Here is a 72089-nt window from a genome sequence, read left to right as displayed (position 1 = left end):
TGTTCGCCGCTCACACATGTCCTTACACCTGCTTCAGACTGGGCGGCCTCAGCTGATCCCTTATTGCCTGCCACGGCCATGAGGCCGCACAGTCTGAAAGAAGGCGGAATGAGGGGAGTGAAGACAGGCGAACATATGCACTGCTCGTGCCCATCAATCACACCCTCGCAGTCAAAATATATGAGACAACGAGGGGTGTTGTGTCGGGCAGGGCGGACGCACAGGCACAGCCAGCCAACCAATGATGTCTGAAGATGGGCAGCGCTAACAATGGGGGTGCTGGGTGTCATTAAAAGGAAAGTCACACCTCAGGGACATTGTAATGGTCTCTAATGAGACACATTTTGTACGTGTTGAGTTCCACATGGGCAAGGAGAAAAAGTCAGCCACCTTGTACAAATGCAGCAGTACTGCTGTACAAGGTGGCTGTTATACATAGAAACACCTGGGGGTGGGGGGCAGGCTCACTTCAATTTCAGTTCATGTGCCTGCGTGGTGTTTGCAGGTCACGTTGCCGGCTACACAGCAGGGGAACAGCTGGCGGTGCTGAACCCCACTAACACATTGGCTGGTGTTTTTCTCTGTGCAGCTAGCAATTCCGGGCAAAAACTAGCGGTGTTAGAGCCCAGGGTCAGCAGGAGGAGGAGAGGAGCAGAGTGTAGGCCGAAGCCAGCACTGGTGGCAGCTTTTGGTCAGTTGTGCCAGCGTGGCTTGTGCTGGACACGATGAAGGCTACACAGCAGGGGAACAGCTGGCGGTGCTGAACCCCACTAACACATTGGCTGTTTTTTTTCTCTGTGCAGCTCGCATTTCCGGGCAAAAACTAGCGGTGTTTGAGCCCAGGGGCAGCAGGAGGAGGAGAGGAGCAGAGTGTAGGCCGAAGCCTGCACTGGTGGCAGCTTTTGGTCAGTTGTGCCAGCGTGGCTTGTGCTGGACACGATGCCGGCTACACAGCAGGGGAACAGCTGGCGGTGCTGAACCCCACTATCACATTGGCGGGTGTTTTTCTCTGTGCACCTAGCACTTCCAGGCTACAACTGGCGGTGTTATAGCCCAGGGTCAGCAGGAGGAGGAGAGGAGCAGAGTGTAGGCCGAAGCCTAGTTGAACCAATTTCAAAGGTAACCTTTAACCCCCCCTCAGGTGTTGCAAGGTACAAGAGCCACACCTTGTGCAGCATTAATGCTGCACAAGTAAATGGTTGCTCTCTTAATTTTGCTCCTTGCACACGCTGAATAAAACACGTACACTATTTAGCCCATTCTACTGTAAAACAGTCGTGGAGGCGTGACTTGTCTTTTTAAAGAAAAGCAGCACAGGTGTCGAAAATAACACCTTGGTGCATGGGCGCAGCTTCCTGAGCGTTGTTATTTGCTGTACAGGAGTCTGCGCTCTTGTTATCCCTTGGCCATGCGCTGTGAGCGCTTCCTGTCTTCTGACCTCATTTCATGTCAGCCGTTGCGGTTAGCGATGGACATGAATCCCAGACCCACAGTGTGTTTTCTAAAAATCACACTGCGTGGCTGGGATTCTTGGCCTTGTGCAGTAAATATGTTTGCCGCTCACACATGTCCTTACACCTGCTTCAGACTGGGCGGCCTCATCTGATCCCTTATCGCATGCCGCGGTCATGAGGCCACCCAGTCTGAAGAAGGCGGAAGGAGATGAGTGAACACAGGCAAACATATGCACTGCACATGCCCATCAATCACATCCTCGTTGTCCAAAAAAATAAGACACCGAGGGGCGTTGTTTCGAGCAGGGCAGACGCACAGGCGCAGCCAGCTAACCAATGATGTCAAAAGACGGGCAGCGCTAACAAGGGTGGTGCTGCGTATCATTAGAAAGGAAAGTCACACCTCAGGGACAGTGGAATGGTCTCAATGAGACACATTTAGTACGTGTTTAATTAAACGTGGGCAAGGAGAAAAAGTCTGCCACCTTATACAAATGCAGCAGTACTGCTGTACAAGGTGGCTGTTATACATAGAAACACCTGGGGGTGCGGGGCAGGCTTCCTTCAATTTCAGTTCATGTGCCTGCGTGGCGTTTGCAGGACACGTTGCCAGCTACACAGCAGGGGAACAGCTGGCGTTGCTGAACCCCACTGACACATTGACTGGTGTTTTTCTCTGTGCAGCTCGCATGTCCGGGCAAAAACTGGCGGTGTTAGAGCCCAGGGTCAGCAGGAGGAGGAGAGGAGCAAAGTGTAGGCCGAAGCCTGCACTGGTGGCAGCTTTTGGTCGGTTGTGCCAGCGTGGCTTGTGCTGGACACGATGCCGGCTACACAGCAGGGGAACAGCTGGCGGTGCTGAACCCCACTAACACATTGGCTGTTGTTTTTCTCTGTGAAGCTCGCATTTCCGGGCAAAAACTAGCGGTGTTAGAGCCCAGGGTCAGCAGGAGGAGGAGAGGAGCAAAGTGTAGGCCGAAGCCTGCACTGGTGGCAGCTTTTGGTCGGTTGTGCCAGCTTGGCTTGTGCTGGACACGATGCCGGCTACACACCAGGGGAACAGCTGGCGGTGCTGAACCCCACTAACACATTGGCTGTTGTTTTTCTCTGTGAAGCTCGCATTTCCGGGCAAAAACTAGCGGTGTTAGAGCCCAGGGTCAGCAGGAGGAGGAGAGGATCAGAGTATAGGCCGAAGCCTAGTTGAACCAATTTCAAAGGTAACCTTTAACCCCCCCTCAGGTGTTGCAAGGTACAAGAGCCACACCTTGTGCAGCATTAATGCTGCACAAGTAAAAGGTTGCTCTATTTAGTTTGCTCCTTGCACACGCTGAATAAAACACGTACACTATTTAGCCCATTATACTGTCAAACAGTAGTGGAGGCGTGACTTGTCTTTTTAAGGAGACGCAGCACAGGTGTCAAAATTTACACCTAGGTGGTGGGCACAGATTCCTGAGCGTTGTTATTAGCTGTACAGGAGTCTGCGCTATTGTGATCCCTTGGCCATGCGCTGTGAGCACTGCCTGTCTTCTCACCTCATTTCATGTTGGCCGTTGCGGTTAGCAATGGATATGAATCCCAGGCCCGCAGTGTGTTTTCAAAAAATCACACTGCGTGGCTGGTATTCGTGGCCTTGTGCAGTAAATATGTTTGCCGCTCACACATGTCCTTACACCTGCTTCAGACTGGGCGGCCTCAGCTGATCCCTTATCGCCTACCACGGCCAGGAGGCCGCACAGTCTGAAGAAGGCGGAAGGAGATGAGTTAAAACAGGCGAACATATGCACTGCACATGCCCATCAATCACACACTCGCAGCCAAAATATATGAAACGAGGGGGGTTGTGTCGGGCAGGGCGGATGCACAGGCACAGGCAGCCAACCAATGATGTCAGAAGACAGGCAACGCTACCAAGGGGGGTGGTGCGTGTCATTAAAAAGGAAAGTCACACCTCAGGGACATTGTAATGGTCTCTAATGAGACACATATTTTATGTGTTTAATTCTACGTGGGCAAGGAGAAAAAAACAGCCACCTTGTACAAATGCAGCAGTACTGCTGTACAAGGTGGCTGTTATACATAGAAACACCTGGGGGGTGGGGCCAGGTTCCCTTTAATTTCAGTTCATGTGCCTGCGTGGCGTTTGCAGGTCACGTTGCCGGCTACACAGCAGGGGAACAGCTGGCGTTGCTGAACCCCACTAACACATTGGCTGGTGTTTTTCTCTGTGCAGCTAGCACTTCCGGGCAAAAACTAGCGGTGTTTAAGCCCAGGGTCAGCAGGAGGAGGAGAGGAGCAGAGTGTAGGCCGAAGCCTGCACTGGTGGCAGCTTTTGTTCTGTTGTGCCAGCGTGGCTTGTGCTGGACACGTTGCCGACTACACAGCAGGGGAACAGCTGGCGGTGCTGAACCCCACTGACACATCACCTAGTGTTTTTTCTGTGTAGACAACACTTCCAGGTGGCAAATGACAGTGTTGAAACCCAGGGAATCAAAGAGGAGCAGAGTATAGGCCGAAGCCTGCAGTGGAGCATCTTGTACAGCAGTAATACTTCACATGGAAAATGGTGGCTCCGAAAATTATGCTCCTTGCAAACGCTGAAGTACACACTCATATAATGTGTCCCCTCACACTGTCAAACCGTCCTGGAAGTGGGACTTTCCTTTGTAATGTGACACAGCAAAGCCGTCATTCCAACCCCCTTGGTGCCGTGCGCCACCTCCTCAACGTTGTTTGGTTCTGTCACGGAGCCCGCGCTGTAATGTTATCCCTTGGCCATGCACAGTTAGCGGTGCCCGTCTTCTGACATCATGTAGGTGTCAGGCTGGCAGTGCCTGTGCGTCCAAGCTGCCCGAGATCCAACCTTGCAGTGTCATCTAATGTAGTCCCACTGCGGGCCAGGGATCCATGGGCATGCGCAGTGCATATCATCGCCTCTCACTCACCTCCTTCCTGCTTCTTCAGACTGTGCGGCGTCACGGCCGTGGCATGCTATTAGGGATCAGCTGACGCCGCCTAGTCTGAAGAAGCGTGAAGAAGGGGAGTGAGAGGCTAGTATATGCACTGCGCATGGCCATGGATACCAGGCCCACTGTGGGATCACATTAGACGACACTGCGAGGTGGGATTTCGGGCAGCGTGGACGCACAGGCGCAGCCAGGACGACAACAAATGATGTCAGAGGACGGGCAGCGCAAACTGTGCATGGCCAAGGGATAACATAACAGCGCAGGGTTCATGACGGAATCAAACAACGCTAAGGAGCCAGCGCACGGTGGCAAGGGGGTAGCAATGACGGCTGTGCTGCGTCACATTACAAAGGAAAGTCCAACCTCCGGGACGGTTGGACGGTGTGAGGGGACACATTACATGAGTGTGTAGTTCAGCGTTTGCAAGGAGCATAATTTCAAGAGCGACCTTTCCCTTGTGCAGTATTAGTGCTGCACATGGTGTCTCTTTCAGTAACAAACACCTAGGGGGGGGGGAACAGGTCCCCTTACATTTTAGGTGTGCCAGCGTGGCGGTCGCATGACACGTTGCCGGATACACAGCTGGGGATCAGCTGATGTTACTGAACCCCAATAACAGAGGAGCGACTGTTGACTGTGCAGACAGCACTTCCAGGCACCAACTGGCGGTGTTAGAGCCTAGGGACAGCAGGAGGAGCAGATTGGAGGTATTGCCGCACACACAGCTGGGGATCAGCTGACGTTACTGAACCCCAATAACAGAGGAGCGACTGTTAACTGTGCACACAGCACTTCCAGGCACCAACTGGCGGTGTTAGAGCCCAGGGACAGCAGGAGGAGCAGATTGGAGGTATTGCCGCACACACAGCTGGGGATCAGCTGACGTTACTGAACCCCAATAACAGAGGAGCGACTGTTAACTGTGCACACAGCACTTCCAGGCACCAACTGGCGGTGTTAGAGCCCAGGGACAGCAGGAGGAGCAGATTGGAGGTATTGCCGCACACACAGCTGGGGATCAGCTGACGTTACTGAACCCCAATAACAGAGGAGCGACTGTTAACTGTGCACACAGCACTTCCAGGCACCAACTGGCGGTGTTAGAGCCCAGGGACAGCAGGAGGAGCAGATTGGAGGTATTGCCGCACACACAGCTGGGGATCAGCTGACGTTACTGAACCCCAATAACAGAGGAGCGACTGTTAACTGTGCACACAGCACTTCCAGGCACCAACTGGCGGTGTTAGAGCCCAGGGTCAGCAGGAGGAGCAGAGGAACAGAGTGTAGGCCGAAGCCTGATTGGAGCAAGTTGAAAGGGAACCTTTAACCCCCCCCAAGACGTTTGTAGCTGAAAGAGCCATCTTGTGCAGCACTAAGGATGCAAAAGGAAAAGGTTGCTCTTTTAATTATGCTCCTTGCAAACACTGAAGTAAACACTAAAAATGTGTCCCCTTATACCATTCAACCGTCCTGGAGGTGCAAATTTCCTTCGTAATGGGACACAGCACAGCTGTCATTCCTATCCCCTTGGTGCCGTGCGCTGCCTCCTCAGTGTTGTTTTAAGCTGTCACGGAGCCTGCGCTGTTCTGTTAGCCCTTGGCCATGCCCAATTAGCGCTGCCTGTCTTCTGACATAATTTGGTGTCAGGCTGTCAGTGCCTGTGCGTCCACGCTGCTCCAGATCCCACCTCGCAGTCTCGTCTAACGTAATCCCACTGCGGGCCTTGGATCCATGGGCATGCGCAGTGCATATCATCGCCTCTCACTCACCTCCTTCCTGCTTCTTCAGACTGTGCGGCGTCACGGCCGTGGCATGCTATTAGGGATCAGCTGACGCCGCCTAGTCTGAAGAAGCGTGAAGAAGGGGAGTGAGAGGCTAGTATATGCACTGCGCATGCCCATGGATCCCAGGCCCGCAGTGTGACTCAATCAGAAGACACTGCGAGGCGGGATCTCGGGCAGCGCGGCCGCACAGGCGCAGCCAGCCTGACACCAAATTATGTCAGAAGACAGGCAGCGCAAATAGGGCATGCCCAAGGGATAACAGAACAGCGCAGGCTCCGTGACAGCTTAAAACAACGCTGAGGAGGCAGCGCATGGCACCAAGGGGGTAGGAATGACGGCTGTGCTGCGTCACATTACGAAGGAAAGTCCCAGCTCCTGGACGGTATAACGGTATCAGTGAACACATTTTATAAGTGTTAAGTTCTGCGTGTGCAAGGAGCTAAACCAAAAGAGCTACCTTTTCCTTGTGCAGCATTACTGCTGCACAAGATGGCTCTTTCAGTAACAAACGACGGGGGGGGGGGACAGGTTCCCTTACATTTAGGTTGTTGTGCCAGCGTGGCAGTCGCAGGACACATTGCCGGCTACACAGCTGGGGATCAGCTGACGTTACTGAAACCCAATAACACTGGGTCGTATGTTTTGACTGTGCAGCCTGCACTTCTGAGCCGCAACTGGCGGTGTTGGAGCCCAGGAATAGCAGTTCAGGTGGTAGAAAGATGAACACATCAGGAGACCTGGATGACACCCAATTACTTAATCAGGCAGAGGAGTGGCAAATTCCTGCGAGATCCAGGCCTGGTTCATTTTCAGGAAAGTAAGCCGGTCAACGTTATCGGAGGACAGTCGCATGCGACGGTCTGTTAGTACACCACCTGCGGCACTAAAGACACGTTCCGATAAGACACTAGCCGCAGGGCAAGCCAGCACCTCCAATGCATACTGGCTTAGCTCTGGCCATGTATCCAGCTTAGAGACCCAAAACTTGAACGGGGAAGAGCCGTCTGGGAGTACAGTAAGAGGGCAAGCCATGCAGTCTGTCACCATCTGACGGAACCGTTGCCTCCTGCTGACTGGAGCCGCCGGTGATGGTGTAGACATTTGGGGCGGGCACACAAAAGTGTGCCAGAGTTGTGCCATACTGGGCTTGCCTTGGGCAGAGGCACTGCTTCTGCTCCCTCTTTGGGCAGAGCCTCCCCCACTGCCTCGACGCACTGAGCTGCTTTGTAAAGCACTAGCAGCACTCCTCTCAGTTGGACAGGAGAAGATGATGGAATTCACCAGTGTGTCGTGGTACTCCCGCAATTTACGCTCCCGGGTCAACGCTGGGATGAGGTTTTGGACGTTGTCCCGGTAGCGAGGATCGAGGAGGGTGAACACCCAATAATCAGGCATGTTGAGAATGTGGTCGATGCGGCGGTCGTTTCTCAGGCACTGCAGCATGAAATCCACCATGTACTGCAGAGTGCCAACTGGCCCAGAAACGCTGTCCCCTGCTTGAGACATGATCGTCATCACCCCACCCTCGCTGTACACACTGACCACTGGACAATTGTGTCGCTCCCTCCTCTGGACGGAGCTCTTCCTCCTCCATTGACTCCTCCTCATCCTCCTCACAAATTGGCCCCTGCGTACCCCTTTGTGAGGAACCACGTGGCGCTGACTCTCCAGAAGCTGATGGAAAAGGTGACTCCTCATCCTCCACCTCTTCCACAACATCATCCCTTAACCCTTGCAAAGTTTGCTGAAGCAGGCAGATAAGGGGGACAGTCATGCTGACTAGTGCATCATCTGCACTTGCCATCCGCGTGGAATAATCAAAAGGACGCAAAACCTGGCAGACGTCCTTCATAGTGGCCCACTCTGTGGTTGTGAAGTCTGATCGGCGCTGACTGCGACTTCTTTGCGCCTGATGCAGCTGGTACTCCATAACTGCTTGCTGCTGCTCACACAACCGCTCCAACATATGTAACGTGGAATTCCACCGGGTAGGTAGGTCACATATGATGCGGTGTTCCGGAAGGCGGAATCGGCGCTGCAGAGCAGCAATGCGGGATCTGGCCAAACTGGAACGCCGCAAGTGAGCACACTCTAAGCGGACCTTGTGCAGCAGGGCATCAAGATCCGGATAGTCCCTCAGAAAACTCTGCACAACCAAACTGAGCACATGTGCCAGACATGGGATGTGAGTGAGGTTGCCAAGGGCCAAAGCTGCCACCAGATTTCGGCCATTGTCACACACTACCATGCCTGGCTGGAGATTCGCTGGCAGTAACCACACATCGCTCTCCTGCTTGATGGCATTCCAGAGCTCCTGCGCTGTGTGGCTTCGATTCCCCAATGAAACTAGTTTCAAGACGGCCTGCTGACGTTTGGCCACGGCTGTGCTCATGTCGGTCATAGGTAAACGTTCACGGGTCCATGTGGAGGTGGACTGTGACGGCTCCTGCAGAGTTGATTCTGAGGAACTTGTGTAAGAGGAGGAGTCAATGCGTACAGACTGGATTCCTGCAATCCTTGGAGTGGGTAGGACACGTCCTGCGCCACTCGCACGATCTGTACCTGGCTCAACAACATTAACCCAATGGGCAGTGAGGGAAACGTATCACCCCTGTCCATGCTGACTGGTCCACGCATCGGTGGTGAGGTGGACCTTGGTACTGACGGCGTTCAGTAGCGCATGTTTTATGTTTCCCTCAACATGCCTGTGCAGGGCAGTGACAGCTTGCCTGCTGAAGTAAAAGCGGCTGGGCACCTTGTACAGTGGGACTGCCAATGCCATCAAGTCACGGAAGCTGTCAGTCTCCACCAGCCTGAACGAGAGCATTTCCAGGGACAACAGTTTGGCAATGCCTGCATTCAGAGCCTGTGCTCGGGGATGGTTGGCCGAGAATGCCCGCCTTTTCTCCCATGCTTGTACTACCGATGGCTGTAGAGTAGACTGGGAGTGTGAGGATGACTGGGAAGGTGGTGCTGTGGGTGGAATTACACAAGGTCTCTGGACAACAGTGCCAGAGGTTCTTCCATGGCGATCCTGGGAGGAAGCCAAACCAGCTGTGCGTGAGCTGGAGGAAGAGGCAACACGAGCTGAAGAGGTGGTAGCTGCCGCTGTTGGTTGGCCTACATCTTCAGTCTGTTTCTGTAACTCCACCGCGTGCCTGGTCCGCACATGTTTCCACATATTTGTGGTATTGAGATTGCTGACATTTTTCCCTCTTTTTACTTTCTGATGACACAGCTTGCATTTGACAAAACAAATGTCATCTGCAACTGTGTCAAAAAAGGACCAGGCACTGCAAGTCTTGGGAGCGCCATTTTTGGCTTTGGAAAGAGACAGGCTCCTAACTGGTGCCAAAGTGGAGGCTACAGGCTCCGCAGTCTTCCCCCTCCCTCTCCCTCTTTGGCCCGTAAGGGGAATCTCTTCCTCAGAGCTGCTCCCACCACCTTCCTGTTCCTCACGCCACGATGGGTCAACGACCTCATCATCTCCACTACCCTCTGCCACCAACTGCTCCTCCTGGGTAGTCTCGGCAGCACAGTACGCACCAGAAAGCGGCACCTGAGTTTCATCATCAGATGCGTACTGCGCTGTGGTCACCGGAGGCACTGGCCCACCCGCCTCTTCAGAGTCAGAGAGAAAAAGCTGTTGGGCATCACTGCACACTGCCTCTTCTTCCATTTCTCCAATGCTGCTTGGCTGGCCCCCTGTTTCCAAGCCAAGAGATTCAGAGAACAGAAGTAGAGACGGCTCCTGTCCTGGGCTCTCTTACTGAGTGGCCAATTTGGCAGGTGGTGAAGAGACAGATGGCTGCTCTCCAGTGCTCTGTGCCTGAGAGGATGTGGCACTAACTGAAGTCGATGCCGAGGCGTTAGCTGCCATCCACCCGACAACGGCTTCAATTTGGTCTTCACGCAGCAGCGGTGCACGGCGCTCTTCGACAAAGCTGCGCATGAAGGACTGTTCCCTGCTGAAACTGAGTGACGACGAGTCACCGGCGCCCGCAGCAGGCACAGAATCACCACGTCCTCTCCCTGCTCCTCTCCCTGCTCCGCGCCCACGCCCACGTGCCTTACTCCCTGCCCTCTTCATCTTGGTTGACAGATAAAGATAAGCAGAAAAGTACTAAGGCCTTAGTGTGCTTATTCCTGAAATGCTCCTCCTAACAGGTGTAAGAAACACTAATGTTGTAAAGTGTGGACTAAACTTTATTATTTTTCCAATGTGGCCTACACAAGTGTTAAGTTGTGTTTGGTGAACTTTACTTTTTTTTTTTTTGCAGATCGGGCTACAGAGCTAGTTTAAATCACACGGAGACCGTGCAGACAGCCGTAAACGGCTCTGCAAGGCCCAAAAAACCTCCTCTAGGTTATCCTATTTTGTGTTTTTCCACTATTTAGCTGGAGACGGGTGGAAAGACACTAATTGGGATTTTTTTTGTTAAATTTTAAACAGGCTGCACTATTTGAAAAAAAGGAAATTTTTATTCAAGGTATGAGGCAGTAACGCACCCTGAGCTGAATCCAACCGGCTATGGCTGCACACAGACTACAGGGCGAGCTGCGCTCACACAGAGACCGTGCAGAGAGCTGTAAATGGCGCTGCAAGGCCCAATAAACACCCTCTAGGTTATCCTATGTAGTGTTATTCCACAATTTAGCTGGAGACGGGTGGAAAAACACTAATAGGAAATTTTTTTTTTAAATTTTAAACTGGCTGCACTATTTGAAAAAAATGAAATTTTTTTTCAAGGTATGAGGCAGTAACGCACCCTGAGCTGAATCCAACCGGCTATGGCTGCACACAGACTACAGGGCGAGCTGCGCTCACACAGAGACCGTGCAGACAGCCGTAAACGGCTCTGCAAGGCCCAAAAAAACCCCTCTAGGTTATCCTATGTAGTGTTTTTCCACAATTTAGCTGGAGACGGGAGGAAAAACACTAATAGGAAATTTGAGAAAAAATGTGCAGCAGGCTGCACTATGAGCAAAAAAGGACAACTGTGTGAGGCAGTGTGAACCCCCCCTGAGCTGAATACAACCGGGTATATGGCTGCACACAGACTACAGAGTGAGCTGCACACACACACACACACAGAGACCTTGCAGAACGCTGTTAAAACAGCGCTGCAAGGCAAGAGCAAGGTGAACAGTGAAGAACACACAGCGTTTTGCTAAATTAGCCTTTGGAAAGGAAAATAAAGCAATTAGCTATCTCAACTGGCCCTCAGTTAGAACACAGCATCCTGTCCCTAACTGAAATCACAGCAGAGTGAGCGCAAAATGGCGGCAGCGTTTTTTATAGTGCTGAGTGACATCATTTCGGCAGCCAATCACAGCCTTGCCAGTACTTACATGCCCACCATGCTAAACAGGATGTGCCCACACCTCCATTCATTCCTCATTGGCTGCTGCGTTCAGTTTGAATTCTGGGAACTTCCGATTCCGGTATCCGATACCGCAAATATCGGCCGATACCCGATACTTGCGGTATCGGAATGCTCAACACTACTGATAAGTTATCCTGCCTTGCCGTACCTACTTGAGAAGGTCTGCCGAATTAGTACCCATTTCCGACATTCCTCTACCGCATTTGCTGGTCTTACAGTGCTGCAAAAGCACATGAATTTGCCATGTCATCAACTCATTTGCGACCTGCCCACGCGGTGTAACTCAACCTATCATATGTTGGCGAGGATTAGTGAGCAGCAGAGGGCAGTTAGCTGAATACCAGCTTCAACATGCCCAACAGACTGAGAGTCAGCCACCACACTTAACAACTGTCAAGTTTGTGTGGATCATAGACATTTGTGAGGGTCTTGAGAACTTTGAGTACTGCACCAAGCTTGTGCGTGGTGATCAGGCTATTATAAGCATAACCATCCCAAGGCTGTCTCTCTTGAAACAATCACTGCATAATCCCAAAGAGGAAGCTTTGAATGCCCAGCATGTTGGTATGGAGCCAGATTTCACAATGGGTGATACTACCCAGCCCAGCCAATATTCTGAGGCAACATTGGGTGATGAGGAGGAAAACGAGGAGGATGAGGAGGGAGAGAATTTGTTTTTCTGTGCTACCGAGGGTACTCCTAATGCTGCAGAGTGGACACCAAACCCAAGTTTCATGTCTGTGCAGCCTGGATGGCCTGGATAGGAGGAGGTGGAGGAGGAGGCAATTCAGCATGAGGAGAGGATGGGTACTGTTCCTACTGTTGGGGACACAGAACATTTGCCTTTTTGCAGCTTGGCTCACATGGCACAGTTTGTGTGTAAGTGTCTGTGGCAAAACCCTCGCATGATACACATTTTATCCAACAACCAATGCTGGTTGGCCACCTTTCTCGATCCACATTACAAGAAGAAATTTCCTTTTCTCCTTTAGGAGTCACCAAAGAGTTTTACAATGAAATCGTTTGAGGGCCGTTGTAGATCAGTTGCTGAAAAACTCAGATAATGCTGGTGGCAGTGGTAGCGGCTGTTTTCAACACTAAGGGATAATGGAGAGAGACACGAACACCAGGTCCAATAGAGGTGGGGGAAAAATATGCACAAATTGGGCAATTGTCAATAAACCAGCACAACAGCAAGGGCTATCTGTGCCTGTAAAAACGTCAAGGAGGGAGAAGTTGCAGAACATGCTCAATGGGTACTTAAGTGACCATACATGCGTACTTTCTGATGCTTCAGTTCCCTTTAATTATTGGATGTCCAAGCTGAACACTTGGCCTGACCTCTCCATATACGCCTTGGAGGTGCTGGCCTGCCCTGCTGCTAGTGTGATGTCAGAGCGTGTTTTCAGTTCCACTGGGTCAATCATCACTGATAGGCGCAAATGCCTCTCTATGGTAAATGCAGACAGACTTACTCTGATTAAATTCAACAAGACTGGATATCTCCACAGTTTGCAATCCCTCCAGATCACTGCAAGCCAACCTAAATTCACCAAAAATGCTAATTCATGCTACTGCTGTTAAAGGGAACCTGTCCTCCGTAGTACACGCCTGCGCAAGGCAAGATTGCCTTGCGCAGGTGTGTACTACGGAGGAAAGAGAAGGAACTTCAATCCAATATTGTGGCCAGCATGCAGCCAGCGGGTAAGGAAAGGGTGAATCAAACACCCGAAAATTCCGCCCATATGACCCAAAACCAGTCCCGCCAAATTCAGGTGACAGGTTCCCTTTAACATCAACCCCTTAACATAAAAACCCATTTCTTTCCTTCGTCATCATGACTCAGCCCATAGGGCTAATTTTTACAAACCCTATGAACATTGTGCAGTGGACAAACCAGGACAGTATTCCTACTCCAGCCTAACTACTATTTGTGATTGGAGGCCCTTGGAATGATGGCTTCCTGCGTCAACCATGACTCAGCCCATAGAGCTAATTTTTACAAACCATATGCACATTGTACAGTGGACAAACCAGGACAGTATTCCTACTCCAGCCTAACTACTATTTGTGATTGGAGGCCCTTGGGATGATGGCTTCCTGCCAGGGGTGGATTAAGGGTAGCCAGGGCCCCGGGCTGTTCAGACACTGTGGGCCCCCCTGGTCATGTGACGGGGGTCATGTGATGGGGGTCATGTGACGGGGGTCATGATATACCCGAACCAGATTGTTCCAGAAAAATGGCCAGGCCCTACTCTACTGTAACCTATTAAATATTTGTTAAAATCTGCAATACAATTTAGGTATATTTTGACCAATAATATCACATACAAGGAACAAATACCACCGCACCATGACCAGACCACAAATTACAACCACAGTGATCGAATAATATCACATACAAGGAACAAATACCACCGCACCATGTCCAGACCACATATTACCACTTAGTGAACAAATAGCACATACAAGGGACAAATATCACAACACCATTTCCAGACCACATATTACCACCACATAATGACTGAATACTACAATACTGATCAGTAATAAAAAAAAAACAAAAAACACAATACTATCACCATACGTGCCAGTATTCACAGGAGACCTGTACTTAGTATGCAGTGTCTGTGTAGAGGTAATACAGAGATCACTGGTGACATTATACACAGAAGTTCTGTATATAATGTATAGGTAATACAGTGATCACTGGTGACATTGTACACAGGACCTCTGTATATAGTATACAGTGTATAGTGTCAGTGTATAGGTAACACTGACTCACCAATGACGTCTCTAGGTGAAGTCCTTCATCGTTCATCCAGCACAGACCGCCATCATTTCTTCCAGCCAGGATTCGTTTCTGCAGGAAATAACACAGTTATCTCGAGCTCCGCTTGCAGAGCACATTGCTTAATTTTTCACAACTTCTACATTACAACACATGAAAAAAAAGGCGATATAGTGTCACTCTGCACAGTAACAGGACCGCCCCCCCATTTAAAAGAGTATACTCAAAAAATAAAACAAATACATCATTCCAGTAATAATATTCCTTAATTAGCCCCTATGGTAATAATATTCCCCACCCTGGCCCCGTGTGTCTCATTCTTGGCTCCAGCCATATGTTCTCCCATCCTGCACTCATGAGTATCCATTCTACACCATATGATCTCCCCATCCTGCCCCATCTGTCTCCATCGTATCCAACCTGCCCCATGATCCAATCCTGCCCCATGTCTTTCATTCTGCCCCGTGTCTCCAATCATGCCCCGTGTCTACATTCTGCCCATGCCCCCAGTCCTGCCCCCAGTGTGTCCAGCAATCTGCCCCAGTGTGTCCAGCATATTACCCCCAGTGTGTCTAGCAATCTGCCCCAGTATGTCCAACATATTGCCCCAGTATGTCCAGCATTGCCCCTAGACAGTGTGTCCAGCAATCTGTCCCAGTGTCTGACTCCAGCATATTGCCCCCCAGTGTGTCCAGCAATCTGCCCCAGTGTGTTCAGCATTTCCCCAGACAGTGTGTCCAGCAATCTGCCCCAGTGTGTCCAGCAATCTGCCCCAGTGTGTCCAGCAATCTGCCCAAGTGTGTACAGCATATTACCCCCAGTGTGTCCAGCAATCTGCCCTAGTATGTCCAGCATTGCCCCGAGACAGTGTGTCCAGCAATCTGCCCCAGTGTGTCCAGCAATCTGTCCCAGTGTGTCCAGCATATTACCCCCAGTGTGTCCAGCAATCTGCCCCAGTGTGTCCAGCATATTACCCCCAGTGTGTCCAGCAATCTGCCCCAGTATGTCCAGCATATTGCCCCAGTGTGTCCAGCATTGCCCCCAGAAAGTGTGTCCAGCAATCTGCCCCAGTGTGTCCAGCATATTACCACCGGTGTGTCCAGCAATCTGACCCAGTGTCTCCAGCATTGCTCCAGTGTCTCCAACATTGCCCCTGTGTCTCCAGCATTGCCCCAGTGTCTCCAGCAATCATCTGCCCCAGTGTGTCCTCCAGCATTGCCCCAGTGTGTCCAGCAGTCTGCCCCAGTGTCTCCAGCATTGCTCCAGTGTCTCCAGCATTGCCCCAGTGTCTCCAGCATTGCCCCAGTGTCTCCAGCAATCATCTACCCCACTGTGTCCTCCAGCATTGACCCATTGTGTCCACCAGTCTGCCCCAGTGTCTCCAGCATTGCCCCAGTGTCTCCAGCATTGCCCCAGTGTCTCCTCCTGCAATCTGCCCCAGTGTGTCCAGCAATCTGCCCCAGTGTCTCCAGCAATCATCTGCCCCAGTGTGTCCAGCATTGCCCCAGTGTGTCCAGCAATCTGCCCCAGTGTCTCCAGCATTGCCCCAGTGTCTCCTCCTGCAATCTGCCCCAGTGTGTCCAGCAATCTGCCCCAGTGTCTCCAGCAATCATCTGCCCCAGTGTCTCCAGCATTGCCCCAGTGTCTCCAGCAATCTGCCATAGTGTGTCCTCCAGCATTGCCCCAGTGTCTCCAGCAATCTGCCCCAGTGTCTCCAGCAATCTGCCCCAGTGTCTCCAGCATTGCCCCAGTGTCTCCAGCAATCTGCCCCAGTGTCTCCAGCAATCTGCCCCAGTGTCTCCAGCAATCTACCCCAGTGTCTCCAGCATTGCCCCAGTGTCTCCAGCATTGCCCCAGTGTCTCCAGCATTGCCCCAGTGTCTCCAGCAATCTGCCCTAGTGTGTCCTCCAGCATTGCCCCAGTGTGTCCAGCAATCTGCCCCAGTGTCTCCAGCAATCTGCCCCAGTGTCTCCAGTAATCTGCCCCAGTGTCTCCAGCAATCTGCCCCAGTGTCTCCAGCAATCTGCCCCAGTGTATCCAGCATTGCCCCAGTGTCTCCAGCAATCTGCCCCAGTGTCTCCAGCATTGCCTCAGTGTCTCCAGCAATCTGCCCCAGTGTCTCCAGCATTGCCCCCAGTGTGTCCTCCAGCAATCTGCCTCAGTGTCTCCAGCATTGCCCCCAGTGTCTCCAGCATTGCCCCCAGTGTCTCCAGCATTGCCCCCAGTGTGTCCTCCAGCATTGCCCCCCAGTGTGTCCACTGTTAGCTTATCAAAAAACAAAAAAAAAAACAGTCTCTTCACCTGTCCGCGCTCCAGGCGGCGAGCTCCCTCCAGCAGCGCACACTCGCCGGCGACTGACAATGATGTCAGACACCGGCGACGTGTGCGCTGCGGCCGATTTCCAATTGGCTGGCGGCTGTTGTTGTTAACTATCGACGTGCGGGCGCGTGCCCGCACATCAATAGGAAACCACCGCAGCGCTGGAAGGGGCCCGGTGAGCAGATGAGAAGGGACCCGATGCGGGCCCCCTCTCTCTGCCCACCGGGTCCGGGGTCACATAAATGCCAGCGGGCATTCACAGACGATTAGCAGAGGGTCAATCTGTGCGGTAGCCCGGGGCCCACCCAGACCACTGGGCCCTGGGCTACCGCCCATATTGACCATCTGATAATCCGCCCCTGCTTCCTGCATCAACTATGACTCAGCCCATAGGGCTAATTTTTACAAACCCTATGCATATTGTGCACTGGACAAATCTTGAATGTAGAGTGGTCCTACCAAATTAATATTTGTCATTGGAGGCCCTTGTGACAGGGTTTCCCACAATGTGACTGAGATAGGAGGTACATATTCAATAGAAATCTAGGTTTGGTAGTTGTTCTTGTGTATCTGTAAAAGTGGCGAAGCACTGCAACAAACTTATTCCCAGAAACCATATGTGAGTCAGAAATGCATGCAGGCATATTCTCCAGCCTCTTCCCATTCTGCTTCACCACTTTTGTATCCATTTCAGCCTTTTCCTCAGACCCCCAGACCCCTTTGTAGAATTCAGCAGAAAATTACTCTCATTTCCCAATGACTTGAATTGTACTCGCTATTCGGAACGAATATGCGATTTTTACAAAGCACTCGTTACGAATATAGCGATTACGAATATTACGGCACTCGCTCATCACTAGCCTTAACGATTTTTAAATTGAAATCTGGACTTCTGATTTTTCACAGAAACACAGTTTTATCACAAATGGTGAGATGGTCCTAAGACTGCAACAAAGTTTTAGCACAATTTAGTTAGATGCAAGAAGATCGATTTCACAAAGGACAGGATCCTATATAGCTAACTGACATGTTCACTTTCAGCAGCAGTAGCAGCAGCCCTAGCCACAGCGGCTTCTATGCACTGAGACACTGAAATAATGGGGCCAGCAAAGCAAAATGTCCGCTTTTTCTATGGATAGGGACATGTGAATTTGGCAGCCAATCACAGAAGACTTTGTGTCATTACATTGTGGATGGTTTGTTCACTCTGATTGGCTGCCAGAATGTACGCGCATTAAGTTATTAAAGAAAAATAATTACACTCTGCAACTTCTCTGACCTAGACACACTCTCTCCCCTAATCATACAGTTCCACTATACTAATACTAACCAAAGTCATAACAAAAGCATTAGTGAAAAACGCAATGATTTACCGAACTGTGATTAAATTTTGCCGACTTTGAATAGAAAATCTTTGGAAACCGAACCTAAATCCGAATTTGCTACATTTGGGCCAAATTTGAGATTGGCAAATGTTTTACAAGCAAGTTTGCTAATCTCTAATTAAGAGCTTCTAATCCCTTGCTTCCCTCATGCATCAATTGAATAAATAATTACTAGCTATTGAACCCGTTCTACGCCCGGGTGGCGAGCATTTATATTGGTATATGGTCTCCATCCTGGTATGTGCTGCTCCATCCTGCGTCCCCATCCTGTCATGTGCTGTTCCATCTTGCGTCCCCATCCTGTCATGCGCTGCTCCATCCTGCGTCCCCATCCTGTCATGTGCTGCTCCATCCTGCGTCCCCATCCTGTCATGCGCTGCTCCCATCCTGCGTCCCCATCCTGTCATGTGCTGCTCCATCCTGCGTCCCCATCCTGTCATGTGCTGCTCCATCCTGCGTCGCCATCCTGTCATGCGCTGCTCCATCCTGCGTCCCCATCCTGTCATGTGTTGCACCATCCTGCGCCTCCATTCTGTCATGTGCTGCTCCCATCCTGTGTCCCCATCCTGTCATGTGCTGCTCCATCCTGCGTCCCCATCCTGTCATGCGCTGCTCCCATCCTGCGTCCCCATCCTGTCATGTGCTGCTCCATCCTGTGCCTCCATTCTGTCATGTGCTGCTCCCATCCCGCGTCCCGTCCTGTCATGCGCTGCTCCATCCTGCGTCCCCATCCTGTCATGTGCTGCTCCCATCCTGCGTCCCCATCCTGTGATGCGCTGCTCCCATCCTGTGATGCGCTGCTCCATCCTGCGCCTCCATTCTGTCATGTGCTGCACCCATCCTGCGTCCCCATTCTGTCATGTGCTGCTCCATCCTGCGTCCCCATCCTGTCATGCGCTGCTCCATCCTGCGTCCCCATCCTGTCATGCGCTGCACCCATCCTGCGTCCCCATCCTTATGTGCTGCTCCATCCTGCGTCCCCATCCTGTCATGTGCTGCTCCATCCTGCGTCCCCATCCTGTTATGTGCTGCTCCCATCCTGCGTCCCCATCCTTATGTGCTGCTCCATCCTGCGTCCCCATCCTTATGTGCTGCTCCATCCTGCGTCCCCATCCTTTCATGTGCTGCTCCATCCTGCGTCCCCATCCTGTTATGTGCTGCTCCATCCTGCGTCCCCATCCTGTCATGTGCTGCTCCATCCTGCGTCCCCATCCTGTTATGTGCTGCTCCCATCCTGCGTCCCCATCCTTATGTGCTGCTCCATCCTGCGTCCCCATCCTTATGTGCTGCTCCATCCTGCGTCCCCATCCTTTCATGTGCTGCTCCATCCTGCGTCCCCATCCTGTTATGTGCTGCTCCATCCTGCGTCCCCATCCTGTCATGTGCTGCTCCATCCTGCGTCCCCATCCTGTTATGTGCTGCTCCCATCCTGCGTCCCCATCCTTATGTGCTGCTCCATCCTGCGTCCCCATCCTTATGTGCTGCTCCATCCTGCGTCCCCATCCTTTCATGTGCTGCTCCATCCTGCGTCCCCATCCTGTTATGTGCTGCTCCCATCCTGCGTCCCCATCCTTATGTGCTGCTCCATCCTGCGTCCCCATCCTGTTATGTGCTGCTCCCATCCTGCGTCCCCATCCTTATGTGCTGCTCCATCCTGCGTCCCCATCCTTTCATGTGCTGCTCCATCCTGCGTCCCCATCCTGTTATGTGCTGCTCCATCCTGCGTCCCCATCCTTATGTGCTGCTCCCATCCTGCGTCCCCATCCTTATGTGCTGCTCCATCCTGCGTCCCCATCCTTATGTGATGCTCCCATCCTGCGTCCCCATCCTTATGTGCTGCTCCATCCTGCGTCCCCATCCTTATGTGCTGCTCCCATCCTGCGTCCCCATCCTTATGTGCTGCTCCCATCCTGCGTCCCCATCCTTATGTGCTGCTCCCATCCCGCGTCCCCATCCTTATGTGCTGCTGCATCCTGCGTCCCCATCCTTATGTGCTGCTCCCATCCTGCGTCCCCATCCTTATGTGCTGCTCCCATCCCGCGTCCCCATCCTTATGTGCTGCTCCCATCCTGCGTCCCCATCCTTATGTGCTGCTCCCATCCTGCGTCCCCATCCTTATGTGCTGCTCCCATCCTGCGTCCCCATCCTTATGTGCTGCTCCCATCCCGCGTCCCCATCCTTATGTGCTGCTGCATCCTGCGTCCCCATCCTTATGTGCTGCTCCCATCCTGCGTCTCCATCCTTATGTGCTGCTCCCATCCCGCGTCCCCATCCTTATGTGCTGCTGCATCCTGCGTCCCCATCCTTATGTCCTGCTCCATCCTGCGTCCCCATCTTTATTTGCTGCTCCCATCCTGCGTCCCCATCCTTATGTGCTGCTCCATCCTGCGTCCCCATCCTTATGTGCTGCTCCCATCCTGGGTCCCCATCCTTATGTGCTGCTCCATCCTGCGTCCCCATCCTTATGTGCTGCTCCCATCCTGCGTCCCCATCCTTATTTGCTGCTCCCATCCTGCGTCCCCATCCTTATGTGCTGCTCCCATCCTGCGTCCCCATCCTTATGTGCTGCTCCATCCTGCGTCCCCATCCTTATATGCTGCTCCCATCCTGCGTCCCCATCCTTATGTGCTGCTCCCATCCTGCGTCCCCATCCTTATTTGCTGCTCCTATCCTGCGTCCCCATCCTTATGTGCTGCTCCCATCCTGCGTCCCCATCCTTATGTGCTGCTCCCATCCTGCGTCCCCATCCTTATGTGCTGCTCCCATCCTGCGTCCCCATCCTTATGTGCTGCTCCCATCCTGCGTCCCCATCCTTATGTGCTGCTCCATCCTGCGTCCCCATACTGCCTCTGACCCGCTCGGCGCCGAGTGCTGGGGGGCCTGAGCAGGCGAGGACACCGGCATGCTGTGGGGGTCAGGTGCCGGTATGGCCGCCAGCTCAGGCCCGCCAGCACTTACTATATTCACCTGTCCTGCGTTCCAGCGCTGGGCGCCGCCATCTTCCCGGTCTCCTGGCTGTGACTGTTCAGTCAGAGGGCGGCTCCTGCGCGCATTAAGCGCGTCATCGCGCTCTCTGAACTGAAGGTCACAGGCCGAAGACCGGGAAGATGGCGGCGCTCAGCGGTGGAACGCAGGACAGGTGAATATAGGCGATACTCACCCTCCTGGCGGTCCCTGCTTCTCTGTTGGAGATCGCGGTGTGCGTTCAGTGTGAACGCACACCGCGATCTCCCGGGAGCGTCACTCTGTGAGGCCCAGACTGCGCCGGCGCTTGCGCCTGCACAGTCTATTAAGGCTTCGGACAGAGTGACGCTCCCAGCGTTATATTATAGATGTTTTCTTGCAGTAATCACTAGAACATAATCTCCTCATGTTTTTTTTTTCATACCCTGAATTCTCTGTGGCCAATAATTGCCAGTATTGTATACAAAAATGGGTGAATTGTAACAGTGGTTTTTAAAGTTTAAAGAGGCATATAGCATACATCACTGATAACGTCTTAAGCAGGTGATTATATAGTGACATATGTATTCCTTATGCATTTACTATTCTGACATATGTTGAATGGTTTAATTCTGTAAGTTTGAGATAGTCTTCCTAAGAAGCAATGTTTCTCTGTTACATTATTACCCTTAATTTAGCTTTTGCACATCATGCAATTTTGTATAAAATACCATGTAACTTGAAAAAAATATATTTTTGCCTGGAGCAATGACCAGGGGAAACTAAAGACATGGGGATTTCTGCAACGATAACTGAACTCATAACACATTTGCAATTCAAATGAATACAGCAACATTATTAATAAACTTATTTTCTATAGAAACAGCCATAATTGATTGTGCCTTATAATGCATATGTGTATAACAATAATAATAATAATAATAATAATAATAAATGTCCTGATTTAAAAAATGTATATAGTTTCTCTGTAGCACGTATTGTTTCCATGGAGCAGCATCATTATTATAAGGTATCGGAAATATGATGGAAACATTAAGAAAACCGTAATCTACATATCAGAAAAAAATGCTTCACCTCACAAAACAGTTTTTATTGAACCAAATAATTTCAAACGCAAAAAAGAAACCAACATTTGAGCAAAAATTAAAAGTGCTTGACATTAGACTGTCGTTGATACGATTTTTCAGGGTTGTCCCTATATAATATCCAGCAGTAATCTGCTATCATTGAGTCATTCCAAAAACCCTGATAGCAGTGTTCCATTATTTTAATGTCCTGGTGAAGCTGCTTTCCTTATTCATTGCTTACATTCCGAAGATTTTGAGGGAAGAAATCTAAATGTGAGTGCAAAACGTGCATTTTCAGAGACATGCAACATCCAAGACACTGGTATGCATTTAGCAGTTCCTCAACACCTTCAACATATTCTGGAGAATTTTGTTTTACTAAGAAGATTTCACAGATCCACTTGAAGCTTTTCCAAGATCTCAATTCCTTATCATTTATGCTATGTGCACACGCTGCGGATTTTACTGCGGATTCCCAGCTGTCTTCCATGCCTTTACAGTACCATGTAAACCTATGGAAAACAAAATCTGCAGTGCACATGCTGTGGAAAAAAAATGTGTGGAAACGCTGCGTTGTTTATTCCGCAGCATGTCAATTCTTTGTGCTGATTCCGCTGCGGTTTACACCTGCTTCATAATAGGAATCCGCAGGTGTAAAATCGCAGGTGGAATCCGCACAAAAACCGCGGTTAATTCTGCAGTAAATCCGCAGGTAATCCGCAGTGCAGCTTACCTGCAGATTTACAAAAACAGGTGCGGAAAAATCCACTGAGATTGAACCTACGTGTGCACATACCCTTAGCGTTCCTTCAAACACATAATCTCTCATAAGCTCTCGATCTAAGGACCAGCAAATACCCCTTCCTTCAGTTTTGCTGGTGAAATGCTGGAGAATTTCTGTGAAATGCACTGGAATCCTTGTGAATTTGTCTTTGCCATAGGTTTCACAAAGTTTTTAATACTTTATAAGTAGTGGAGTAAGAAATATTTTTGTTGGAGCAACTAAAGGATTATGCTGAACATTGTCTCTACCTGGAGCATAGATGTTTTTCTGTCCCCAATCATGACGAACATAATGCTCTAGTGTATTTCTACCGTCCCATAAACACAAGAAGCAACAATATTTTGTGAAACCTCCTTGCATTCCTATTAGCAGACCAATCACTTTCAAATCTCCACAGACATTCCATTGATGATGAATATATTGTATAGCATCCAAAACAACTGACAGATTTCCATAACTTTCCTTTAGATGACATGAGTGAGCAATAGAGATTGATGGTTTCATATTTGCATTGTGAAGCAACACTGCTTTCAAACTTCTCTGGGATGAGTCAATAAACAATCGCCAATCTGCAGCAAAATACTCTTGATTCAGTTCTTCAAAGAGGCCATTCACATTGTTACAGTTCACCATTGGTCCATCAACTGTGAAAAATTCTGTTAAAGTGTTACTTCTGTTTCGGTAATAACACACTTTGACATCATCATGAAGAAGATTCTTTGTTTTCAACCTAGATGCAAGAGGTTCAGCTTTATCTTTTTGACAATGTAAGGTCTCTGATGAGATAATTTAATTCATGTTTAGTAAAATGTTCTGGCTGCTCGGCTGCTCCGTCAGGTACATACTCATCTCGACTTGAGGTCTCCATGTCTTCACCAGTAGCTTCAGTTCCATAGTCGTCATATTCTATTTCATCTTCATGCAATCCAGACAATGGTGGTACAGGAACGGGCAAGGTACCATCATGTGGAACTGGCCTAATTGCAGATTCAAGTTCAGAGTAATTAATCTTATGTTTGTTCTTTGTAGAAAGACATTCAGTTTGACAAAACAAAAATAGCAGTCATCACTAGTGTTGAGCATTCCGATACTGCAAATATCGGGTATCGGCCGATATTCGCTGTATCGGAATTCCGATACCGAGTTCCGATATTTTTGCGATATCGGAAATCGGAATCGGAAGTTCCTATAGTGAAATTATGCAGTATAATGAAGTGTGGGCGGTGCGTGAGCGGGGCATGGGCGGACACTGTGAGTGCCTGTATGAGCGGGCGGGGTCTGTGCAGGCCTGCCAGGGATGTGTACCTACCTGCTGGGGTTCTGTGTGGGCCTACCGGGGCTCTCTGCGGTCTGTGCGGCGTGCTGGGGCTCTGTGTGGGGTGTCTCTATGCGGCATGCGGGGTCTCTGCGGCATGCGGGGTGTCTCTGTGCGGCATGCGGGGTCTCTGCAGCGTGCGGGGTGTCTCCGTGTGGCGTGCGGGGTGTCTCTGTGCAGCGTCTCTGCGGCGTGCGGGGTGTCTCTGTGCAGCATGCGGGGTGTTTCTGTGTGGCGTGCAGGGTGTCTCTGTGCGGCGTGCGGGGTCTCTGTGGCGTGCAGAGTTTCTCTGTGTGGCATGCAAGGTGTCTCTGTGCGGCGTGCGGGGTCTCTGCAATGTGCGGGGTGTCTCTGTGCAGCATCTCTGCGGCGTGTGGGGTGTCTCTGTGCAGCATGCGGGGTGTCTCTGTGCGGCGTGCAGGGTGTCTCTGTGCGGCATGTGGGGTCTCTGTGGCGTGCGGAGTTTCTCTGTGTGGCATGCGGAGGGTCTCTGTGCGGCGTGCGGTGTCTCTGCAATGTGCGGGGTGTCTCTGTGCGGCGTGCAGGGTGTCTCTCTGTGGCGTTCAGGGTCTCTGCGGCGTGCGGGGTCTCTGTGGCATGCAGGGGGTCTCTGTCCAGCATGCGGGGTGTATCTATGCGGCGTGCGGGGTCTCTGCAGCATGCGGGGTGTCTCTGTGCGGCGTGTGGGGTGTCTCTGTGCGGCGTCTCTGCGGCGTGTGGGGTGTCTCTGTGCAGCATGCGGGGTGTCCCCGTGTGGTGTGCGGGGTGTCTCTGTGTGGCGTGCGAGGTGTCTCTGTGCAGCATGCGGGGTGTCTCTGTGCGGCGTGTGGGGTCTCTGTGGTGTGCGGGGTGTCTATGTGTGGCATGTGGGGTGTCTCTTTGCAGCGTGCGGGGTCTCTGTGGCGTGTGGGGTGTCTGTGTGTGGCGTGCAGGGTGTCTGAGTGTGGCGTGCTGGGTGTCTCTGTGCAGCGTGCAGGGTCTCTGCGGCATGCAGGGTGTCTCTGTGCGGCGTGCGGAGTGTCTCTGTGTGGCGTGCGGAGTCTCTGCAACGTGTGGGGTGTCTGTGTGGCATGCGGGGTCTCTGCGGCATGCGACGTGTCTCTGTGCGGCGTGCGGGGTGTCTCTGTGTGGCGTGCGGAGTTTCTCTGTGTGGCGTGCGGGGTCTCTGCGGCATGCGGGGTGTCTCTGTGCAGCGTGCGGGGTGTCTCTCTGCGGCATGCAGGGTCTCTGCGGTGTGCGGGATGTCTCTGTGCGGCGTGTGTGGTCTCTGCGGCGTCTCTGCGGCATGCGGGGTGTCTCTGTGCAGTGTGCGGGGTGTCTGTGTGGCATGTGGGGTGTCTCTGTGCGGCGTCTCTGTGGCGTGCGGGGTGTCTCTGTGCAGCATGGGGGGTGTCTCTGTGCGGTGTGCGGGGTGTCTCTGTGCGGCGTGCGGGGTGTCTCTGTGCAGCGTGTGGGGTGTCTCAGTGTAGCATGTGGGGTGTCTCTGTGCAGCATGTGGGGTCTCTGTGGCATGCTGGGTGTCTCTGTGCAGCATGCGGGGTGTCTGTGTGGCGTGTGGGGTGTCTCTGTGCGGGGTCTCTGTGGTGTGCGGGGTATCTCTGTGTGGCATGCGGGGTGTCTCTGTGCAGCGTGTGGGGTGTCTCTGTGCAGCATGTGGGGTCTCTGTGGCGTGCAGGGTGTCTGTGTGTGGTGTGCGGGTTGCCTCTGTGCGGCGTGCGGGGTCTCTGCAGCGTGAAGGGTGACTCTGTGCGGCATGCAGGGTGTCTCTGTGCGGCGTGCGGGGATCTCTGCGGCATGCGGGTTGTCTCTGTGCGGCGTGCGGGGTCTCTGTGCGGCATGCGGGGTGTCTCTGTGCAGCATGTGGGGTGTCTCTGTGCAGCATGTGGGGTCTCTGTGGCGTGCGGGGTGTCTGTGTGTGGGGTGCGGGTTGCCTCTGTGCGGCGTGCGGGGTATCTGCAGCGTGAAGGGTGTCTCTGTGCAGCATGCGGGGTGTCTGTGTGGCGTGTGGGGTGTCTCTGTGCGGCGTCTCTGCGGCGTGCGGGGTGTCTCTGTGCAGCATGCGGGGTGTCTCTGTGCAGTGTGCGGGGTGTCTGTGTGGCATGTGGGGTGTCTCTGTGCGGCGTCTCTGTGGCGTGCGGGGTGTCTCTGTGCAGCATGGGGGGTGTCTCTGTGCGGTGTGCGGGGTGTCTCTGTGCGGCGTGCGGGGTGTCTCTGTGCAGCGTGTGGGGTGTCTCAGTGTAGCATGTGGGGTGTCTCTGTGCAGCATGTGGGGTCTCTGTGGCATGCTGGGTGTCTCTGTGCAGCATGCGGGGTGTCTGTGTGGCGTGTGGGGTGTCTCTGTGCGGCGTCTGTGCGGAGTGCGGGGTGTCTCTGTGCAGCATGCGGGGTGTCTCTGTGCGGTGTGCGGGGTGTCTCTGTGCGGCGTGCGGGGTCTCTGTGGTGTGCGGGGTATCTCTGTGTGGCATGCGGGGTGTCTCTGTGCAGCGTGTGGGGTGTCTCTGTGCAGCATGTGGGGTCTCTGTGGCGTGCAGGGTGTCTGTGTGTGGTGTGCGGGTTGCCTCTGTGCGGCGTGCGGGGTCTCTGCAGCGTGAAGGGTGTCTCTGTGCGGCATGCAGGGTGTCTCTGTGCGGCGTGCGGGGATCTCTGCGGCATGCGGGTTGTCTCTGTGCGGCGTGCGGGGTCTCTGTGCGGCATGCGGGGTGTCTCTGTGCAGCATGTGGGGTGTCTCTGTGCAGCATGTGGGGTCTCTGTGGCGTGCGGGGTGTCTGTGTGTGGGGTGCGGGTTGCCTCTGTGCGGCGTGCGGGGTATCTGCAGCGTGAAGGGTGTCTCTGTGCAGCATGCGGGGTGTCTGTGTGGCGTGTGGGGTGTCTCTGTGCGGCGTCTCTGCGGCGTGCGGGGTGTCTCTGTGCAGCATGCGGGGTGTCTCTGTGCGGTGTGCGGGGTGTCTCTGTGCGGCGTGCGGGGTCTCTGTGGCGTGCGGGGTGTCTCTGTGTGGCATGCGGGGTGTCTCTGTGCAGCGTGTGGGGTGTCTCTGTGCAGCATGTGGGGTCTCTGCGGCGTGCAGGGTGTCTCTGTGCAGCATGCGGGGTGTCTCTGTGCGGTGTGCGGGGTGTCTCTGTGCGGCGTGCGGGGTCTCTGTGGCGTGCGGGGTGTCTCTGTGTGGCATGCGGGGTGTCTCTGTGCAGCGTGTGGGGTGTCTCTGTGCAGCATGTGGGGTCTCTGTGGCGTGTGGGGTGTCTGTGTGTGGTGTGCGGGTTGCCTCTGTGTGGCGTGCGGGGTCTCTGCAGCATGAAGGGTGTCTCTGTGCAGCATGCGGGGTGTCTCTGTGCGGTGTGCGGGGTGTCTCTGTGCGGCGTGCGGGGTCTCTGTGGTGTGCGGGGTATCTCTGTGTGGCATGCGGGGTGTCTCTGTGCAGCGTGTGGGGTGTCTCTGTGCAGCATGTGGGGTCTCTGTGGCGTGCAGGGTGTCTGTGTGTGGTGTGCGGGTTGCCTCTGTGCGGCGTGCGGGGTCTCTGCAGCGTGAAGGGTGTCTCTGTGCGGCATGCAGGGTGTCTCTGTGCGGCGTGCGGGGATCTCTGCGGCATGCGGGTTGTCTCTGTGCGGCGTGCGGGGTCTCTGTGCGGCATGCGGGGTGTCTCTGTGCAGCATGTGGGGTGTCTCTGTGCAGCATGTGGGGTCTCTGTGGCGTGCGGGGTGTCTGTGTGTGGGGTGCGGGTTGCCTCTGTGCGGCGTGCGGGGTATCTGCAGCGTGAAGGGTGTCTCTGTGCAGCATGCGGGGTGTCTGTGTGGCGTGTGGGGTGTCTCTGTGCGGCGTCTCTGCGGCGTGCGGGGTGTCTCTGTGCAGCATGCGGGGTGTCTCTGTGCGGTGTGCGGGGTGTCTCTGTGCGGCGTGCGGGGTCTCTGTGGCGTGCGGGGTGTCTCTGTGTGGCATGCGGGGTGTCTCTGTGCAGCGTGTGGGGTGTCTCTGTGCAGCATGTGGGGTCTCTGCGGCGTGCAGGGTGTCTCTGTGCAGCATGCGGGGTGTCTCTGTGCGGTGTGCGGGGTGTCTCTGTGCGGCGTGCGGGGTCTCTGTGGCGTGCGGGGTGTCTCTGTGTGGCATGCGGGGTGTCTCTGTGCAGCGTGTGGGGTGTCTCTGTGCAGCATGTGGGGTCTCTGTGGCGTGTGGGGTGTCTGTGTGTGGTGTGCGGGTTGCCTCTGTGTGGCGTGCGGGGTCTCTGCAGCATGAAGGGTGTCTCTGTGCAGCATGCGGGGTGTCTGTGTGGCGTGTGGGGTGTCTCTGTGCGGCGTCTCTGCGGCGTGCGGGGTGTCTCTGTGCAGCATGCGGGGTGTCTCTGTGCGGTGTGCGGGGTGTCTCTGTGCAGCATGCGGGGTGTCTCTGTGCGGTGTGCGGGGTGTCTCTGTGTGGCATGCGGGGTCTCTGTGGCGTGCGGGGTATCTCTGTGTGGCATGCGGGGTGTCTCTGTGCAGCGTGTGGGGTGTCTCTGTGCAGCATGTGGGGTCTCTGTGGCGTGCAGGGTGTCTGTGTGTGGTGTGCGGGTTGCCTCTGTGCGGCGTGCGGGGTCTCTGCAGCATGAAGGGTGTCTCTGTGCGGCATGCAGGGTGTCTCTGTGCGGCGTGCGGGGTGTCTCTGTGCGGCGTGCGGGGTCTCTGTGGCGTGCGGGGTGTCTCTGTGTGGCATGCGGGGTGTCTCTGTGCAGCGTGTGGGGTGTCTCTGTGCAGCATGTGGGGTCTCTGTGGCGTGCGGGGTGTCTCTGTGTGGCATGTGGGGTGTCTCTGTGCAGCATGTAGGGTGTCTCTGTGCAGCATGTGGGGTCTCTGTGGCGTGCGGGGTGTCTGTGTGTGGTGTGCGGGTTGCCTCTGTGCGGCGTGCGGGGTCTCTGCAGCATGAAGGGTGTCTCTGTGCAGCATGCGGGGTGTCTGTGTGGCGTGTGGGGTGTCTATGTGCGGCGTCTCTGCGGCGTGCGGGGTGTCTCTGTGCAGCATGCGGGGTGTCTCTGTGCGGCGTGCGGGGTCTCTGTGGCGTGCGGCGTATCTCTGTGTGGCATGCGGGGTGTCTCTGTGCAGCGTGTGGGGTGTCTCTGTGCAGCATGTGGGGTCTCTGTGGCGTGCAGGGTGTCTGTGTGTGGTGTGCGGGTTGCCTCTGTGCGGCATGCGGGGTCTCTGCAGCGTGAAGGGTGTCTCTGTGCGGCATGCAGGGTGTCTCTGTGCGGCGTGCGGGGTCTCTGCGGCATGCGTGGTGTCTCTGTGCGGGGTCTCTGCGGCATGCGGGGTGTCTCTGTGCGGGGTGTCTCTGTGCGGTGTGCGGGGTCTTTGCGGCGTGCGGGGTGTCTGTGCAGCGTTCAGGGTGTCTCTTTGCAGCGTGCAGGGTCTCTGTGGTGTGCGGGGTGTCTCTGTGCGGCGTGTGGGGTCTCTGCGGCATGCAGGGTGTCTCTGTGCGGCGTGCGGGGCATCGACCGATGGGACTACAAGTCCCATCGGACGATGCCTGCTACACTGATAGTGATTGACACATTAGCCAATGATGGGACAGTAGTAGTCCCATCATCCGGCTAATGTGATGAATGAAAAAAAAAATACTCCATACATACTCCATACATACTTCATTCATACTCCATACAGTACATACATATAGACATACAGTACATTAAACATAGAGTTCATACTCACCATTGCATGTCATTTTGATCCTCGAAGCCAGTGTCAACCTGTAAAAAAGATGAAAAAAACAAACAACCAATATACTCCCTGTCCGTAGAAATCTACGAGTGTCCCACGACGATCTCCCGTGGAGAGCAGTAGCATCAGAAGATGCGACCGCTCTCCAGGGGCCCAAGAAACACAATGACCGGAGGAAGGGATTCCTCCGCCGCTGTAAAAAATAGTCCCTAGCCTCACTTACGGCATTGCTGGGTGAGAAATTTTCTCACGCAGCAATTGCCATAAAGTGAGCCTTTGTCCTAAGGTAACCTCTCAGTGATGCACTGCAGGAGCCATTGTCTCCTGTCAGTGTGTCACTGAGGGTCCTATAGAGCAGTGACATCACCCAATGTCACTGATCTATAGGGGAGATCATCGTGGGACACTCGTTATTAATGGGACTACAGCGAACAGGTAGTATACGGTTTATTAGTTTATTATTTTACGTTTTTTGCAGGCACAGAAGTATGGTAAGTATGGTTAAATGAAGAATATTAAAATACTTTTTTCTTAATGTGTGCGTGTTTTATTAACCCTTTCTTACTATTGGATTAATAATGGATAGGCGTCTTATTGACCCCTCTCCGTTATTAACCCAGCTTAATGTCACCTTACAATAGCAAGGTGACATTAACCCCTTATTACCCCATATCTCACCTCTACACTGGAGTGGGAAAAGAGGGGCTAAGTGCCGGAATTGGTGCATCTTACAGATGCGCCATTTCTGGGGCGGCTACGGACTGGTATTTGTTGCCGGGGGTCAATATCCATGGCCCCTCTCTAGGCTCTGAATATCAGCCCGCAGCTGTCTGCGTAGCCTTTCAGGCTATAAAATATAGGGGGACCCCACGTCATTTTTTGGGGGGGTCCCCCTATTTTAATAGCCAGTAGAGGCTACGCAGACAGCTGCAGGCTGATATTCATAGCAGGCTACAAATATTGGCCCATGACCGTCGGCTTTCCCCCTCTGGTGCAGAAAATTGCGTGGGAGCCCACTCTGTTTTTTTCATTTTTTTCTTTCTTTTTTAAATTCAATGCTCATTAAGGCTACTTTCACACTTGCGTCGGTACGAGTCCAACGCAATGCGTCAGACCGACGTACCGACGCACGTTGTAAAATTTGTGCACGACGTGGCAGCGGATGCAGCTTTTCAATGCATCCGATGCCCATTCTGAAGTCTGGGGAGGAGGGGGCGGAATTTCAGCAGCGCATGTGCGGTGGAAAATGGCTCACCATTACTTGTCCTTTTGTTCCCCAAAGCCAGTGTCATCTGTAAAAAAGATTAAAATAACAAGCAACTAATATACTCCCTGTCCGCAGAAATCCACGGGTGTCCCACGACGATCTCCTGTGGAGAACGGCAGCATCAGCTGATGCAACCGCTCTCTAGGGGCTCCAGGAACACAATGACGGGAGAAAGGTATGCTTCCACATTGTATTCCTCCACCGCTGTAAAAAAAATAGTCCCTAGTCTCACTTTTGGCATTGCTGGGTGACAAATTTTCCCTCGCAGCAATTGACATAAAGTGAGACTTTGTCCTAAGGTAACCTGTCAGTGATGCACTGCAGGAGCCATTGTCTCCTGTCAGTGTGTCACTGAGGGTCCTATAGAGCAGTGGCATCACCCGATGTCACTGTTCTATAGGGGAGATCTTCGTGGGACACTCGTTATTAATTGGACTACGGCGGACAGGTAGTATACGGTTTATTATTTTACTTTTTTGCAGGCGCTGAAGTATGGTAAGTATGGTTAAATGAAGAATATTAAAATACTTTTTTCTAATGTGTGCGTGTTTTATTAACCCTTTATTACTATTGGATTAATAATGGATAGGCGTCTTATTGATGTCTCTCCGTTATTAACTCGGCTTAATGTCACCTTACAATAGCAAGGTGACATTAACCCTTTTTACCCCATATCCCACCGCTACACGGGAGTGGGAAGAGAGGGGCTAAGTGCCAGAATTGGTGCATCTTACAGATGCACCATTTCTGGGGCGGCTACGGACTGGTATTTGTAGCCAGGGGACGAATATCCATGGCCCCTCTCTAGGCTCTGAATATCAGCCCGCAGCTGGCTGCATAGCCTTTCTGGCTATAAAATATAGGGGGACCCCACGTCATTTTTTTGGCGGGTCCCCATATTTTAATAGCCAGTAAAGGCTACGCAGACAGCTGTGGGGTGATATTCATAGCAGGCTACAAATATTGGCCCCTGGCCGTCGGCTTTCCCACTCTGGTGCAAAAGATTGCGCAGGAGGCCATGCCGTTTTTTTCCGTTTTTTTTTTAAATTAACGCTCATTAAGGCCTCTTTCACTCTTGCGTCGGTATGGGTCCGTCGATATGCGTCGGGCCGACGTACCGATGCATGTTGTGAAATTTGTGCACAATGTGGGCAGCGGATGCAGTTTTTCAACGCAACCGCTGCCCATTCTGAAGTCCGGGGAGGAGGGGCGGGCGCGACGGGCAAAAAAACGTTCACTTGAACAATTTTTTTGTGCCGACGGTCCACCAAAACACAACGGATCCGTTACACGACGGACGCGACGTGTGGCCATCCGTCGCGATCCGTCGCTAATACAAGTCTATGGGTAAAAAACATGCTGCGAGCACGTTTGCAGGATCCGTTTTTTTCTGCCGGATCTGTTTTTTCCACTGGATCATTTTTTTCCGCCGGATCCGTTTTTTCTGCTGGATCCATTTTTTCCCGCCGGATCCGTTTTTTTTCCGCCGGATCGCTTTTTTTCCACCGGATCATTTTTTTCCGACGGATCCGTTTTTTTCCACCGGATCCATTTTTTTCTCATAGAGTTGTTCTAGCGCCGGATTGCGCCTGATGGCCACATGTTTCATCCGTTTTTTGCAGGATCCATCAAAAAATGGATGAAATGTGTGGCCATCAGGCGCAATCCGGCGCTAATACAACTCTATGAGAAAAAAACGGATCCGGTGGAAAATAACAGATCTGGTGGAAAAAAACGGATCCGGTGGGAAAAAAGGATCCGGCGGGGAAAAAAGGATCCGGCGGGAAAAAAAGGATCCAGCGGAAAAAAAACGGATCTAGCGGAAAACAAAGGATGCGGCGGGAAAAAACGATCCGGCAGAGAAAAACTGATCTGGCGGGAAAAAAAATGATCCGGAGGAAAAAGCCGGATCCAGGGGAAAAAACAGATCCGGCGGAAAAAAAAACGATCCAGTGGAAAAGGCCGGATACGGTGGAAAATATCGGATCCAGCGGAAAAAAATGATCCGGTGGAAAAAAAACGGATCCGGTGGAAAAAAACGGATCCGGTGGAAAAAAAACGGATCCGGTAGAAAAAACCGATCTGGTAGAAAAAAACGGATCCGGCAGAAAAAAACGGATCCTGCAAATGTGCTCGCAGGATGCATTTTTTACCCATAGACTTGTATTAGCGACAGATCGCGACAGATGGCCACAAGTCGCATCAGTCGTGCAACAAATCCGTCGTGTTTTGGTGGACCATTGGCACAAAAAAACGTTCAAGTGAACTTTTTTTGGCCGTTGCGCCCGCCATTTTCTACCGCGCATGCGCGGAACAACTCCGCCCCCTTCTCCCCGGACTTCAGAATGGGCAGCGGATGCGTTGAAAAACTGTAGAAATAGTAAACACGGCACTCAGGGCTTCTTGGAGGGGCACAAGTTAGGTATCCAACCCGTCATCTATCAGAAATAAATTACTTGGCACTCAGGATACATATATGCTAGCCACCTTAGGGAGAGACCCAAGTTGGGCTAAATGTAGCGGGATGAAAGAGACCAAAAAGCCCTCTACTTAAAGGAAATACATAGTGGATGCTTTCCTGAAACGGAAAGTACTTGCAAGCAGCATAATACAAAGAATAGCAGGTTTACCCAGAATCCTTTGCAGTAGGCGGACCTATGCAAATCATCTCTTTCCACCCAGTCTAATCCACAGCGCTTGGAACCGCCAAGCGTACAATGCTGCGGATTAGTTTCTAAATTTAAACAGCCAACCAATTCCTACCTGTGGACACGTGCTTCGGGCTTTAGGCCCTCATCAGCACAGGGCTGGAATTGGTTGGCTGTATGGAGTGGGGCTCGGTGAGCAAGCGATACATATATGCTAGCCACCTTAGGGAGAGACCCAAGTTGGGCTAAATGTAGCGGGACAAAAGAGACCGAAAAGCCCTCTACTTAAAGGAAATACATAGTGGATGCTTTCCTGAAACGGAAAGTACTTGCAAGCAGCATAATACAAAGAATAGCAGGAATAGCACTTGGCACTCAGGAGTATACACTGGAATATATTGGCAAAAAGTTATCCTAACGTCCTGGAATTCAAAGCACCGTTCCTGTCATGTTTCAGGCGGGCAAAGAATCTCAAAGATAGGTTGGTCAGGGCAGATATTGGCCCTGGCACAATGGTCTCGAAACAATCCTTCCTACAAACCCAGAGACGAGGCACCTTTCCCTGCCTTAACTGCCTTCAGTGCAGCAATGTACAAAAGGGCCCCTCGGTTTTCCATCCGCACACTGGTAGGTCTATTCCTATCAGGGGCTTCTACACCTGTGAGTCCACATTTGTTGTCTATCTAATCAAATGCCCTTGTGGCCTGGCTTATGTGGGCGAAACCACACAAATGGTGAGGGATAGGGTGGCCCAACATAAATCTACTATCCGATGCAATAAGACGCACCTCCCTCTCCCATATCATTTCTCCGAGAAAAACCACAACATCTCCCAACTTCGGTTCCAGGTCCTAGAACAGGTAGACATCCCTAGGAGGGGCCAAAACCGCATCAGCATGCTTAAAAGAAGGGAAGCATACTGGATTTACACATTACAGACCGTTGAACCAAAGGGATTAAATAGGGACTATGACGTTTCAGCTTTTTTGTAATATACTGTGCATGTTTAATATCATATTGTGATGTATATTGACTTTGACTGACCAGTAGATTGGATTTTAATTTCTCTGTGTTGTCTCTTTGTTCCCCCACAGAACCGGTAATATCACCTCTTGCACCAAGCACTGGTTTCACCCCATATGGTACAGTATCTCTGCACAATTGCCTTTGATATAGAGGGTTAACATCATCTCTATATCACACCTGTGTGACCACCAGTTAGGGCCCAGTATAGAGTTGCTGGGTCCTTTTTGCCACATTGCAGTTCCTCTAGCGCTGGCTCTCATCCCTGCCCACAGTATAGTCCTAGCCACCTTTATCTGCAGGCGCAGTCCCAGGGGTTCTCGGTTCTCGGCTTCTGCCTCTTATCCTGGAGCCTATTCTGCGCATGCGCGGCATCGCCGGTCACGTGTCCCTATGACGCAGCGGGCCACTAGACCCGCCTCTAGCGTTCTTAAACCTGGAAGTGCCGCTATCTCTCAGCGGTCCCGGGAGTGTGCTCACCCCAGCAGCGCGGTGCCGTTCTCTGGAAGATTACAGGTAATAATAGCGCCCCCCCCATGTACTGCAGCGCTCGTCCCCTCCGGGGATTCTTATTACTTTACTTATTTTCGTCCTGTACCTTGCTTTAACAGCGCTTCCCCTCTTGCGATTATATCGCCCTGCAGCAGCGCTTCTCGCCCATATCTCCAGGCTTTCCCAGGTAATGTTATCTACGTGGTTCTTCTAGGTTTTGGGCAGCGTGGCCCGTAGTACATAGTTTCTCACTCTCTTTCTCCTTGCTATATCTCCCAGGCGCTCATCCTTCCCGGGCTTTGGCCGACACCTGTGTGGGTCCATACAGGTTATTTGTGGCTTCCAGGTACTATTTTCTGGACATATAAAGGGCGGACTTCATTAGCTTTAGCCTTACACACCTCATTGGCTTTCTTTTAGGATAGACCAGGTGGTCACACATAGGGGTGGTTTTCACTATTCCATGGTGGCTTTTAGGGCTTTATACCCACACACTGCATATCCATTAACGGCAACAATGTGCATGTTCATGTTTTTAATTTAATGTTTTATGTTTTAGGCATTCCCCCTGCACCTTTAGTTCTATGACCCCACGTCTGGGGAGGTCATTCTGTACTCAGTATCCTTTGGGGCGGTCTATCTGCATCCTTTTTCCTGATAGTCCTTCAGCGGGACTTGATACCTTCATTTTTCCAATAGTCCTCCTATACACATGCACAGTCCATAGCATCTCGCGATCAAGGCTCACGACTCACGGAGCACCAGGCCAGATCCGTTCAGACCGCCACACTCACACTACAAGTGATGTATTGTAATTTTCTGAGCAGAATGTATCACGCTTGTATTGATAATGTGCATCATGTGCTTTGTTCTAAATACTCTCCTGTGTCATTTTGTATATATTTCAGTACCTCAAAAAAACTGTTTCTGATGAAGGTCTTGTGATTAGACCGAAAACGTTTAATTTTTGAACTGGATGCACTAAATAAACGAATTGTTCACCTTTCAACTTGCAAATATCTCCTGCGTTGAAAAACTGTATCCGCTGCCCACGTCATGCACAAATTTCACTATGTGCGTCGGTACGTCGGCCCGATGTATAGCGACGGACCTGTACCCACACAAGTGTGAAAGAGGCCTTAGTGAGCGTTGAATTTAAAAAAAAGCAGAAAAAAATGGCGTGGGCAATTTTCTGCGCCAGAGAGGGAAAGCCGACAGCCGGGGGCCAATATATGTAGCCTGATATGAATATCAGCCCGCAGCTGTCTGTGTAGCCTTTACTGGCTATTAAAATAGGGGGAACCCCCAAAAAAATGACGTGGGGCCCCCCTATATTTTATAGCCAGAAAGGCTATGCAGACAGCTGCTGGCTGATATTCATAGCCCAGAGAGGGCTACAAATACCAGTCCGCAGGCACTCCAGAAATGGCGCATCTGTAAGATGCACCAATTCCGGCACCTAGCCCCTCTCTTCCCACTCCCGTGTAGCGGTGGGATATGGGGTAATAAGGGGTTAATGTCAGCTTGCTATTTTAAGGTGACATTAAGCCGGGGTAATAACGGAGAGGCGTCAATAAGACTCCTATCCATTATTTATCCAATAGTAAGAAAGGTTTAATAAAACATGCACACATTAGGAAAAAAGTATTTTAGTATTTTAATATTCTTCATTTAACCATACTTACCATACTTCTGCACCTGCAAAAAACGTAAAATATTAAACCGTATACTATCTGTCCGCTGTAGTTCAATTAATAACGAGTGTCCCACGATGATCTCCCCTATAGAACAGTGACATCGGGTGATGTCACTGCTCTATAGGACCCTCAGTGACACACTGACAGGAGACAATGGCTCCTGCAGTGCATCACTGAGAGGTTACCTTAGGACAAAGGCTCACTTTATGGCAATTGCTGCATGGGAAAATTTCTCATACAGCAATGCCATAAGTGAGGCTAGGGACTATTTTTTTACAGCGGTGGAGGAATCCCTTCCTCCTGTCATTGTGTTTCTGGAGCCCCTGGAGAGCGGTTGCATCTTCTGATACTGCTGCTCTCCACAGGAGATCGTCGTGGGGCACTCGTGGATTTCTGCAAACAGGGAGTATATTGGTTGTTTGTTTTTTCATCTTTTTTACAGGTTGACACTGGCTTCGGGGATAAAAATGACAAGTAATGGTGAGTATGAACTCTATGTTTAATGTACTGTATGTCTATATGTATGTACTGTATGGAGTATGAATGGAGTATGTATGGAGTATTTTTTTTTTTTTCATTCAACACATTAGCCGGATAATGGGACTACTACTGTCCCAACATTGGCTAATGTGTCAATCACTGTCAGTGATGCCCGCACAGAGCCCCAGCACGTCGCACAGAGACCCTGCACGGTGCACAGAGACACCCCTCATAGAGACCCCGCACGCCGCACAGAGACTCCCCGCACAGAGACCCCACATGCCTCACAGACACCCCGCACAGAGACACCCCGCACGCCGCACAGAGACCCCACACAGAGACACCCCATACGCCGCACAGAGACCCCGCACAGAGACACCCCTCATGCCGCACAGAGACACCGCACAGAGCCCCAGCACACCGCAAAGATCCCAGAGAGCCCTGGTAGGCCCGCACAGAGCCCCAGCAGGCAGGTACACATCCCTGGCAGGCCCGCACAGACCCCGCCCGCACATACAGACACTCAGTGTCTGCCCACGCACCGCCCACACTCTTCCCCCCTCCGGAAGAGGATGTACAAGGACAGAAAGGGCTTATTTACATTCCGATATTTGTGTCCCATTTACTTGCATTGATATCGGGTATCGGCGATATCCAATATTTTTTGGATATCGGCCAATCCAATCCGATACCGATACTTCTGGATATCGGAAAGAATCGCTCAACACTAGTCATCACTATGATTTTTGGGTTCTCTCCAAATCATGGGAACAGCAAATGGCATAGCCACTTTTCTCATATTCAACCAGTCATGAAGACCATTTGAACAACTTGAGCATATCACATGAGGGGCCCAGCTTTTGCCTTGATCATGAAGCGGACACATAAAGTACATCTGGTACACCTTTTTAATATCATGAGTAGTGTTGAGCGATACCGTCCGATACTTGAAAGTATCGGTATCGAATAGTATCGGCCGATACCTGAAAAGTATCGGATATCACCGATACCGATATCCGATACCAATACAAGTCAATGGGACACCAAGTATCGGAAGGTATCCTGATGGTTCCCAGGGTCTGAAGGAGAGGAAACTCTCCTTCAGGCCCTGGGATCCATATTAATGTGTAAAATAAAGAATTAAAATAAAAAATATTGATATATTCACCTCTCTGGCGGCCCCTGGACATCACCGCGGGTAACCGGCAGGCTTCTTTGTTTAAAATGAGCGCGTTTAGGACCTGAGAATGACGTCGCGGCTTCTGATTGGTCTCGTGCCGCTCATGCGACCGCCACGCGACCAATCAGAAGCCGCAACATCATTCGCAGGTCCTAAATTCCTAGAATGAGGAGTTTAGTGCCTGAGAATGACGTCGCGGCTTCTGATTGGTCGCGTGGCGGTCACATGAGTGGTAATAGAAGAGAAGAAAAAATGCGGCACTCACCCCGAGATAGCTGTGAAGATTGTGGTCTTTTATTGGAGAACAAATGAAAATAACATCCGTCAGGACATCAGGTATGTACGAGGGTGCGGTATAGGAGCTCGGACGACGGCCGTTTCGCACACGCAGGTGCTTCGACGGGTCCGGATAGTAGACTACAACACGTAATTTCCTTTTAAAGGATATCTGACGTGTAATCAAGAAAGTGATCTAAATAAACTAAACAGTGTGGACAAACTATGACAGTGATTAATACATATAAATCATCTACATTGCAGACTGACATATATCTGAAGAATATATTAATCTTATAAGCATAGTGTTATTTGCCGAAATCATCCGGAATATCAATTATAACACTAAACACCATTATAGCCTTTAAGGAAATTACAAAAATACGGACATATCAAGTCGGTCATTTAGTCCAATGGGTCCTTGTGCATTTGCATTAAGGATCCATTTGGCTTCTTTTTGTAACAGAATCCTTTTTTGATCTCCTCCCTTTTGTGGATAAGAAACAATTTCAATACCAGCAAAACAAAGTAAGTCCGGATTAGCGTTATGTTTTTCTCTAATGTGCTGAATTAACCTTAAGCACCCTTTTCCCGACGCAATAGAGTTAGGGCCCCTTTCCACTTGTGAGAAAAACGGACGAGTGCAATCCGATAAAAAATCGGATTGCACTCGGACCAATGTTTTTCAATAGGTGACATTCCATTTGCAATTTTTTTCCCAGCCGAAATCGGACTGAGAAAAATCTGTGTCGGCTGAGAAAAAAATCGCAGCATGCTGCGTATTGCTGAGATTCTCGGACGAGACTCGCCAATGCAAGTCAATGGGTGCGAGAAAAAAAACGCATGGAATACGGACCATCCGTATTCCATCCGTTTTTTACGGATACCTTACCATTCTGTGGCACAGAACACTGTAAATAGTCCTGTAAATGACTGTATAAAAATAGTTGCAGAGAAAAAAAACGGATTGCATACGGATGTAAAAACGGATGATGTGATTAAAAAATCGCATTACACTCGCATGACACTCGCATGACAATCGCACACGTTACATCCGTTTTTTCGGTCCGTAAATCGGACCGTTTTTTTCTCACACAAGTGGAAAGGGGCCCTTATAGTGCTCTTTAAAACGCACGATCAATGGTCTAATTGTTTTGCCTATATAGAAATAACGGCACGGGCAGAACAGGACATAAATTACAAACTTGCTTTTACAAGAGATAAAATCTGTTACGACATGAGTAATAGAGCCTATTTGAAGTGGATTTTTTGTAACATGTAGACTACAAAATCTACAATTGCCGCATCTATGATTACCAGCTGGATTAGTATAAGTGAGCCAAGTATTACTGGGTGCTGTAATTCTGTTATGCACCAATAAATCTGATAGATTGTGAGCAAGTCTGTATGCGAATTTTGGAGTGCTTTTATTAATCAAAGACAGATCTTTATCTGTCTGCAGAATATGCCAGTTTTTGCGGACTGAGGCATGAATCACTTTGTCCAAATTACTGTGTCTAAAACAAAAAGAGAAGCTATTATTTTCTTCATTATCTAATTGAGATCTGTTATTTCTTTTTCTTTTTAAGAAATTTTGTTGAGTAAATTTACTAATTCGAGTTTCAGCTTCCTCTAATATTTGTGTAGGGTAACCTCTCATTCTGAGACGAGATTTTAATTCATTGATTTGCTCATTAAATATTTTATTATTATTGTTAATTTTTCGCAATCTCACCATTTGACTATAAGGTAATCCCTTTTTTGTATGAAGCGGGTGAGCACTCTCAAAATGAAGAATATTATTGGTTGCCGTTTGTTTTCTAAACACCTTAGTCACTATGTCCCCTTCCACAATTTCTATTTTAACATCTAGATATTCGAGGTTGTCATATCCAAAACATGAAGTAAATTTCATATTGAAATCATTAGCAATATTCAAATGTTCAACGAAATTATTGAATTCCATTTCACTGCCATCCCATATTATCATGATGTCATCCACAAATCTGGTATAGAAACGAATATGCTTAATAAATGGGTTATTAATGTTGTTAATATAAACTTCCTCAAACATAGCTAAAAACAAATTAGCATATGTACAAGATGTGGGCGTACCCATTGCAGTTCCAGTAACTTGAGTATACCATTTATTCATAAATTTAAATGAATTATTAGACAAAATAAAATCTAAACTTTCCAAAATAAATGAAATAATATCAGAATCTACCCCTCTTTTTATCAGAATATTATGAATTGCTTGTATACCTTTTTCTTTGGGAATACGGGTATATAAATTCACTACATCTATAGATGCTAGGGCAAATGTAGGTTGCCAATCTATTTCCTTGAGAGCTACCACCAGATCGCCCGAATCCTTTATATATGATGGAATAGAATATAATAGTGGTTTTAATAACCAATCGATATATTGGGACAAACTTTCAGAAACTGAATTTATTCCAGAAATTATAGGGCGACCTGGTGGTTCTCTCAAGTTTTTGTGAATTTTAGGTATACTATACCAATATGGAAATTGTGGATGTTCAGACAAAAGGCTTTCAGCTCTTTTTTTAGGCAATACTCCTTTTTCAACATATTTTTTTTAGCAGCGATCTCAATTTTACTACATATTTATGTGTGGGATTGTTTGGGAGTACTTCATAAGTTGAACGATCATTTAATTGCGACAAGGCTTCTGCTATATAATAATCTCTGTCCAAAATAACAATATTACCCCCCTTATCCGCTCTCCTGATAACGACATTTTTCCAACTCTGCAATTCTTTCAATGCCGACAATTCTTTATTACTCAAGTTTTTACTAGGAGTTTTGTACAAGATTGCTTCTACATCTTTAATCACTAAATCTTGGAACAAATCTATGACGTTACCAGGAGAGACGGGTGGGATAAAACGAGATTTTATGCCACCCATGAATGGTTTTCTTACTGGGGCATCCATAGGGTCAATGGATTGAGCTTCAAATGAATCATTCAACCTGAAAAGTAAATCTGTATCATTTTTATCTATATCGACGTCTGGTGAACATACCATAAAACCCAAAGGTCACATGAGTGGCACGCGACCAATCAGAAGCCGCGACGTCATTCTCAGGTCCTAAACGCGCTCATTTTAAACAAAGAAGCCTGCCGGTTACCAGTGGTGATGTCCAGGGGCCGCCGGAGAGGTGAATATATCAATATTTTTTATTTTAATTCTTTATTTTACACATCACTATGGATCCGATACCGATTCCCGATACCACAAAAGTATCGGAACTCGGTATCGGAATTCCGATACTTGCGTTATCGGAATGCTCAACACTAATCATGAGTGATTGAATTTACTTGGCCTTTTGGTGAAAGAACCACACACATAGCAGAATCTATTCGGATGATTGATACACTGTCAGGGCATTTCTCTCCTTTAAATGAGATCAAACAGTAAGTTCAGTTCAATGGTGGTGACAATCTAAAAAAAAATTGCAGCTTCCCTCCAGCTCTTTACTCTCCTTTGCTTCTCTTCCCTGTCAGTCTCTACAAACTGCTCTGATTTTCTCTTTCCTTCCCCTGCAGCTGCAGGCTCACTCATCTGTAGGGCCCCAGCTTTCCTTTCTCAGACACTCTCTGTCTGCTTCCGCTCTGCTCTGTCCCTCTGACAGACTGCCTTCTCACAGACTCCTCTCACAGACTCCTCCTCCAGCCTGATATAGGGAAGTTCCCCTGAATCCGGGTCTCAAGCTCAGTCAGAACAGTGTTGTATGTGCTAAATACCTGCTAAGGGATCCTTTCTTGCTTCCAAGAATGGCATCACTCTCCCCATGAGGAAAGCAATACCACTGTAACAACCGGTTACCTGGGGTGTTACATCCACCCGTTAAATCCAGTATTCCCAGACTTGGAAAACAAAAACAACAACAACAGGTTAAAGACATATGCAAACATTTTTGAAATGCTTAAAACAGATTAAACAGGTACAAAACTTTTTCTTCCCTTTATAGGAGTCAATTTTCTTTAACGTTGCAGGAACATATATACAAGTGCAAAACATTAGCTTTACCAAAAATATATGAAACTCTCTGTAATACCAAATATTATTAACTGTCTGACATTTCAACTACTATTCAGTTTCCTTTAAATTTTTCTATCAGTATCAAATAGTATCAACAGTGCATACACTTTAATGACAGGGTGTCCTTGTGCACAAACTATAACAATTCGGGGGACCCATTCTAAACCCCCAACGTACGCTTGGGAGGTCTGCAAGGCATAAGCATCCAGACCTTGTCTTCAGCCACGCCAAACGGTTTTTCTTTGGGTCTGTGAACAAACAGGGTTCCACTCACCCTGCCGGTGCGTGGTAAAACCAATAAGGGGCACCTTAAGAGGTGCCAACTATTTACAGGGAAAAGTCTCAGGTTAAGCACCATTCATTACCTTACTGTCCTTTAAACTTTAATAAACATTATCAAACTTTTTTTTTAAACCAGGTAACTAACTATTAACCACAACTGTCATTATCTGTTGGTCCTTTTTTTTATTTTCTCTTTCAGGGCAGGTTTACAGGTTTGCAACCTCCTGGTTAGGAATAGTGTGCTGTGGGTGTCACAACAGGTGACTCAACTGAAAACAGTCCAGCAACTGGACTTTGCGTAGTCTGGGTTTGTACTGGTACCTTCACACAAACGACGCTGCAGCGATCCAGACAACACTGTCGCTGTTTGGTCGCTGGAGAGCTGTCACACAGCGACCAACGATCCTGAAGTCCCCGGGTAACCAGGGTAAACATCGGGTTACTAAGCGCAGGGCCGTGCTTAGTAACCCGATGTTTACCCTGGTTACCAGCGTAAAAGTAAAAAAAAACAAAACAGTACATACTTACCTTCCGCTGTCTGTCCCCCGGCGCTGAGCTTTCCTGCACTGTGTAAGCACAGCGGCCGGAAAGCAGAGCGGTGACGTCACCGCTGTGCTCTGCTTTCCGGCTGGCCGGCGCTCACACTGCAGAGAAGCACAGCGAGGGACAGACAGCGGAAGGTAAGTATGTACTGTTTTTTTTTTTTACTTTTACGCTGGTAACCAGGGTAAACATCGGGTTACTAAGTGCGGCCCTGCGCTTAGTAACCCGATGTTTACCCTGGTTACCAGCGAAGACATCGCTGAATCGGCGTCACACACGCCGATTCAGCGATGTCTGCAGGAAGTCCAGCGACGAAATAAAGTTCTGGACTTTCTGCAGCAACCAACGATGGCACAGCAGGATCCAGATCGCTGCTGCCTGTCAAACAGAACGATATCGCTAGCCAGGACACTGCAACGTCACGGATCGCTAGTAGTGTAGCTTATATATCATTCGTCAAACTTAATTTGACAGGTGCCCTGCCCCTATCAAAGTGTATCAGAAGTGTGTAACCACTCCCCTCCCTGTCAGTGTATCTGACTGCCTCTACTTTTGATACAGCTTTGATATTGTTATCAGAGTATTTGATACAGCGCTTCTCACCTCATATCATATCAATTAGATTCTCATTTTATGTAAAATGGCGCTAATTTCATCATCAAGGCGACGAATAACACTTTCATGTGTGTTATCTGTAGTAGGGTGTCTTAGTTTGACTAGCTCCTGTTTGGGGACGAGATACATTTTCTAAGTATGCTCCATTATTTGCATGTGAGCAGGCTTGTTATTATTGGAATTGCAAAACCTAAAAGAGGGCCGATAAACCTGCCGGTCTGCTTTAGTAGAAGCTTCTTTTTCTTTATGGGATGAGATCTGTCACTCAGGGTTCTTATAGCTTTACGCCACTTCTTTAGTATGCCTTTTTGGCGCTCTTTCAGTGGAATCCTGCCTTTTAAGAAGTTTAAAGCAATGTTGCCTATGGCTGTAATTAAATCATTGCTTGCATTGCACAAAATAGACTTTCTGAAAGAGGGGGTTGCTTTCACCAAAGTTTTTAAGAGCGCCCAGTTACGCCGGAGTCTCTCAGACATCCTTACATCACAATGCACGCAGCATAGAATTCCACGTAAAATTCACTTTTTAGAAGTGTTTTTGTTTTGAACATAAACAGCAGGCGACGCTGGTGGAAACAATCCAGTCCTTAAGCGAAGATCCTCAGGGGTATTAGCTCTCAAATCTACCAACAAATACCCATAAGTCTCCTGTGTGGCATCCTCAAAAGCTTCTAGGAAAAAACATGTTTTTCCGGGGTACATCTGGCCAGCTAGAGTTAAAATTTGTAATTTATCTCAAGGATTATTAAAAAGCACCATGTACTTTGTGTTTAAATTTATTGTGTGGCTTTTCTTACCCTGTCAAAATATGTTTTGTACCAGGTAGAAAATGCTCAGATTTCTGTGGTGCACATACTTGGTGAATGCATTTTCTGTTTTGCAGTTTTTGCTAACACTCTCCATGAGATCATTAAAGGGACACTGTCACCTGGATTTGGAGGGAACAATCTTCAGCCATGGAGGCGGGGTTTTTGGGTTTTTGATTCACCCTTTCCTTACCCGCTGGCTGCATGCTGGCTGCAATATTGGATTGAAGTTCATTCTCTGTCCTCCATAGTACACGCCCGCGCAAGGCAATCTTGCGCCTTGCGCAGGTGTGTACTACGGAGGACAGAGATTGAACTTCAATCCAATATTGCAGCCAGCATGCAGCCAGCGGGTAAGGAAAGGGTGAATCAAAAACCCAAAAACCCCGCCTCCATGGCTGAAGATTGTTCCCTCCAAATCCAGGTGACAGTGTCCCTTTAAAGGGACTCTGTCACCTGAATTTGGCGGGACTGGTTTTGGGTCATATGGGCGGAGTTTTCGGGTGTTTGATTCACCCTTTCCTTACCCGCTGGCTGCATGCTGGCTGCAATATTGGATTGAAGTTCTTTCTCTGTCCTCCATAGTACACGCCTGCGCAAAGCAATCTTGCCTTGTGCAGGCGTGTACTATGGAGGACAGAGAAAGAACTTCAATCCAATATTGCAGCCAGCATGCAGCCAGCGGGTAAGGAAAGGGTGAATCAAACACCCAAAAACTCCGCCCATATGACCCAAAACCAGTCCAGCCAAATTCAGGTGACAGGTTCCCTTTAACAATAGTCAAATTCACCTAGTCTGGTGGGAATAATTTGTTATCTACAAATGTATTCAGCAGACCCTCCACAAATTTGGTGTTGGGAAAAGAGAGAGAGATTTCATCATATAGTTTTTGCCAGCATGAATAAAACCAAACAATATTATCGGGTTTTTGAGAAAAATTACTTTCAATATTATATAGCAGTTATTTTACAAAATAGCTCTTTCCAGATTTAGACTGGCCTGCTAGAATGCATGAGAATGGGTTTTGCAGTGATGTATCCATCACAATACTCGTCTAATAGCCAAAAGGCAAGGTGGTGAAATCATCTAATAGTCGCCGCTTTGTATAAATGCACTTTTGGGTTTTGCGTAATGGTCTTGTTTCAATGTCCCAGTACTTTTTATTTCCCACAATGGCCTACTGCTGTATGACAATATGTTCTGAGTTTCTGTGTCAGAATTATACGGTTAGTCCAGAAGTAGATCTTTTAGACTGTTGAAATTAATAGATTGAGTGTTACCGACATTTAGTGTTATACCCTTCACTTTTAAGACAGTTTTACCGGTGTTGAGTTTGTTTCCCTAAGTTTTGGGGCCCGCGGATACAAATTCTGTGATGTGTGTACCATCGGGTATTTCACTGGTCTGCTCCCCCAGGTAATCGCCTAATGGCGGTTGCCACTCACCTTCCCTATGTACAAAAATAACTGAATCTGTGCCGTGATAAAGGCACCTCTCCTACAGCCGGTCCAGCAGCGAATAGAGCTGTAACCGAGCATACGCTGTTTTAAAACACGCTATAAAAATGTTTGTGTTTTTGTTGACTGTGTGGTGTCCTTTTGCATATTTCCAGTTTATGGTTGCGGCGTCATCATCAAGGAAATGTAACATTGAAATGTCATAGTAAGGTAGGAACAAATACTTAAAAAGCTCATCTGGGTCCCTAACAATGCTGGTACATGATAGATTAGATCATTGAGCATGCTTTCCTGATAAAGAATTTAAGAAAAGCTTGGAGATCTGTCTTTTCGCAGGATTAACAGCTAGATTTTCAGACCATAATTTTAAACCTTCTCTTTCAAGAAAGGAGTCAATGTACTGCCTTTTCTTGGTTTGATCAGTGTACCAGCTATGATAACCAGAAGCTTCATGCTTATCCCTAAGATGTAATTTAATGTAGGGTGCAAACAGATCATCAGTGGTGTTAGGAAAGTGAAAATATATAATATATATAGGTGTCTCACTAACACATATATATGTATATATACCTATTCTATGTGTATATATCTATTCTATTCTAACCTGTCAGTGTGATGTTACTGTACACCACGCTTTTCAAAGGACAACGGTGCGTAAAAATCAGACAGCACTTGCATGGTCCGAGTGCTGTGCGATTTTTTTTTTTCTCGCACCCATTGACTTACATTGGCGAGTCTCATCCAAAGTGCCATATTTCATAGATGTGTGCGATCCGATACCCTTTTTCTACCGCCATCTCGAGCTCTATAGTGCACCAGGTACCTGTCAGGGCATGTTCTTCGTCACTATGAGCACAAATATCAGCCGTGTGAATGACACAGCGCTACTATACCCAGAAGTGATATCGGCACCTTGAAAATAAAAGCGAAAAACAAAGCATACTTCAGAGCCAACAAGCACATCCAGGACCGTGAGTGCCACAGCCCAACTGACTCATGAAACACTTGATCGCAAGATTGATCAGCTCGCTGATGGCAAGCAACCCGCCATAGAACCATTCATTATACGTGTGGCTCACACTATACATCCGCCAGCAGCATCGCTAACTGTACCAGCTAATTCCTCTGGTGCTGGTCCATCAGGCGCCTGTAATTTGGGTGCCACATCTCATGCCTGTGTATCTAACTCTGTTAATGTCAAGGAACGGTTAAAGAGACCATTACTAGGGGCTGTTAAGATGTGTAAAAAGCCGTGGATTCAAGCAGCGGTGTCAGTACTGACTAACGATGCAGAATCTGTATCTGAGGCAGCTACAAATCTGCTGCATGTATCGTTTGGGGCGTTGCTGAAATGCCTGTGTTTAAGGAACAGTTTGCACGCGACTTACGGTACAAACTCTGGGCCCCAAAATAATGTTTTTTGTGACACTTTTGAAAAATTATTATCAACACTAACCCCAACACATGCTAATAAGGCCCAAGTATACGCACTTCGGAACCTGCAGCTGGATGGCGAGATACCAGCTGCAGGTAACCCATTATGACTCAAGATGATCAGTTACAGCCTGCATAAAACAACATTACCCAGGTATAACAGGACTAGAGTGATAAAGCGGACTCTAAAATTGTTGGTCAGTGCTAAACCTGTGCTATGCACTAGGAGGCGTCGTGGGGGCACATGTCCTGCAATAGCTCTACAGGCTCCCCAGTTGTCACCACAAGAGTCAGACCAGCTTTCACATAGCCAAGATAACTCTGCAAATGCCAGGCATGCATCTACACAAAGTTCACAAGCCTCAGACGCTGCCGCTGTTGCTGATGATAATGTACGCGTCCCCGATCATACAGTACTTTTACAACACATCCATCATCATCAAAGGGCCCTCTGCAATTTCAACACGCATATACATACAGATTAGGGTTGAGCGAAACGGATCAGCCAATTTCATAAAACCCCACCTGATCCTAGTGTGGGATTGGCCTTGAGGTCGGGGATCTGCATGCAAAAGTCGCGTTTTGTATGACACTTTCAGCGCCATTTTTCAGCCAATGAAGGAGGACACAGAGTGTGGGCAGCGTGATGACATAGGTCTCAGTCCCCACAATCTTAGAGAAGGGCATGACAGTGATTGGCTTGCTTTCTGAGGCGTCACAGGGGCTATAAAGGGGCATGCACACCGGCCGCCATCTTACTTCTGCATCTTAGCACAGGGAGAGGTTGCTGCAGCTTCATCAGAAGAAGGGATATAGTTAGGGAGGGAAGATTAACCCCCAAACTGCTTGTGCTGTAGCGATTTCCACTGTCCAACACCACCACTTTTTTGCAGGGACAGTGGAGGCTATATTTTTGTGCATCATCTCTGTAGCTTATTAAGCTGCCTTATAAGGCTCCCTGATCGCTGCATTGCTGTTTTCACACTGCTGTGCTAACCAACTGCTTTTTTAAAAGCAAAAATCCTGTTGCTCCTTTCTGCACAGTTATCTTGTTTATTTGTCGACACTTTTGTGTGCAGCAGTCCTTTTTATTGCTGCCATACTTTTCCTGAGATCATTGTAGGGAGATTGAAATTGTACTACAGTCCTTGTATTTTTTCATATATCTTCCAGCCACTTTCTGCCACTTACATTGTGTTGTTTTATACACTGGGCCTGAGTTTCGGTTCAGTCTCCCCTAAAAAAGTGAGATTCAAATTCTCAAAAAGTGGATATACTTCAGTCCTGTTAGTTTGTCGTATATCAGCCAGCCACTTTCTGCCACTTACATTGTGTTGTTTTACACACTGGGCCTGAGTTTTGGTTCAGTCTCCCCCCAAAAAAGTGAGATTCAAATTCTCACAAATGGATATACCGTACTTCAGTCTTTTAAGTTTGTTGTACGTCAGCCAGCTACTTTCTGCCACTTAGATTGCGTTGTTATATACACTGGGCCTGAGTTTTGGTTCCGAACAAAGTAAAAGTCACTCAACTCTAATACAGATCATTTTAGATTTGTAAATTTGAAACGTGTACAATCATTTGTACAGGCCGTGAATATTGTTCATGACAGCATTCAGTCATTACTGGATAGAATCATCAGGGACACTGAACCTGGTGACTTTGTACAGTTAAGGTTTGAAGGTTGTGATACTTTAGACCCTATTTTCACTACAAAACATACCCGGGAAGTTTTAATTCTGAATCTTTTTTAAGTGTGCTGTTGCCCGCACCCTTCAAAGTAACGCTGAATCCCTAGCATCCAATTAGTTAAAGCTAGTTGTCACCATCATTAAAAACTGACGCGGTGGTGTAAAAAGGCGCTTGAAATCTATAGCGAGCAGTCATATCATTAAACAAAAGAGACAATGGCTGAATAATTTTAACACACAACAAATCTGTGTTTGGCTGCTAGTGTGTGTGCCTTGATGGACGACACGGATGTCACTGATGCTGTTTTACTGAGCCGCTCTAAAAACATACACACAGCACTGGGCATCCCTGATGATCAATTAGTGAGTTTTAGTGACATTCCAGCATTTGAAAAATTTTTGGGGATCGCCATTAAAGTACTGTACTATAGTCAGGGTGATTGGCGTTACTTTCAGTACGGCAATACAGCTAATGGTAAAACCGTATTCATATTGTTCCATGATAACCACTATTACGGTATCAAAAATATGAAAGGCTTTATCGGAGATGCTTACTTTTGTGAGTGGTGCAATTCGGTGTTTCATCACAAGAACAGCCATTCCTGTCAATATTTTTGTAAAGCCTGTCAGAGAGAGAATTGTGAAAAAAGCACTGGCGCCCAATAGCCCAGATGCCCTGTTTGCAGGGTTTATTGCCGCTCGAGTGAGTGCTTAGTAGTGTTGAGCCACCTCCCTAGTGTTCGGGTTCGGTTCGGTTCCTCGGACAGGGAGGTGTTCACTGAACTGTTCGTCGAACGTTCGACGAACACCATCGAACCCCATTGAAACCAATGGCAGACAAACACAGACACATACAAACACATGTAAAACACATAGAAAACACCTTAAAAGGTGTCCAAAAGCTGACAAACTGCTCAGAAGACACAACAAACATGGAAAAGTCACAACAACATATAGTCATGCGAAAAGAAAAGAGGTGGAGGAGTAAAAGGAGGAGGAGACACAGATATAGGCATGTCATGCCCTTCTAAAATCAAGAAAGGCTGGAGTAAAAATCTCAACTCACTCTACCAACACCCAGACGTCTTGACAAAACAATAAAAAAAGAAATATATTTACGTAGAATGGCGGCGGGTCCATTCAGAACACTTTCCTTAGAAGACGTAGGGTTACCCCCGTTGGGAGTTGTGCCAAAAAATGAACCCAATACATTCAGACTAATCCACCATTTGTCATATCCAAGGGGCAGGTCAGTAAATGACAACATCGACGCGGAACCAAGTGCAGTACTCTGTACTATGCCTCCTTTGACAAGGTAATCAGGCGGGTCAAGAAGTTGGTAATGGGCACCCTAATCGCCAAAACAGACATTGAGGGGATGTTCCGGTTACTACCTGTGCCTCTGAATAGTGTCCTCCCATTGGGCTGCTTCTGTGAAGGAGCATACTACATAGATCGCTGTTTGCCCATGGGGTGCTCCATATCCTGCTCACTATTTGAGGCGTTTAGTTGCTACCTCGAATGTGTCATCATGTAAGGCGGCACATATTATCCATTACCTCGACGACTTCTTATGCCTGGGCTCAAAAGATTCGCCACAGTGTGAAAACATGCGCAAGTCCACCTGTGAGAGGGAGAGAGCTGGAGGGAGAGTGGACACCCCAGAGCCGAGGGGTTAGATTGAAAAAGAAAGAAGGTGGTGTAGCTTGCTTCATGGGTGGGGTACTCTGCTGAGTAGCAGAAATTTCTATTAGGTCCAAATGGATTTCCTGGGCCAGATGCAGTTAATAAATAGTACTTAGGTAAACAGACGGTGTAGCTTGCTTCATGGGTGGGGTACGCTGATGAGTAGCACTAATTTCTACTGGGCCCAAAGGATTTCCTGGGCTAGATGCAGTTAAAAATTAGTAATTAGATCAACAGGCAGTGTAGCTTGCTTCATGGGTGGGGTATGCTGCTGAGTATCACTAAATACTACTAGGCTCATACGGATTTCCTGGGCTAGATGCAGTTAAAATTAGTAATTAGATCAACAGGCGATGTAGCTTGCTTCATGGGTGGGGTATGCTGCTGAGTATCACTAAATACTACTAGGCCCAAACGGATTTCATGGGCTAGATGCAGTTAAAATTAGTAATTAGATCAACAGGCGATGTAGCTTGCTTCATGGGTGGGATACGCTGCTGAGTATCACTAAATTCTACTAGGCCCAAACGGATTTCCTGGGCTAGATGCCGTTACAAAATAGTAGTTAGTAGGGTTGAGCGAAATGGATCGGACAATTTAAAAAGTCGTCGACTTTTCGCAAAGTCGGGTTTCGTGAAACCCGACCCGATCCTAGTGTGAGATTGACCATGAGGTCGGCGATCTTCGCGCCAAAGTCGCGATTTGCATGACGCTTTCAGCGCCATTTCTCATCCAATGAAGGAGGACGCAGAGTGTGGGCAGCGTGATGACATAGGTCTCGGTCCCCACCATCTTAGAGAAGGGCATTACAGTGATTGGCTTGCTTTCTGCGGCATCACAGGGGCTATAAAGGGGCATGCACGCCGACCGCCATCTTACTTCTGCCGAGCTTAGCATAGGGAAAGGTTGCTGCAGTTTCATCAGAAGAAGGGATATAGTTACTGAGGGAAGATTAACCCCGAAACTGCTTGTGCTGTAGCGATTTCCAATACACAACACCACCTTTTCTTTTCAGGGACAGTGGAGTTTTCTATTTGTGCATCAGCGCTGTAGCTTATTAGGCTGCCCTATAAGGCTCCCTGATAGCTGCATTGCTGTTTGTACACCGCTGTGCAAACCAACTGCTTTTTTTAAAGCAAAAATTCTGTTGCTCCATTCTGCACAGTCCTCTTGTTTCTTTGTCCACACTTTTGTGTGCAGCAGTCCTTTTTATTGCAGCTATAGTTGTCCTTTGATCATTGTAGGGAGATTGAATTGTCCTTTGATCATTGTATTTTTTGATATATCTTCCAGCCACGTTCTGCCACTTACATTGTGTAGTGTAATACACAGAGCGTATTTTTTGCTGAAGTCCCCCCCCCCAAAAAGGGAGATTTAAATTGCTAGCAAGTTTCTATACATCAGTTCTGTTTGTCGTATATCTGCCAGCCACGTTGTGCCACTTACATTGTGTAGTGTAATACACAGGGCATGTTTTTTGCTGCAGTCTCCCCCCAAAAAAAGGGATGGTGGTGTTGGTGGTGGTGGAGCATCTGATGGTAGTGGGAAAAGCAAAATAGCACCTAAGGCTGGAGGTGTTGAGCCAGCGTCATCGTCTGGCTACACAAGGCCTCAAAGGCTCCCTTATCTGGGAGTAGGAAAACGGCTTTTAAAGCCAGAGCAGCAGGAAAAAGTTTTGGCTTTCCTTGCTGACTCAACCTCTAGCTCTTTCGCCTCCTCTTCAGAAAGTTTGAAATATAAAAGGAGCGAGTCGTCAATAGATGCTCCCGGTCAGGAACAAGTCGATTCCTTGTGTCCTTCACCCAAAGCAAAATTGAAGGATGCGACAGGCGACACTACAGTTTACTCCATGGAGCTCTTTACACATACCGTGCCAGGGTTAGAAAGGGAAATAGTTAACAGCCCATTACAAGATGAATCGGACAAGGAGTGCACAGATGCACAGCCACAGCTAGATTATAATGCTTTTCCATTGACTCAGATCACTACATTGCCCTCGCAGTGTACTGAGCCAGAATATGACCTTCATGAGACTATGGTGCCCCGTCCCGAACGCTATAGCACCTTACACGGTGACACAGAGGAAGGTGCACATGACATTGAAGAGGAGGTGATAGATGACCCAGTTGTTGACCCAGTTGTTGACCCAGATTGGCAGCCATTGGGGGAAGAGGGTGCCGCTGCCAGTAGCTCAGAAGCGGAGGAGGATGTTCCGCATCAGCCATTTACATCGCAACAGCTGTCATCTGGCAGGCCCATATCAGGCCTCTACCTGATCTCACTACCAGGTAACACCAACACACAACCCACTTCATACTCCAGTCCACCAGGGGGAGCTATGCTATCCTATTTATTAGGCCACTCTTCAAAATTAGGTAAAACTGGTGGTCTAGATAGAAAGTTAGGCATACACTGACTGAGCTTGGCTCAGGGTAGATGCTGACTGAGCTTTGCTCAGGCAGTTGCTATCTGAGCTCCGCTCAGGTAGTTGGCCCTGACAGGGGTGGGATCCTGTCTGAGGCCTAGACAGAACGCCACGGAGCTGCGCCTGCCCCACGTGCTGCAGCTTCCAGAAAGAGACACGAACAGAGAACTGTATTATAAAGCATGAGGAGAAGTCATAGCAAAAGAAGAGGAAACCAGAAGGAGTTCTGCCCTGCATAGGCTGCCTCCTTCTGAGGCGCAGGATCCGGTAGCCAGAACACTGAGGGAGCAATAGTCCTTTATGCCTTGGTCCAGAGACCAGCAGGACAGATAATTTCAAGTTACTGATCCTCCCTATACCCAGGAGGCACGGTGGCAACTTGTGGAGGCCGGGGTGTGCTCGAGTCCCTGTAAAAAGCCTCAGACCACCAGTCATACGGGTTTGTCCTATCCATCTGGGGAACATAGAGAAAGAGACACAACATGTAGAACATCTACAACAGTTGTGAGGACCTTATGAGAGGTTCAACAGTAAGGTACTACAACTCCCAGGCGCTGGAGGAAGGCTAATGATTTCTACCTGGTTAAGGGGACTCTGGATTTGCCTCCAAACTGGCCGGACTCTTCCTGCCTGGTGCTCTGGACTGTGAACGCTGAAGCCTTCAGTAAAAAGGTAAAGAGACTGCACCCTTGTGTCCTCGTTCTTCACTGCACCTCAAACCATCCACCATCTACACACTGGGAAGCCCTGGAGACATACTTCACCTGTGGGAAGGTGTTTCATCCTGCTGCCATAACATCACCCCAGCGGACCCCTAAGCAGCGTCAGTCACCCTGCCTGAATACCACAGGTGGCATCACGAACATTTCCCCTTTAAAGACCTTTCGCCTTTTACAACGGATGTCCCTAGGGCCACGGACCGGGTCAGCCACAGTGACATCCCCCTTGAGAACCGAAGGACCCGGTACCGAGTACCCCACTGCCCTATGAGGGCGATCCAAAGGTCTCTACCAATACTACAATCCATGTGGCTCACAATGTAAAGGATGTACTGGATAAATGTAGTTGAATTGTAACACTATATTATTTATTTTGTAAGAAGTGTAATTATGTATGTTAACCTTCGTCCGGCTGAGTAGGTACAATTGTAACTATTCTGTTTTAAAATTGCAATAAATTTTTTTTCAAAAAGCCGTAGAGGGCTAAAATTTCGTGACATCTCTGCAGTTTTGGTCCAGAATATATTGGCCAAATTTCAATAAAATATATATGAAGGTACAATTGTACCTCTGCAGCCTGTTAACGTTGTAAAATTATGCAGCCTGACGAAGGTTAATAGTACTTTTGATACTATTTATTTATTTTGCAAGAAGTTTGTTGATGTATGTTAATTGTACTATTTAATAATACTTTTTTTTATAATATTCTGTAAGATATTTTATGTTATTGAAATGTCTTTGAGATGTATTTATTTTACAACCATAAAATCTTTTAAACTTCTACAATATTGTGTCTTTGCTTTTTTATGAACACCCACTTCATACTTGATAGTGTTGTAACATGGCCATATACATAATATGCCCATACATTGAGACTGGTTAGCTATAAGCCACGTGTAAAATGAGAATCACAATATCAAATAATTGCTAATTTCATAACTAATAAATTACTGCATATAAAATAAGAAGCAAAGTTAAGTCTCACAGCTTTTGCCTTTATAAACAAAGGATGGCTTGTTTACTACAACCAGGGCCGACGTTAGGGGCAGGCAGACTAGGCAGCTGCCAAGGGCCCCCGCTGCCCTAGGGGCCCCAGCGAGGGGCGGACATACCGCTGGTGCCACTGCTCTGGGGCCGAGGGGTGGAGGGTGGTCTCTGCAGGCAGGCCCTGTATCATGAAGCATCGGGCCCCTCTCACTCCCTGCTGTAATCATGCTAACACTCAGTGCCAGGAAGAGAGTGGCGCGTGGAGTGCAGGAGTTCAAAATGGCATCGTGGCATGCAGGGAGAGACGCTGGCCAATGAACGCTTTCCTCACCAGAGTGAGGAGAGCACTCATTGGCTGCTGTTTCTCTGTTCTCCTGCATGGCACGTCCCAATGGAGACTGGTGAGTACTCACCTACAGTCAGGGGCCCCGCCGCACAGCACACAGGGAGTCAGGTACAGCAGTGGAGGAAGAGCAGGACTTAAGTTGTATATCTGCTCCCTCCACTGTTCTGTTTCCAGCAGGCTGCTGCATCTCCTCACTGTGAAGAGATGGGGGAGGAGGCTCACTGCACGGGACAACACGGCAGCACCAGAGGGCTGATATCAGTCCTGTCTTCTCTGTGCCCCAGACCTCTCCAATTGAACTGACCTCCTCCAAGGCTCATCTGATCACCTGATATACAAGATTAGTATGTGTGTATGTATATGCTTGCAGATGTATGTGCATCTGTGTATGTACAGTGTGTGTGTGTATCTATGTGTATGCATGTACAGTATATGTGCATGTCTGTGTGGATAATATGTGTGCATCTGTGTATATGCAATATATTTGTATGTATATATGTATGATTATGTGCATGTATGTACTGTATGTGTATGTATATGTATGTGTACGGTATGTGTATACTATGTGTATATAACTGTGTGTCTATGTACAGTATATGTATATATGGTATGTGTGTGTATATGTATGTACAGTATGAGTATGAGTATCTGTATGTTTGAACAGTATATGTGTGTATGCATGTACGGTATATGTATGTGTATCTATGTGTATGTATGGTATATGTGTGTATGTACAGTATGTGTATGTATGACGGTTTATGTATGTGGATCTGTGTGTATGTATAGTATATGTGTGTTTATATATACAGTATATGTATGTACAGTATGTCTGTGTATGTACGGTATATGCGTGTGTGTATGTATAGTACGTGTATGTATGACGGTATATGTATGTGTATCTGTGCGTATGTATAGTATATATGTGTGTTTGTCTATACGGTATATGTGTGTGTATGTTCAGTATATGCATGTGTGCATGTACAGTATGTGTATGTATGACGGTATGTGTGTTTGTATGTATGTATGGTATATGTGTGTTTGCATGTACAGTATATGTATGCGTATCTGTATGTATGTACGGTATATTTATGTGTATCTGTGTGTATATACAGTGGGGCAAAAAAGTATTTAGTCAGTCAGCAATAGTGCAAGTTCCACCACTTAAAAAGATGAGAGGCGTCTGTAATTTACATCATAGGTAGACCTCAACTATGGGAGACAGACTGAGAAAAAAAAATCCAGAAAATCACATTGTCTGTTTTTTTTAACATTTTATTTGCATTTTATGGTGGAAAATAAGTATTTGGTCAGAAACAAACAATCAAGATTTCTGGCTCTCACAGACCTGTAACTTCTTCTTTAAGAGTCTCCTCTTTCCTCCACTCATTACCTGTAGTAATGGCACCTGTTTAAACTTGTTATCAGTATAAAAAGACACCTGTGCACACCCTCAAACAGTCTGACTCCAAACTCCACTATGGTGAAGACCAAAGAGCTGTCAAAGGACACCAGAAACATAATTGTAGCCCTGCACCAGGCTGGGAAGACTGAATCTGCAATAGCCAACCAGCTTGGAGTGAAGAAATCAACAGTGGGAGCAATAATTAGAAAATGGAAGACATACAAGACCACTGATAATCTCCCTCGATCTGGGGCTCCATGCAAAATCCCACCCCGTGGGGTCATAATGATCACAAGAATGGTGAGCCAAAATCCCAGAACCACGCGGGGGGACCTAGTGAATGAACTGCAGAGAGCTGGGACCAATGTAACAAGGCCTACCATAAGTAACACACTATGCCACCATGGACTCAGATCCTGCAGTGCCAGACGTGTCCCACTGCTTAAGCCAGTACATGTCCGGGCCCGTCTGAAGTTTGCTAGAGAGCATTTGGATGATCCAGAGGAGTTTTGGGAGAATGTCCTATGGTCTGATGAAACCAAACTGGAACTGTTTGGTAGAAACACAACTTGTCGTGTTTGGAGGAAAAAGAATACTGAGTTGCATCCATCAAACACCATACCTACTGTAAAGCATGGTGGTGGAAACATCATGCTTTGGGGCTGTTTCTCTGCAAAGGAGCCAGGACGACTGATCCGGGTACATGAAAGAATGAATGGGGCCATGTATCGTGAGATTTTGAGTGCAAACCTCCTTCCATCAGCAAGGGCATTGAAGATGAAACGTGGCTGGGTCTTTCAACATGACAATGATCCAAAGCACACCGCCAGGGCAACGAAGGAGTGGCTTCGTAAGAAGCATTTCAAGGTCCTGGAGTGGCCTAGCCAGTCTCCAGATCTCAACCCTATAGAAAACCTTTGGAGGGAGTTGAAAGTCCGTGTTGCCAAGCGAAAAGCCAAAAACATCACTGCTCTAGAGGAGATCTGCATGGAGGAATGGGCCAACATACCAACAGCAGTGTGTGGCAACCTTGTGAAGACTTACAGAAAACGTTTGACCTCTGTCATTGCCAACAAAGGATATATTACAAAGTATTGAGATGAAATTTTGTTTCTGACCAAATACTTATTTTCCACCAAAATATGCAAATAAAATGTTAAAAAAACAGACAATGTGATTTTCTGGATTTTTTTTTCTCAGTTTGTCTCCCATAGTTGAGGTCTACCTATGATGTAAATTACAGACGCCTCTCATCTTTTTAAGTGGTGGAACTTGCACTATTGCTAACTGACTAAATACTTTTTTGCCCCACTGTATGTACAGTATATGTGTGTATGTATGTATGGTATATGTATGTGTATCTGTGTATGTATGTACAGTATGTGTGTGTTTGCATGTACAGTATATGTATGTGTATCTATGTATGTACAGTGTAACACATATATATGTTTATTACAAACTGTAACGTGGCTAAAGGTTGGATAGTCGACGGGAGGTATGTATCACAGAGAAGGCTTGTCACTGTGATGTGACCCGGAGTGTTTTCTGTAATGCACATAAAGCAATAAGAAATTGTTTAGGATATTTCGGTCCGGGTTACGGGTAGCTATGAGAGATGGGAGGGTCTGGCTACCCATATACCTCGCCCCTGGGTAAGGGGCATAACTGTGCCTATCTATGTTTGTTTCAGGACCTGTGGTGATGTCAGAACCACATGTCTAATCATGTGATGGGCTCCTGGATGTGGTTACACCTATGTAAAGAGGTGTGTGTGTAGCACATAGAGAGTGTGTTTGGGAGTCTGCAAGAGTGGACAGACTTCCAGGTGTCCTGCCTGGACACTGCAGAGTGGCCTGTGTGTTGGACGGTTCCACGTGGGGACAGTCATCCTGAACAGCACACAGAGACCATAATTAGGCTGGAGAGCCTACGTGCTGGACATAGCACAGCCTGTGGGCCTACAGGTCTGAGAGAGCGCGGAGCTCTACTATGGACACTGAGGACTTTTCCGTCTGATGTAAGACTGTTTACCCTTGTGTTGCTGACTTAAATGGTTTATGGAGTGAATAAACCTACATGAACGCTGAAGAGAATGTGCCTCCTGTTTCTTCCTATGCATCCGAGCGAGTACAATCCCTACAATTGGTGTTTCGAATGCGGAAAACGATCCAAGGAGCACATGTTGCAGCGCTGGCTGGTCTGAGCCAGAAGAGTGGACGGTCTTGACAACCGTGAGTAAATATTGATCGGGATCAGTGAGAACTGTTGTTCGCCGGATACCTTCAAGGAGAAGAGAGGTATCCGAGAACCTGTGCGGCACCAACAGGTAACGGATGGAGATCCGTGTTATGCTGATTGGGATCAGTGAGAAAATGTGTTTGGGCTGTAAAGCTGAGAACGGATGGAGATCCGTGTTGTGCTGACCGGGGTCAGTGTGAAACAAAGAAAGAGACATTGTGTTCTGTCCTCACTAGCTGAGGCAGGCTCATACGTAGCTATACAGTCAGCTAAACCGCTATACCGGGGTCCAATAAGGAGACTGTGGTTGAGTCTGTGCTTTATTAAACGTAGTGGTATATTGATGCGGTGAAACTGTGAACAATTATATACATAGAATCAGTGCATGGCATAGAACAGATACATAATACACATGATATACATTATGCATAACATTTAGAAAGCTAGTGACTAAACTGGGAGTAAAACTGGTTAAACTAAGCTAATACAGAGCAGGAATATCTATAGGAAGCATAAAGACATACCGGCAATGCAATCGCAAGGGGGATGAAGTGAAGCGTCTTTCCTTGAAGGCAAACTGAAGAAAGTGAAAGGAAAAATGGAGGGAAATGGAGGCTGAGCTACCATACTGCATTGCAAAGGAGGAGGAGAATCAGACATGGATAATACAAAAACAAGATTGAACTGCCAACATAACTCTGACCGCTAGAGGGAGCCAAAGCATCACAGATGAATAAAGGCATGAATATATCAATACTGTATACTGAGGAAACTGCAATTATGCAAGCAAATAATCAGGGTAACAATATTAGATGGCGGAGACAGAACACTCCCCGTCTGGCATCAACGGATGTCACTACTCCTTTCTTCCGAAGGCAACAATAGGACCAGTTCAGATACCGGTCTGGAAAATGTCTTAGGTTCATTCCCTTTGGTCATCCTTAGCTCAACTTTGCGGACTTTGCCGTCCTTGCTCGGGAACGTTGCGGTAACTAGACCAAGTGGCCACTGGTTCCGGTGAATCTGACAGTCTTTCACAAGAACAAGGTCACCTATGTTCAGATTAGGTTTAGTAGATTGCCACTTCGTACGTGGCTGCAGGGTAGACAAATATAGTTTGCGCCACCTGTCCCAGAAAGTATTTGCAAGACTTTGTACCTGTCTCCATTGGCGCTTGTAGAGGTCCTTAGCGTCGAATCCTCCTGGAGGGGCACTGGACAGTCCTGTTTTCTGGGTAAGTAGAGTAGCTGGAGTCAATAATAAGAGCTCCTCAGGGTCGTTAGGAACTGGAACAAGGGGTCTTGCATTGATTATAGCTGCAGCTTCAGCCATGAAGGTGATTAGGCTTTCGTGGGTAAGCCTGCTCCTTTACATTTTTCCATGTCATGAGTTCTGGTGGTCCTGAATGAGCGAGCTATATGAGTCAGGCAGGTAATGGCTCGAGTAAGTGACTTCCAACTTGAGAATCTGACGAACCTGTAAGATCCAAGCTGGATAACAGAGGTCATTGTATGAAGTGTAGACACTTGAGGGCGGATTTCAGCATCTGAGTCCTCTCCTACTAGTTCAAAGGTGTCTGGAAAACATTCCTCAATGTACAATAGTTTTGGTCCAGAGAGCCACATTGTGCTTCCTAGTCGACTTGCGTCAACTGCTCTAGTTGCATGATCTGCGGGATTCTGGTCTGTGGGTATGTAATGCCACTGCTTTGGATGAACTGATCTCCTGATTCGTAGCACTCTGTTATTGACATAAACGTAGAATCGCCTGGTTTCGTTGTGGATATATCCCAGGACTACTTTGCTGTCTGAGTAGAACTTGGCTTGTGTCAGGTCGATATCCATTTCGGATGCGATGAACTCCGCTAACTCAACGGCTAAGACTGCGGCACAAAGCTCTAACCTGGGTATAGTGTGCTCTGGTTGTAGTGCGAGTTTGGCCTTTCCCATGACGAAACCAATGTGGCACTGACATTTGGAGTCTACAGTTTTGAGGTAGGCAACAGCGGCAATTGCTTTGACAGAAGCATCTGCAAATACGTACAGTCTTTGGCTCTGTATCTCAGTAGATGGCACAGGGGTGTATGGTCTTGGCATATGCAAGTTGGAGAGTGCCGCTAACGAGTTCTTCCACTCTTCCCACTGGATCCTCTTATCAGGTGGCAGAGGTGCATCCCAGTCAGATGTTTCCCTAGTTAAGTCTCTTAGTAGGGCCTTGCCTTGTATAGTAACAGGAGCTGCGAAACCCAAGGGGTCGTACAGACTGTTGATGGTAGACAGGACGCCTCTATGTGTGAAAGGCCTTTCTTCCTGGCTGACCTGAAAGGTGAAAGTGTCTGATTGTAGATTCCAGAGAAGCCCGAGGCTGCGTTGCATTGGTGCGGGGTCTGACCCCAGGTCCAGGTCTCTGAGACCATTACATAGGTCTTGAGAAGGGAACGCTTCCATGAGTTCTTGGCTGTTTGAGGCTATTTTATGAAGCCAAAGGTTTGAGCAGGCAAGCATGTCCTGAGCTCTCCTGAGAAGACTGATGGCAGTCTCATTTGAAGGCATGGCTTTTAGACAGTCGTCGACATAAAAGTCCTTTTCTATGAATTGTCTGACATCTGCTCCGTATTCTGGTTCTCCTTCCTGAGCTGACCTTTTGAGTCCGTAAATGGCGACTGCAGGTGAAGGACTGTTGCCAAAGATGTGCACTCTCATGCGATACTCTGTGACTTCTTTAGTAGGATCATTGTCTCTGTACCAGAAGAATCTTAGGAAGTTCCTGTCTCTCTCTCTCACAAGGAAACAATGGAACATCTGCTGGATGTCAGCGATGAAGGCAATGGAATCCTTATGGAAGCGCATAAGTACACCCAGTAGTTTGTTATTGAGGTCTGGTCCTGTCAGCAGAACGTCATTCAGGGAGACATCATTAAATTTAGCACTGGAATCAAACACGACTCTGATCTGGCCTGGTTTCTTAGGGTGGTATACTCCGAACATGGGTAGGAACCAGCATTCTTCAGAGTCTTTGAGAGTGGGAGCTAGTTCTGCGTGACGGTTTTCAAAAATCTTTGACATGAAGGAGAAAAAGTGATCTTTCGTCTCTGGTTTCTTTTGCAGATTACGAATGAGAGAGGAGAAACGTTGTAATGCCTGATTTCTGTTGTTCGGTAGACGTGGTCTGTGGGTTTTGAAGGGAAGAGGTGCGACCCAGCTGTTGGACTCATCTTTAACGAGTCCCTTGTCCATTACCTCTAAGAACAACTTGTCCTCTACCGACATTGCCACTTGGTTGTCCTGCTTAGTTCTCTGGAAGACTGTGCACCCTAACTGATCCTCATAGCTTCCCGACACTATACTGCTGTCGTGAGTAAAGTCTATTAAATGGTTGGGCAGTTGGATGCTGTGTGGCAGTTCCCTGACATGGAACTCATTGTTACAAGGTTGAAACAGAGATGGACGTCCTTTCGCCAATGTATTTGTAAGCATGCTTGTCACAGAAGATGGGGCGTGCATGCGTCCCAAGCATACGTTGCCAATTATGATCCATCCTAGGTCTAGCCTTTGGGCATAAGGAGCATTGTGGAGTCCATTGATATGACGTCTCACTTTATGAACCTGCAGGATATCTCTCCCCAACAGCAGAATTATCTGGGCCTGATGGTCGAGTTCTGGTATAAGGTGTGCTATTCGTTTTAAGTGAGCGTGATGGATTGCTACATCTGGTGTAGGTATTTCAGATCTATTGTCTGGGATCTGGTTACATTCAATGATCGTAGGTAGTGGTAGGCAGAATTGTCCGTCTAAAGACTCGATCTGGTAGTCAGTAGCTTTCCTGCCTGCTGTTGTCACAGTACCTGCACACGTCTTTAAGGAGTAGGGAGTGCTTGGCCCTTTGATGTTGAATAGGTCAAAGAACGTTGATCTAGCCAAGGATCGATTACTTTGATCATCCAAGATAGCATACAGTCTTACAGCTTGGTCTCTATGGCCCTTCGGGTATACTTTGACGAGGCATATTTTTGAACAGGACCTACTGTCTATTGTCCCTTTGCAAACCTCGGTTCATTGTGAAGTGATCTCTGGCGTAGCTGTATCAGTGTTCCTTTCCTCCCCGCGATGCTCACTGTCAGCTGGCGTGTTTTGTGTACTCCATGGAGCTGGGCCAGGGTGTAGAGCGGTGTTATGATCTGTGGTGCCACATTCTGTGCATTTTACACTGTAACGAAAAAGAAAATCCAGCTCACCATAGTAACAGTTCCACTCGGAGCACGGAAACGCTGTGTCAAGGCGTGGGGAATCCAAAAAGCAAAAAAAGAATATCCAGCTCAACGAGACAGTGAAAAGTAAAAACTTGGTACTTTATTCACTTCATGTAGAAGCAGAGGATAAAAACATCAGCACAATAAGGATAAGAACACTATCTATCTACGCGTTTCAGGTGGCAGAGCACCCTTAATCATGATATCTAGTGTCTAGCCTGTTCCGTGCTTTTTATGTAAGAATCCATTGAACACACCGGTGCAATGATCAGGTGGAAAAGTAATCCACTGAGAATGAAAACACCTGGTGGTAAATGTGAACCAGCAATTGGCCACATTAAACAAAAAGTTCACGGAATAGGCAGAAATAGAAAAAAAAGAAACACATATGTACTTTAACCGAACATAATACAAGAATATATGGAACACAACAAATCTTGTCACTAAATAATGTAACAATAATGATCTTATGCAACGACAAATGTCCAAAATGCATAATTACACAAACTGCATGATGGTAAATTTTTCTTGAGATGGAAAAAAGCAGAACTTGAGCGGAATCCGAAGAGGAAGACTTCATTGGATGATCAGCATGCATGTCACCTTAGTCAGTGTTAGGAGATGCCATCACAAGAGAAAAAGAAAAAAAAAAAAATCAAAAAAAAAAAAAAAATTTTTTTAAACAAACAAATTTCTCGAAATAATTAACTAATTCAAAACCTGTAAAAATAATATACAAACACAAATCTGAGAAGCATATATGCAAACACAAATATGATATGGTTGGTAAACAGAGAAACTAAATGACTATAAAAAGTATATACCCATAAACATAACGTAAGCATAAAAGTGACATAACGAATAAGACAATGCAATACAATAGAATAGTCTGCTAACTAAAAAGTTCGCAGGCTCTAATGTATACATACAATAACTCAGATACCCTTCAGGAGCAATGGACAAATAGTTACATGAGAAGGGTGAAAAACCTGCAGACTGTAATGCTACTAAATATTTATTTATTGGAGTACATCCCAAGAGCGATAACCTGTGCAAAAAAAAACCAAAAAAAAAAAACAAAAAACTGGGTAGTCGTGTATACTGGGGAGTGCAACGTCATACATGATCGGGCCAGCACGAGAACACATGATGTGCCAATAAAGAGAAGACATTCAAGGGGATAAGGTAAATGTAAGAAGTGATGTAACTAATAAAAAAGCATGATGTCTTTTCTCTTATTGAGACCATTAGGTGTTCTGGTTCCCAATTTGAATATCCACCATGTTTCTCTGTTTCTCAGGGTCACTTCAGTGTCCCCTCCTCTGAAGGGTCTATGTGTTTTTTCGATTGCATAGACTTTGAGGTAATCAAGATTGGATTGATGAAAATTAATAAAATGTTGTGACACCTGGGATATATTTCTGTGAGTATTGGCATTATCTATATCATAAATATGCTCACGTATTCTAGTTTTTAGTGGGCGTATGGTGCTACCAACGTATTTAAGATGACATGTCGTACATTCCATTATATAAACTACATTATTGGTATTACAATTGAGGAATGTTTTTATTTGAAATGTGTTTTGATCATTTGCGTCTGTAAAATCGGAACGCTTCTGTGCAAATTTGCAGGTTTTGCATACTGCAGCACCACATTTGTGAAAGCCCTTTACACTGAGCCAATTAGAGGATTGCACATGAGGGATATTGAGGGAACTAGGGGAGAGACTATTACCTAAAGATGGTGCTTTTCTAGATACGATTCTACATCCATGTTTAAGTACAGCAGCGATGTCAGGATCTTCTCTTAAGATAGTTAAATTATTTCTAATTAATTTGCTTATAGAAGCAAATTGATTGCTGTATTGAAAAACCAAAGTAATAGGATTGATGGAAGATGTTGTTTTCGTTTGTGGGGATTTGAACCGAGGTTTTTTGTCAACTATTTTTTCTGCCCTTTGTAGGCACCATTGGCTATAACCTCTCTGTGTGAGTCTATCTTTAATGTCCTCGACTTCTTTAGAATAGTCCTCCTGAATACTGCAATTACGTTTTGCTCTGGTCATTTCACCTGCAGGTATACTTTTAATTGTGTGTTTTGGATGATGGCTGTTTGCCCTCAAGATTGTGTTCCCCGCTGTAGTTTTTCTGAATGTAGTTGTGACTACAGGAAAATTATTCACACCTTTAAGTTTTAAATCCAAAAACTCTATGCATGTATGTTCTTGACGAGCAGTAAAACTGAGATTAAAGGGATTATTGTTGAAATAATCAATTAGTCTGTGCACGGTAGATACATCGGAATTCCAAATTAATATCATATCATCGATATATCTACCGTACCAAAATATGTAATCCCTAAATGGATTCTCCACATTGTAAATATAAGACTCCTCCCACCAACTCATAACCAAATTGGCGAGAGAAGGTGAGTACTTGACCCCCATTGAAACACCACTGATTTGCATATAATAGGTTTGATTAAAGCAAAAAAAATTAGTAGTGATGAGGAATTGAGTAACTTCTATTACTTAGGTTTGGAGATCTGAGGGAAAATCACTGTATTTTTCCATGTGAAATTTCAATGCATAGAGTGCTATTTCAGGAGGTATGGACGTGTATAATGAGACAACATCTGAGGTGATCCATGAGAAGTCAGTCTGCCATATAAGATCTTTCATAACATTAAGTACATCTGTACTATCACTCAGATAGCCAGGTGTTCTCCGGACGAGAGGCTGAAGGAGCTGGTCAAGCCACTCCCCCAGTCTTTCACCCAGGGACCCAATACCTGAAACAATAGGTCTCATAGGTGGAGGATATGCATTTTTATGTGTTTTGGGCAAAGCGTATAGTACTGGGGTAATGGGGGTCGCAACCTTGAGGTAATCACTCTCTTTTTTGTTGAAAAAGCCCAGACTAAAGCCCTCACCAATAAGTCCAAAGATTTTATCCCTGATAGGTGAAGTGGGATTGGCAGATAGACATTTATATACAGCAGAATCTGATAACATTTTGTCAACCCAAGCTATATAGTTATTTTTGTCCATAACTACAACGGAACCGCCTTTATCGGCGTTTTTGATGACAAGATCATCATTGTCACGTAGTTCTCGTAGTGCCCGTTGCAATTTGGGTTTTAGATTGCTGTTATAAAAGCGTGCATCAGAGGTGGTCTCGGAAAGAAGCCTCAGCTGTGTTTCCATGACAGTTTGAAACCTGTCCATCACAGATCTGCGTGCTTGTATAGGATAATAATAGGGATTGGATACCTTAATGCGATTCCTGGAAGGATTAGAACTATTGCTAGAACTTAGACTATCCTCCTGTAGTTCTAATAAACAAATAAGTGACAATTGGTCAGCAAAATTGAAGGATTTAAAAACATTATCACATTCATATGAATTACCTTCAGTCTCAGCCAAATCGTCCTTAAAGTGTAGCTTGAGCGCAATGTTCCTAATAAACCTGTTTACATCACAAATAGTGGAAAAAAGATTGAAGTTACAGCTAGGCACAAAATTCAAACCATAAGACAGGAGTTCTTTTTGATCATTTGTTAGAGGAGACGAGGAAAGATTAATCACATCAAATTGTCCTAACGTTGATGTCTGAGATGATATCTTGGAGGATTTTTGTTGGCATCGATGTTTCCTTCCCTTTCTCCGATAAACCTTTTTCTGTTGTTGTTCAGTGGAGGCTTGCTTTTTTTGAAATAAGAGTTTTTTGATGCCTGTAAAGGTTCTGAGTCTGAATCTTCAGTGACTCCAGTGGATGTGTCCAATTCAGATGAACTAAAAGTAACCTGTCTTTGCATGCGATTTTTCGATGCACGACGTTTATGGTATTTAAGGATAGGTCTTTGGCATTGAGTCGTCCTATCCCACCTTCCCCACTCGTAGACCTGTTCGTGAGCATAGTCATATAAATCGCGATCCAGTTTGCGTTTTTTCATGTCCATGATGTCTACCTCTGCTTTCACAATTTTAGAGTTGCTGGTGTTCATAAACTCATCAAATTGGGCAGATGTCATTTTTTCTTTAGCGTCTTTGGTTGCAGTTTCAATGTCCTTTTGCAGATTTAGTAACATTTCTTCCTCATGATGAATGATTAGTGCAATAACTTTTAAAGAGCAATCAGATAAAATTGTGTTCATGTGGCCAATTGCTGGTTCACATTTACCACCAGGTGTTTTCATTCTCAGTGGATTACTTTTCCACCTGATCATTGCACCGGTGTGTTCAATGGATTCTTACATAAAAAGCACGGAACAGGCTAGACACTAGATATCATGATTAAGGGTGCTCTGCCACCTGAAACGCGTAGATAGATAGTGTTCTTATCCTTATTGTGCTGATGTTTTTATCCTCTGCTTCTACATCAAGTGAATAAAGTACCAAGTTTTTACTTTTCACTGTCTCGTTGAGCTGGATATTCTTTTTTTGCTTTTTGCATTTTACACTGACCTTGCAATCCTTGGCGAGATGAGCTGTGGACGAGCAGCACTTGTAGCAGATACCGTTTTCTTTCAGGAAGCTTCTGTGATCTGGCATAGATTTTCCTCTGAAGGCTCTGCATTTCAGGAGAGGATGAGGCTTCTGATGAAGTGGGCACTGCTTGTCAGGGTCCTGCACCTTTGTCTCTGATTGGGAGCAGCCAGCAGACCTGTAATTAGAACCTGGAGAAGACACATAAGTCTTGTGTACTTCCACAGATGTTCTGCGTGGATTTGCAGGTGGTGACGGTGTGGCATATGGTATTGCAAAGTCAAAGCTGGGATCGTTTCTAATTCTTGCTTGTTGGTGTATGAAGTCAACAAAAACAGAGAAGGGAGGGAATGGAACGCTATATTTGTATTTGTACGTGGAACCATGTGTGAGCCACCTCTCCTGTAGATTGTAGGGCAACTTCTGGACTATAGGGTTAACACCTCTGGCTGTGTCGAGAAATGCAAGTCCCTGTAGGTCGTCCTCGTATTTGGCAACTTGGACTTCCTTTAGCAAGTCGGTTAGCTCTCTAAGTTTCTGGAGACCTTTGTTAGATATTTTAGGAAAGTCATCGATTCTTTTGAACAAGGCTCTTTCTATTACCTCTGCTGAGCCGTAACACTCATCCAGCCTTTTCCAGATCTCTTTGAGGCCAGTCTCAGGGCAGTTTATATTAATGTCTCTGATCCTTACTGCGTGTTTCACTGACTCTTTTCCCAGGTATTTGACTAACAGGTCTATCTCTTCCCTGTGTTGTAGCCCCAAGTCTCTAATGACATTTTGGAAGGAAGCTTTCCAAGCTCTGTAACCTTCAGCTCGGTCAGTGAATTTCATGAGTCCCTTGGCAACCAGTTCACGTCGTGTGAAGAACTTGGCAAATTCTGTCGTGAACCGGTTGTCAGCAGAGTATACTGGTGATGGGTCGCCCTGATAGTGATGTGAGGTGCGTTCGTACCTGTTAGTGTCCTCATGGTGGCGCCAGCCGGTGTCGTATTGCTTCGGCCTGATGTACGGTGCGTCAGCAGGGTGATCCACGTTGGTTACCTGATGAGGGGCAAGGTAGTCATTAGCAGAGTTGTTATGCCTCACATTTTCGAGTTTGTTTCTGTCCTGAGCCTCGTGACGACTCTCGCTCACTTCGCTGGAGGTGTCGTATTCTGGTTTTGGTACTGGTTCAGGGTTATAGTTTGGATCAGGAAGGTCATTAACATACTGAGATGTGCGTTGTGGTGAGTCTTGCAATGGAAACTCCAGACTCGACGTACTGCTTTGGCTATGCAGCTTGGGATTTTGCGCGGCTTCTAGCGATTCTGCTTCGGCGAGGGCTGCGGCAGCTTCCCTTTTTGCTGCTAGGCTTTCTAAGGCGGCATCCACACGTGCCTTCTCTAACTGCGACTTTCTCTTTTGATCGGCTCTCTCTAAGCGCGACCTTCTCTCTTGATCGGCTCTCTCTTCATCTATGCGTGCTTTTTCTAATTTAAGTTGCATCTCTTGGTCAGCAAAGCTCGCTCGTATTTTGGCAGCTTCAGCATTTGCGCGGGCAATGGCGACAGCGCTGCTGATGGATGTTGTCTTTGAGGAGACGGAAGTAACAGATCTTGTCCTATGCGATTTGTGAGACATGGTGTCTTGGGAAAGTGCTTGGCTGTGCAGAGATTGCTGTAGCTGTATTTAGTCTCTGAGTAGCCGGTGACTTGAATCCCACTAGTTGGATGGCTGCCGTTTCACTGTTCTGTCCTCACTAGCTGAGGCAGGCTCATACGTAGCTATACAGTCAGCTAAACCGCTATACCGGGGTCCAATAAGGAGACTGTGGTTGAGTCTGTGCTTTATTAAACGTAGTGGTATATTGATGCGGTGAAACTGTGAACAATGATATACATAGAATCAGTGCATGGCATAGAACAGATACATAATACACATGATATACATTATGCATAACATTTAGAAAGCTAGTGACTAAACTGGGAGTAAAACTGGTTAAACTAAGCTAATATAGAGCAGGAATATCTATAGGAAGCATAAAGACATACCGGCAATGCAATCGCAAGGGGGATGAAGTGAAGCGTCTTTCCTTGAAGGCAAACTGAAGAAAGTGAAAGGAAAAATGGAGGGAAATGGAGGCTGAGCTACCATAATGCATTGCAAAGGAGGAGGAGAATCAGACATGGATAATACAAAAACAAGATTGAACTGCCAACATAACTCTGACCGCTAGAGGGAGCCAAAGCATCACAGATGAATAAAGGCATGAATATATCAATACTGTATACTGAGGAAACTGCAATTATGCAAGCAAATAATCAGGGTAACAATATTAGATGGCGGAGACAGAACACATTGTGTCTGGGGTACCTCTGAGGCCAAGAGGTGTCCAGGAACCCATGCAGGTTGCCAACGGGTAACGGTCTGAAAACCGTGTGTTGTGCTGATCGAGATCAGTGATTTTTTTTTGTAACAGACAGGAGTCTGTGCTATGCTGATCGAGGTCTGAGTGAGAGACTGTGTTTTTTTTTCTATAAGCACGTGTGCAAGTGCTTGCTGTGGACCAGCAAGTCCATGTATTTCTTTTTTTTCTTCTGTGATCAACTTGCTGTGGCTCGGCGGGGCCACGAAGACTGAAGGCGTCTGGCGGTAACTCGGTGGGGTTACGAAGTTTTGCTGTGGATCGGTGGGTCCACGAAGTCCGCGGTGCAGAGCCTTGTGAAGTGCAGTTGCAGCAAAGGAAAAAAAAAGACATTGCTGGTTTAGAGTGTGCAGACTCTTAAAGGGCCAGAGTCACATTGGTGTGCTGTGCGAACTGGGGCCTGAGAGTACGGTGGGAAGTCCACGGGGTGTACCCCAGAGTGGGGTGGTGTCCCTAAAGGGGGTGGAGTCCCAACACGGAGTGGTGACCCCAAATAATTATGGTTGGCCAAAAAGGGGCTGCATCTCAAAAAGGCGTAGTTGCCCAAAAGGGGGTTGAGTCCCTAAAAGGGTGGTGGCCCTAAAGGAGAAAATGGTCCACAAGGGGGCGGTAACCAAAAAGGGGGTGGAGTCCCTAAAAGGGGTGGTGGCCCTAAAGGAGAAAATGGTCCTCAAGGGGGCGGTAACCCAAAAGGGGGTGGGGCCCAAAAAGGGGGCGGCGACCCAAATAGGGGTGGTGGCTCAAAAAGGGGCGGCGGCAAATGTGCTGATGGACTGTTGCCGAGTTCAGTGTTCGAACAGGGCATGTCCAGAATATTGTACTGACTTTCTATCTGACAAGATGTCACAGAGCTGTTCTGTAGAAGTCAATGGAGTGTGTGTAACTGTACTTCTGGACTCAGGGAGCTTGGTGACGCTGGTGAGCGCCACTCCCTGTCTATCTGATTCCCGGAAGGAAGACGGAAATCCACTGTGTTCATGGGGTCGCTAGGGATTATCCGGTGTCCACGGTAATCATTGAGACGCCCACTATTATTGCGAGCCATGATGTACTTGTCGTCCCAGACTTGCCATTCCCTGTTGTAATAGGCCAGGACTTTGAAAGGTTTTGGGATTTGTGGGAGGAAAGGGGAGTATCTGGTTGCTCAAAAAGGATCCAGAATGACCCTAAGGGAGCCCCACCAGAACAGGCGGCTGTAGTGATTCCGAGTGGTGTGATGTGTGAAAAGGAGATAGCGACATCTAAGGTTAATAGTCCAGAGTTACGGTTGACCGGAAGAAAGTGTGGGT

Source organism: Ranitomeya imitator, chromosome 2, assembly GCF_032444005.1.
Source record: "Ranitomeya imitator isolate aRanImi1 chromosome 2, aRanImi1.pri, whole genome shotgun sequence".
NCBI lineage: Eukaryota > Metazoa > Chordata > Amphibia > Anura > Dendrobatidae > Ranitomeya > Ranitomeya imitator.
Note: the sequence above shows the minus strand (reverse complement) of the source record.